General features: G+C 45.2%; 2 protein-coding genes across 3 annotated transcripts; one reads left to right on the top strand and one right to left on the bottom strand.

The window, feature by feature from the left end:
* The first annotated feature begins 31944 nt into the window (after positions 1-31944).
* Positions 31945-35004, top strand: LOC125536369 (geranylgeranyl transferase type-2 subunit beta 1). Of its 2 annotated transcripts, XM_048699570.1 has the most exons (10): positions 31945-32112; positions 32203-32356; positions 32454-32570; positions 33156-33222; positions 33320-33468; positions 33898-34031; positions 34113-34211; positions 34337-34412; positions 34533-34643; positions 34726-35004. In XM_048699570.1, exons 1-9 carry the CDS (start codon positions 32050-32052, stop codon positions 34631-34633), a joined length of 960 nt encoding a protein of 319 aa, XP_048555527.1. In that variant the 5' UTR covers positions 31945-32049; the 3' UTR covers positions 34634-34643; positions 34726-35004. The 2 variants fall into 2 exon arrangements, with proteins under 2 accessions (XP_048555527.1, XP_048555526.1); XM_048699569.1 differs by having other exon boundaries at positions 31947-32356.
* Positions 35005-35941: 937 nt separating this feature from the next.
* On the bottom strand, positions 35942-39846 carry LOC125536368 (AT-hook motif nuclear-localized protein 10-like). Its single transcript, XM_048699568.1, has 6 exons — positions 39256-39846; positions 38518-39172; positions 37930-37982; positions 37313-37444; positions 36640-36801; positions 35942-36488 (listed from the first exon to the last, which is right to left on the bottom strand). Exons 2-6 carry the CDS (start codon positions 39050-39052, stop codon positions 36258-36260), a joined length of 1113 nt encoding a protein of 370 aa, XP_048555525.1. The 5' UTR covers positions 39053-39172; positions 39256-39846; the 3' UTR covers positions 35942-36257.
* Positions 39847-71910: the final 32064 nt, after the last annotated feature.

Here is a 71910-nt window from a genome sequence, read left to right as displayed (position 1 = left end):
ACATACTTCCTATGCATAGGGATTTTGTGAGAAAATAACTTATGGGAACGAGAATCAACTTGCATAGGAAGGTAAAACAAGCATAACTTCAAAACTTTAAGCACATAGAGAAGAAACTTGATATTATTGCAATTCCTACAAGCATATGTTCCTCCCTCATAATAATTTTCAGTAGCATCATGAATGAATTCAACAATATAACCAGCACCTAAAGCATTCTTTTCATGATCTACAAGCATAAAAAATTTACTGCTCTCCACATAAGCAAAATTCTTCTCTTTCCGGATAGTGGGAGTATCATAAGAGACTTGAATATTATAAATTGTTTCCACATTAAAAGAGTCATGTTCAGAGAAGGGGTAATCATAACCATGACAAGTTTTATAAATATAATAACTACTTTTTATAGCATAAGTATCATCACAATAATCATCATAAGTAGGAGGCATGCTATCATCATTATAAACTTGCATATCAAAGCTTGGGAGACTAAAAATATCATCTTCATTAATCATAGCTTCTCCAAGCTTGGGACAAACATTAATTGCAACAAATATATTCTCAAATATGCCATCCTTATCGAACATAGCTTCCCCAAGCTTGGGGCTTTTCATATCATAAGCATAATCACTCTCATCATTAATAGTATAGATAGCACCGATAGTATAGCAATTATTATATTCTTCCAAGCAAGTACCAAAAAGATTTTCAAGATCATAAGAAGTATCATTATCTTCCCAATCATAATCATCACAACAAACAATAGGCATAACGAGATCATCATCAAGTGTATCATTTTCATGAGGCACAGCAATAATAGGAGCAACATTATTTGGGAGAGATATCTTTTTACCTCTTTTCCTTTTTATTTTCTTCTTCTTCACCACATCATGCGTGGGTTCAATCCTCTTTTTGGAGCTCCTTATTAATGAGATTAGTTGAATAGAGGGCTCCTCTTCGTTACCTGATTCATCATAAGAAATAATAGGAGAATATTGGGAAGTATCTTCCCTTTCGTTAGCATTCTCTTGGTCTTCTATTTGTTTTTGTTTCTTTATGTAATTCGCAATATAAGGATTTTCAATGAAATTCACCGCGCAATACATATAAATTTCCTCTAGATCAAAACGAAGAACTTTATCAAGAGCAAATTTTGGAATATCCTTAGTTCTATGTTTAATTTCTTCATAACCCAAGAGAAAACTAAGTTCATTATGATGTGCAAGGGAAATCAAGTCATCGCAATTTTTGGACACGATACACTCATGAAACAATTTGCATTGGGTACTAAAATGATCACGTTCATTGAAAAGTTCACAAGTAGGGCTAAGAAAAGATAAATTTTCAGCACATTCATCTAGCTCTTCTTGCAACAATTTGGTTTCTAAGTACTTATGCCTCTTGCAATATCTATCTTCCCTATTTGGTGTGTACTTGCAAACCCAGTCTTCTCCACAAAAATTGACATGTTTATAGGAGGCATTTTCATCATAACTAGTGTAATCATCATTAGCATCATGGATATTCAAAGAATTCGTACTAACAACATTGCAATCATGCTCATCATTCAAATATTTAGTGCCAAACATTTTAGAGATCTCTTCTTCTAGCACTTGATCACAGTTATCCTTTCCATCATACTCACGAAAGATATTAAAAAGATGAAGCGTATGAGACAAACTCAATTCCATTTTTTTGTAGTTTTCTTTTATAAACTAAACTAGTGATAAAACAAGAAACTAAAAGACTCGATTGCAAGATCTAAAGATATACCTTCAAGCACTCACCTCCCCGGCAACGGCGCCATAAAAGAGCTTGATGTCTACTACACAACCTTCTTCTTGTAGACGTTGTTGGGCCTCCAAGTGCAGAGGTTTGTAGGACAGTAGCAAATTTCCCTCAAGTGGATGACCTAAGGTTTATCAATCCGTAGGAGGCGTAGGATGAAGATGGTCTCTCTCAAGCAACCCTGCAACCAAATAACAAAGAGTCTCTTGTGTCCCCAACACACCCAATACAATGGTAAATTGTATAGGTGCACTAGTTCGGCGAAGAGATGGTGATACAAGTGGTATATGGATAGTAGATAAAGGTATTTGTAATCTGAAATAATAAAAACAGCAAGGTAGCAAGTGATAAAAGTGAGCGTAAACGGTATTGCAATGTGTGGAAATGGCCTAGGGTTCATACTTTCACTAGTGTAAGTCCTCTCAACAATAATAGCATAATTGGATCACATAACTATCCCTCAACATGCAACAAAGAGTCACTCCAAAGTCACTAATAGCGGAGAACGAACGAAGAGATTATGGTAGGGTACGAAACCACCTCAAAGTTATTCTTTCCAATCAATCTGTTGGGCTATTCCTATAAGTGTCACAAACAGCCCTAGAGTTCATACTAGAATAACACCTTAAGATACAAATCAACCAAAACCCTAATGTCACCTAGATACTCCAATGTCACCTCAAGTATCCGTGGGCATGATTAAACGATATGCATCACACAATCTCAGATTCATCTATTCAACCAACACAAAGGACCTCAAAGAGTGCCCCAAAGTTCTACCGGAGAATCACGACAAAAACATGTGCCAACCCCTATGCATAGGTTCATGGGAGGAACCCGCAAGTTGATCACCAAAACATACATCAAGTGAATCACGTGGTATCCCATTGTCACCACGGATACGCACGGCAAGACATACACCAAGTGTTCTCAAATCTTTAAAGACTCAATCCGATAAGATAACTCCAAAGGGGAAACTCAATTCATTACAAGAGAGTAGAGGGGGGAGAAAACATCATAGGATCCAACTATAATAGCAAAGCTCGCGATACATCAAGATCGTGCCAAATCAAGAACACGAGAGAGAGAGAGAGATCAAACACATAGCTACTGGTACATACCCTCAGCCCCGAGGGAGAACTACTCCGTCCTCGTCATGGAGAGCACCGGGATGATGAAGATGGCCACCGGAGAAGGATTGCCCCCTCCGGCAGGGTGCCAGAACGGGTCTAGATTGGTTTTCGGTGGTTACGGAGGCTTCTGGCGGCGGAACTCCCGATCTATTCTTTGTTCTGGAAGTTTTAGGGTACGACGATATATATGGGTGCAGGAAGTACGTCGGAGGAGCCACGGGGGCCCCACGAGGCAGGGGGGACACCCTAGGGGGTGGGCGCGCCCCCCACCCTCGTGGGCAGCCCATGTCTCCCCTAACATGCACTCCAAGTTCCCTGGGTTGCTTTCCTTCCAAAAATAACTTCTCTAGTTGATTTCGTTCCGTTTCGACTCCGTTTGATATTCCTTTTTCTCGAAACACTGAAATAGGCATAAAACAGCAAATCTGGATTGGGCCTCCGGTTAATAGGTTACTCCCAAAAATAATATAAAAGTGGAAAATAAAGCCCAATATTGCCTAAAACAGTAGATAATATAGCATGGAGCAATCAAAAAATTATAGATACGTTGGAGACATGTCTTTAGGGGATCATGATATGTCTCCAACGTATCTATAATTTTTGATTGCTCCATGCTATATTATCTACTGTTTTGGGCAATATTGGGCTTTATTATCCACTTTTATATTACTTTTGGGACTAAATAATTAACCGGAGGCCCAGCCCAGATTTGTTGTTTTATGCCTATTTCAGTGTTTCGAAGAAAAGGAATATCAGACGGAGTCGAAACGGAACGAAATCAACTAGAGAAGTTATTTTTGGAACGAAAGCCACGAGGGTGGGGGGCGTGCCCACCCCCCTAGGGCGTGCCCCCTGCCTCGTGGGGCCCTCGTGGCTCCCCTGACGTACTCCCTGCACCCATATATACCCACGTATCCTAAAACTTCTAGAGCACAATAGATCGGGAGTTCCGCCGCCAGAAGCCTCCGTAGCCACCGAAAACCAATTTAGACCCGTTTCCGGCACCCTGCCGGAGGGGGCAATCCCTCTCTGGTGGCCATCTTCATCATCCCGGTGCTCTCCATGATGAGGAGGGAGTAGTTCTCCCTCGGGGCTGAGGGTATGTACCAGTAGCTATGTGTTTGATCTCTCTCTCTCTCTCGTGTTCTTGATTTGGCACGATCTTGATGTATCGCGAGCTTTGCTATTATAGTTGGATCTTATGTTTCTCCTTCCCCTCTTCTCTCTTGTAATGAATCGAGTTTCCCCTTTGAAGTAATCTTATCGGATTGAGTCTTTAAAGATTTGAGAACACTTGATGTATGTCTTGCCGTGCGTATCTGTGGTGACAATGGGATATCACGTGATTCACTTGATGTATGTTTTGGTGATCAACTTGCAGGTTCCGCCCATGAACCTATGCATAGGGGTTGGCACACGTTTTCTTCGTGATTCTCCGGTAGGAACTTTGGGGTACTCTTTGAGGTTCTGTGTTGGTTGAATAGATGAATCTAAGATTGTGTGATGCATATCGTATAATCATACCCACGGATACTTGAGGTGACATTGGAGTATCTAGGTGACATTAGGGTCTTGGTTGATTTGTGTCTTAAGGTGTTATTCTAGTACGAACTCTAGGGCTGTTGTGACACCTATAGGAATAGCCCAACGGATTGATTGGAAAGAATAACTTTGAGGTGGTTTCGTACCCTACCATAATCTCTTCGTTCGTTCTCCGCTATTAGTGACTTTGGAGTGACTCTTTGTTGCATGTTGAGGGATAGTTATATGTTCCAACTATGTTATTATTGTTGAGAGGACTTACACTAGTGAAATTATGAACCCTAGGCCTTGTTTACTATCATTGCAATACCATTTACGCTCACTTTTATCATTAGTTACCTTGCTGTTTTTGTATTTTCAGATTACAAAAACCTTTATCTACCATCCATATACCACTTGTATCACCATCTCTTCGCCGAACTAGTGCACCTATACAATTTACCATTGTATTGGGTGTGTTGGGGACACAAGAGACTCTTTGTTATTTGCTTGCAGGGTTGCTTGAGAGAGACCATCTTCATCCTACGCCTCCTACGGATTGATAAACCTTAGGTCATCCACTTGAGGGAAATTTGCTATGTCCTACAAACCTCTGCACTTGGAGGCCCAACAACGTCTACAAGAAGAAGGTTGTGTAGTAACCAGCCATTTATCTAGTGAGTGAGGAGCGGACTCCACTCCTCTTGAGAATAAACCGCCTAACATGGAAGATACAGACAGCCCTAGTTGATACATGAGCTATTCGAGCATACAAAACAGGATATTTATTTGAAGGTTTAGAGTTTGGCACATACAAATTTACTTGGAACGGCATGTAGATACCGTATATAGGTAGGTATAGTGGACTCATGTGGAATAACTTTGGGGTTTAAGGGATTGGATGCACAAGCAGTATTCCCGCTTAGTACAAGTGAAGGCTAGCAAAAGACTGGGAAGGGACCAGCTAGAGAGCGACAACAGTCATGAACATGCATTAAAATTAATCAACACCGAATGCAAGCATGAGTAGGATATAATCCACCATGAACATAAATATCGTGAAGGCTATGTTGATTTTGTTTCAACTACATGCGTGAACATGTGCCAAGTCAAGTCACTTAAATCATTCAGAGGAGGATACCACCCTATCATACCACATCATAACCATTTTAATAGCATGTTGGCACACAAGGTAAACCATTATAACTCATAGCTAATCAAGCATGGCACAAGAAACTATGATTGCTAATTGTCATTGCAAACATGTTTATTCATAATAGGCTGAATCAGGAACGATGAACTAATCATATTTACAAAAACAAAAGAGGTCGAGTTCATACCAGCTTTTCTCATCTCAGTCAGTCCATCATATATCATCATAATTGCCCTTCACTTGCACTACCGAACGATGTGAATACTAATAATAGTGCACGTGCATTGGACTAAGCTGGAATCTGCAGGCATTCAATAAACAGGAGAAAACAAGGCAATTTGGGCTCTTTTGTCAGATCAACAATAATGCATATAACAGCCACTTCAACAATTTAATTATGGTCTTCTCCTATCGACCCCCAAAGAAAAGAAAAGAAATAAAACTATTTACACAGGAAAGCTCCCAACAAGCAAAAGAAGAACAGGAAATCTTTTTGGGTTTTCTTTTTAATTACTACTACAAGCATGGAAATTAAACCAATTAAAAGTTATAACTAATTTTTTTGGTTTTTCTTAAGGTTTATTAAACACACAAGAAGAAAGCATAAAAAAGGAAAATAAACTAGCATGGATGATACAATGAAAAAGTATGAGCACCGACATCTAGCAATGAGTGTGTGAACATGAATGTAATGTCGGTAGGAAATACGTACTCCCCCAAGCTTAGGCTTTTGGCCTAAGTTGGTCTATGGCCACGGCTGGCCTGGCTGATATCCATAATAGTAGTTGGGGTCGTACTGTGATGCAGCAGCTATCGCCTGCTGAGCTGCAGCGTGGCGACGAGCGGCCTCCTCTCTCCTCTCGTACTCACCTGCCTCTCTGGTAATAGTATATCCTCCTCTTGCCTGATAATCAAAGAAGGCAGGGGCAGGGAGAGTAATATGGACAGCACAGCGTCTGTCAAAGATTAGTCGGTACTGGAGAGGTGATTCATTCCTCTCAACAAAGTGGTGATGAACCATTGCATTAAAGTCTAGGTAAGCAGGTGGTAATTCAATATCATCTTTGCGTACATCTATACCAAGAAAATTAGTTACGCGGGTTGCATAAATTCCACCAAAGAAATCTCCATTACGTCTATTAAGATGCAACCTACGTGCAACAATGGCTCCCAAATTATATGATTTGTCTCCCAACACAGCACTCCTAAGAATACTGAGGTCAGGGACACACACGTGACATGCCTCATCTTTACCATTTATGCATCTATCTATGAAGAGAGCAAAATAATGTATAGCAGGAAAGTGAATGCTCCCTATGGTAGCTTGTGTAATATCTCTAGATTCTCCTACAGTTATATTAGCAAGAAAATCTCTAAATTCAGATTTACGAGGATCCCTTATACTACCCCATTGTGGAAGTTTGCTTGCAGTGGTAAAATCCTCTAAGTCCATGGTATAAGATTTATCATAAAGATCAAACAGGACAGTTGGAGAATTACGTGATGTTGAAAATTCAAACCTCCTCACAAAGGAACAAGTGAGATTATGATATTGACTGCACTTCTCTTCCTCGAAGCTCATGAGATCGGCGTTACGCAAATATGCATTGAATTATTATTTTATTCCCGCTCGATCCATAAAATTTTCAGAAGGCCACTCGCAAGGACGCACTGGAGCGTTCTTGGTGGCTCTTCGCCAGCATCACGCATTGCAAGCCTGGGTCCTTGCTTCCTTGAAGAACCACCTTGGAACATTTTCCTAAGCATTGTTCTTCCTCTAAAAAATTCTGAAATTTTTTAGTAACTTCAAAATAAAAGTAAACCAAACTCAATAATATTGATAGTAACTACTCCTACAAGTGCCTGGGCCTATATCATGCATCAAAACTACTTTTGACCATATAAATTTGACATGCAAGCTCAAGAACAGGGTCACCTAAGCAGCAAAAATTTGCAATGAATAAAGCACTAGAACAAAAACTAATTGGACCAATGGAGGAGTCACATACTAAGGAACAATCTCCCCAAGCAGTTTTTTGAGAGGTGCTTTGAGCAAGGAGATCGAAAATGGCAGCAAAATGACCTTGGACTCGGGTTTGAGCTGGTTATTCGTGTTTGGGGGAGGAAGATGAAGTATATGGGTGAAAGGATAAGTGGAGGAGGGCCACCGTGGGCCCACGAGGCAGGGGGCGCGCCCTAGGGGGGTGGGCGCACCCTCCACCCTCGTGGGTAGGTGGTTGGCCCCCTGATGTGTTCTCAGTTCCATAAATCTTCAAATATTCTAGAAAAAATCATATTTAATTTTTAGGGCATTTGGAGAACTTTTATTTTCGAGGTATTTTTATATTGCACGGATAATCAGATAATAGATAGACAAATAATTATTTTTATTTTATTTAATATAAATAACAGAAAGTAAAAGTGGGGTACAGAAGGTTGTGCCTTCTAGTTTCATCCATCTCATGATCATCAAAAGGAATCCACTAACAACGTTGATCAAGTCTTATTAACGAACTCATTCCGAATAACATGGAACCCGAGAAATTTCGAATAACACTATGTTACCTCAACGGGGATATGCACATCCCCAATAATAAGAATATCATATTTCTTCTTGACAGTAGGAATTGGAAATTCAAAACCTCCAAATATAATTGATGGAATTTTTCCAATAGAGTTGATACTATGAACTTGAGGTTGTTCCGTGTGCTCATTACCATTAACATGAAAAGTGACATTGCCTTTAGTGCAATCAATAACAGCCCCAGTAGTATTCAAAAACGGTCTTCCAAGAATAATAAACACACTATCGTCCTCAGGAATATCAAGAATAACAAAGTCTGTTAAAATAGTAACATTTGCAACTACAACAGGCACATCCTCACAAATACCGACAGGTATAGCAGTTGATTTATCAGCCATTTGCAAAGATATTTCAGTAGGTGCCAACTTATTCAAATCAAGTCTACGATATAAAGAGAGAGGCATAACACTAACACCGGCTCCAAGATCACATAAAGCAGTTTTAACATAGTTTCTTTTAATAGAGCATGGTATAGTGGGTACTCCTGGACCTCCAAGTTTCTTTGGTATTCCACCCTTAAAAGTATAATTAGCAAGCATGGTGGAAATTTCATCTTTCGGTATCTTTCTTTTATTTGTAATGATATCTTTCATGTACTTAGCATAAGGATTGGTTTTGAGCATATCAATTAATCGCATACGCAAAAAGATAGGTCTAATCATTTCAGCAAAGCACTCAAAATCCTCATCATCCTTTTTCTTGGATGGTTTGGGAGGAAAAGGCATGGGTTTCTGAACCCAAGGCTCTCTTTCTTTACCATGTTTCCTAGCAACAAAGTCTTTTTTATCATAACATTGATTCTTTGATTGTGGGTTATCAAGATCAACAGCAGGTTCAATTTCTATATCATTATCATTACTAGGTGGAGCATCATCATGAACATTATTATTAGCATTATCACTAGTTTCAGGTTCATTACCAGATTGAGTTTCATCATCAGAAATAGAAATATCATTTGTATTCTCAGGTGTTTCAACAATAGGATCACTAGAAGCATGCAAAGTCCTATCATTTTTCTTTTTCTTCTTTTTAGAAGAACTAGGTGCATCTAAATTATTTCTCTGAGAAACTTGCTCAATTCTCTTAGGATGGCCTTCAGGATAAAAAGGTTCCTGAGTCATTCTACCAGTTCTAGTAGCCACTCTAACAGCATAATCATTATCTTTACTATTCAATTCATTGAGTAAATCATTTTGAGCTTTAAGTACTTGTTCTACTTGAGTGGTAACCATAGAAGCATGTTTACTAATAAGTTTAAGTTCACTTTTAACATTAGCCATATAATCACCCAAGTGTCCAAGCATATTTGAATTGTATTTTAATTGTCTACCAAAATAAGCATTAAAGTCTTCTTGCTTAACCATAAATTTATCAAACTCATCTAAGCATGGGCTAGCAAACTTAGTAAATGGGATTTCAGCTTTATCATATCTATAGAGAGAATTTACCTTTACTACCTGTGTCGGGTTATCAAGACCATGAGTTTCTTCAATAGGTAAAGGATTTGGATTATATGTTTCTTCAACAGGCGGTAAATTAAGACCATGTATTTGTTCAATAAGAGGTAAATTCTTAACATCTTCAGCTTTAATACCTTTTTCTTTCATAGATTTCTTTGCATCTTGCATATCTTCAGGACTGAGAAATAGAATACCCCTCTTCTTCGGAGTTGGTTTAGGAATAGGCTCAGGAATTGGCTCCGGAGGTGTCCAATTATTTTCATTTGTCAACATATTATTCAATAGAATTTCAGCTTCATCCGGCGTTCTTTCCCAGAAAACAGAACCAACACAACTATCCAGGTAATATCTGGAAGTATCGGTTAGTCCATTATAAAAGATATCAAGTATTTCATTTTTCTTAAGAGGATGATCAGGCAAAGCATTAAGTAATTGGAGAAGCCTCCCCCAAGCTTGTGGGAGACTCTCTTCTTCAATTTGCACAAAATTATATATATCCCTTTGTCGGTGTCAAAACCGGCGGATCTCGGGTAGGGGGTCCCGAACTGTGTGTCAAGGCCGGATGGTAACAGGAGACAAGGGACACGATGTTTTTTACCTAGGTTCGGGCCCTCTTGATGGAGGTAATACCCTACTCCTGCTTGATTAATATTGATGATATGGATAGTACAAGAGTAGATCTACCACGAGATCAAGGAGGCTAAACCCTAGAAGCTAGCCTATGGTATGATTGTTGTGTATGGAGTTGATCCCCTACGGACTACAACCCTCCGGTTTATATAGACACCGGATAGGGTTAGGGTTACACAGAGTCGGTTACAATGGTAGGAGATCTTGAATATCCGCATCGCCAAGCTTGCCTTCCACGCCAAGGAAAGTCCCATCCAGACACGGGACGAAGTCTTCAATCTTGTATCTTCATAGTCCAGGAGTCCGGCTGAAGGAATAGTCCGGCTACCCGAACACCCCCTAATCCAGGACTCCCTCAGTAGCCCCTGAACCAGGCTTCAATTACGACGAGTCCGGCGCGCAAATTGTCTTCGGCATTGCAAGGCGGGTTCCTCCTCCAAGTCCTTCATAGAAGATTGTAGACACCAAGAGTAGTGTCCGGCTCCGCAAAATAAGCTTCCACATATTGCCATAGAGAGAATAATATTAACACAAATCAAATCTGCTGACGTATTCCGCAGTGCGTCATCACACTACAGCCAAGTCCTTTACTCGAATCGTTTTCACTTTCCACCTCAGCGTGTTTTGCGAGGCGGTTTCCTTGGCACGTCTTGTCAAAGCAGAGATCGTGTGCCCCCCCTTTACGGGATTCTCATCAATACGGACGTGGGTAACCCAATCGAGCCCATTAGCATGTTTTCTCGATTAAAAGCGAGTCCTAAACGGTTATGGGGAGGGCTCCTGGTATTCAACCTCTTATAAAGAGACCAAGGCCTTACTCCTTTTTCCAATCTCAAACGAGTTCGCCCGTCGCCTCGAGTTCCAACACCCTAGGCTCCAGATTCCAGGTGCTTCGGACCTTCGACAATGTCCGGTTCCGACCTTCAAGGCCGATGGATGCCCTCCTCCGTCATGGAGGAGGACGTGCTAAAGTTGAGAGAGGCTAAGTTCTTGACCGCCGAAATTTCGCATAGGTTGCCTGCTCAAAGGCAGGCTATTCCCAGTCCCCAGCCCGGTGAGAGCGTAGTGTTCATGTCTCACTTCCTTCGGGGGTTAGGCTTCCCGATGGATCCCTTCGTGAGGGGGCTGCTGTTTTATTACGGGCTGGAATTTCATGACTTAGCTCCGGAGTCCATCCTCCACATTTCCTCATTCATCGTTGTGTGCGAAGCATTCCTCCGTGTCACCCCTCACCTCGGATTATGGCTCAAGACTTTTGGAGTGGAGCCTAAGATGATCGAGGGACGGCACGCAGAGTGCGGAGGCGCTGTCATAAGTAAGAATGCTGATGCTCCATGGCCTGAGGGCTCCTTTCAAAAGGAGCTCGGCTTGTGGCAACGAGAATGGTTCTATATCACCGCTCCCAGGAGCGCCAAGTGGGCGGCGCCTCCTGCCTTTCGCTCGGGTCCCCCATCACGGCTAGCGTCATGGGTCAATAAAGGATTAGATTGGGGGTTATCCAAAGACGTGCCTTGTTGCAGGGCTGCATCAGGGATCTCTTAGAAAGAGACCTCAACCTGGTCAAGGTGACGCAGGTCATGCTGATTCGCCGAACACTGCCCGGCAAACATCGCTCCCTTCGTCTGTGGGAGTTTAATCCGGAGGGACCATGAGCTCTCCATCATTTTATGGGCGTAACGCCCGTGGAGATGTATAAATTGTTCTTCGGATCACAAATGATGTGTCCGGATTTGACCGAGGACGCAGGCCTAAGCTGCAATCGCTCGGATACCGAAGTAAGTAACCTTGTGCCCGGACCTACTATCCATATGATCGTCATAAACTTGCCCTTAAAAGAGCTGTCCTTTTAAACAGGAGTGGATAGCGAAGGTAAAGCTGATTAGGTGTCCGGCTCCCCTTCCCGAAACCAGGCCGGATCCCGTGCTTGTCAGGATGTTGAAGATAATGCCTTTGGAGGGAAGTAAGGGGAAGGACAAGGGAACTATGGCCTCCTCGAAGGAGGCTGCTCCGATGGGAGGAACCGACAATTCCTCTCCCAAGGGGAAGAAGAGGGCCGCCTCTGACGACCCGGAGACCATGGCCCCGAAGCGGGGGAGAAAATCCTCGTCAGAGGGTCTGACGCCGGGGAGTTCCTCGGCCGAACTACGCCCTCAAAGGGATCAGCCCTCTAGCGAGCCATAAGTAGAGAGAGGTTTTCCTTTTGAGGGATGAAAGAAATCCTTGATTTATATCTGAGAAGATTGACCGAAATTTTACCTTGTAGCTCGGACCTCAGCCCTTCTTAGCAGAGCTCGTCTTCGGGGGATCTTCTTCCGGAGATGATGGAGAGCGGGACGCCTCCCCCTGCCGTACCGCCTAGCGGGGCGGGCGACCCTGAGGTGTCATCGCGGAGGGTTTCTCTGAATCCGGCAGGGGCGGAAGATAGCTATGTGGCCCCCCAAGGCTCTCCGCATGCGGCCTTCGAAAGAGACCATAGGACAAGTCCGGCACCGTCTGGTGCTCGGCCGGAGGAGCTAAAGATTCTGCTGGGGCGAGCTTCTATCTCAGAGGAGCACCGCGCATTGATGGGCACGGTGATTGAAAGGACTTCATCCGCAGGAAGCGGATTGCATGAGGCCGTCAAAAGTTTACTGACGGGTCTTGAGGTACGTTAGATAGTGTACACTTTTGTCAGTTGCGCATAAGTAAGATGTGCCCTGTGTAGATAGTAGCCCCTGAGACTCTGCGCGTTGTCAAGAAATGACGGCGCGCAGAGGATCATAATCCTAGGTCTAAGATGTTGCCTTTGAATGTAGGTGGCGAGGTGTCCGGAATCTAGCCGAACTGATGATGTAGCCGAACTAAAGCGGCAACTGGACGTGGCAGATGCCGACATCGCGCTTGTCAACAAGCGGCTTGATGAGGCTCAAGGTATGTAATTCTTCGGGCGGCATCAGGTAAGAGGAGCTTCATGCCGGTGTCTTACAATGTGTGTGCTTGACGCAGATGGTACGGCCGCCGTGGAGAATCTTAGGGCAGAACTTGCCCGAGCTAAGGAGCAAGCCAGAAAAAGCGATGCGGCTGCCGAGAAGGCCCTTGAAGAGCTGAGAGCCGAATAGGCTGCTCACTGCCGAAGCAAAGAAGAGATGGCCGAGATGGCCGAGAAGTTAAAGAGCGCTGCAGACCATTGCAAACTTCTTGAAAAAGAAGACCGGGCGAGACAGACGGACTTAGAGAAGGCCGTTGCCGATGCCAAGGACGCTCGCTCTGCGATGAGAGCTGCGAAGGAGGAGCTGCGTCAGGCCGAACAGATTGCGGCTGGAAAGCCCTTTATGCTGCGAAGGAAATTTTGTGATCCGAAGTTTGCTCCGTTGGACCGGATGTGGAGTGTGGAGGATACCTATCTGGACTTGGCAGCGAGTGCTGCTGATGCGACTGAACACTTTCGAGATCAGAAAGATCGCGAAGTGGAAAAGCTTTTCTGGTCGCAGTTTCACAATCCAGAGCGTCCACTGGCAGTGGATGATCGTTTGGCTCAATGGGCCGAACTGAATAGGTTGTCTGGACTCGCCATGAAGTACGTCATGGGTCACCTATGGCCGGGGAGATCGGAGCCGAAGAGTTATTTCAGCTTGGTGCAGCAATTCCTTGATGCGGTGTCGTGTATAAATGCAATGAAGAGGTCAACATGCATAGAGGGCACTAGGATGGCTCTTGCCCGTGTTAAGACATACTGGGCAGAGATGGAGACCACCGTTGTTGCGTCCCGAGATTCGGACAAAAGCCGAGTACCCTCCGAGCACTATTTTCAGGAAGTTCTTGAAGGCGCTCGTGTAATAAAGACGCAGTGCCCGAAAGATGCTATGTTATGATAGCATATGTAATTATAAAGTAATATTTTGATAAACTGTAGTGGCCTTTTTTATACTTGTGCCTCCAAGTATTGGGAACACCTCCTGTGCGGCCGTTTTAAGATAAATATATATATAGAATCTGAAAGATGGCAGTCATTGGCTTCAGCCCCCACGCACATAGTGCGGGGGTGCTCGCAGAAGACGCATTTTCACACTTAACCCAACGTCTTGGTCCTACAAAGGAGGTGATAGCGCAGCGGGCCAGGCAACCGGACTATAATGCTTTAACACTTTCACTTAGCCATAGGAGTTTGACAATGAGACTCTTTAGGTAGCTCCTTGGTGGCAACTGCGTTCGTCCGAATTCGGGGCGCGTATGTGCCTGACCGGGAAGTGGCCCTTCGTTAAAGCGTAGGAATCCGATAGATTCTGATAGGTCATCGAGTGGCTGACCAGTCTCACGCTACATCATGACAGTCAGTTTAAGGCTTTCTCTACTAAGGTGCTCGCCCGGCCGAACCGGGGGCACAATTGCAGTAGTTCTCCTGGTGCTACCTTAGCCGATAAAGCGGAACGTAAGGTAGCCGAACTCAGGAGCCGGGCAACCCAACATTTGACCAAAGACATGATTCGGAGCTGATGCATATAATGCCAAAACTCGCGACGCTGAACACTCCCTAAGGTGTTCGGTCTTTGTGAGTGCGGGCGAAACAACACTCTTTATTAAAAAAAGCCCCTAGTGTCCAGGTACGTGCAAAAATTCTGACGTGGCCACATGCCAACACGCCAGCCTCCTCCTTGGTTATATCATAAAGAAAAAACCAGGGGATGTGTAGCAACAAGGGACAGTAAAAAAGGTTTACGCAGGGTCTTAATCTAAAAAGAATCCTTTAGGACGGGTCCCTACTGCATGTCTGCGCCTGTGTCTCCGTTGTGCCGTATCCTGGACGGGCGCCGCACGACGTTCATCTGTAAAAGAGAGGAACTGAGTTGAAAATGGGTCGTGCCGAAAAAAGTTTAAAATAAACAAAGTATAAAGTAAGATATATTGAGCTCTATTGTCTCTTATTGTATATGCATGGAGCCCCTAGTGCGGGGGTATATGGCTTCTAGGCCTGCATCAATGATGATTTTGTACCGAACTCGTCTATCCGCGTTCGTGGTCTTTAATGACCTATTTCAAAGTTTTCTGGCCGGTGAGGCCGTTTTGCTGTGGGGCTGTCAAAGCAGCCGCACAGTTCTCCGCTTGGGGAGGCGCACTTTAGTGCTTCCCCTTCAAAGAGATGATGCCTCGTGGACCGGGCATCTTAAGCGTAAGAGATGCATAATGCGGTATTGCGTTAAAGCGAGCGAAAGCTTCGCGTCCCAGTAGTGCTTGATAGCGACTTGAGAATGGGACGATATGGAAGGTCAGCTTTTCACGGTGGAGGTTATCGGTCGAGCCGAATATGACTTCGAGCCGGAGAAAACCCATACGATGGGTGTCCGGACCAGGTATTACCCCTTGAAAGGAGGTTTTGCTGCGGCGGATTCTTGCTGGGTTTATCCCCATGTGCTGGATTGTATCCTGATATATCAGGTTTAGTCCACTACTGCCGTCCATAAGGACATTTGAAAACTGGAGTCCGCCAATTATTGGATCGAGTATCAAGGCAGTCCAACCTACATTCTTGATATTCCTAGAATAATCTAGCTGATCGAAGATGATCGGTTTTGACAACCAGTGGCGGGACCCTTTGGGGATGGGCCGTGTGGTGCGTACCTTTACGGGCACCGCACGTTTTGTTATGTGAAGTGAGTTCACTGTTTTTACTTCTTGTGGGAAGCTCTTTTGTTTCCTGGTGGTCTGCTTTTGGGGTTCGTCCTCATCTTCGCTTGGTGTGTCGAGCCCCTTGTGTTCGGCATTTAGTCTGCCGGATTGTTTGAAAACCCAACAGTCTCTGTGGGTATGGTTAGTAGGCTTCCCGGGAGTACTGTGTATCTGACATATCCTGTCCAGGATTTTATTTAGGTTGGATGGATCATCCCTGTTATCCTGGGGGGCGATTTTTCCTGTTTTTGTCGTGAGCCTTTGAATCCGGCATTGACTATCGTGCTCTTTGGACTTTTTTCCTTAGTCCAGCGACGGTCCTTGTTGCGTCACGGTTTTCCGTTTCCATCCCTAGTTTCGGATGTACTTGGGTCGTTGGGGCTGCACCTTGCCAACCAGCTGTCCTCCCCTGCACAAAAGCGGGTCATGAGGCTTGTTAGTGCGGCCATTGTTCTTGGCTTTTCTTGGCCGAGGTGTCTGGCGAGCCATTCATCTCGGACGTTATGCCTGAAAGCTGCTAAGGCTTCGGCGTCCGGACGGTCGACTATCTGATTCTTTTTAGTGAGGAATCTATTCCAGAACTGTCGAGCTGATTCTCCGGGTTGTTGAGTTATGTGACTAAGATCGTCTGCATCCGGAGGGCGGACATAGGTCCCTTGAAAGTTTGCTCGGAAAGCATCCTCGAGCTCTTCCCAGCTTCCAATTGTGTTTTCGAGAAGGCTTTTAAGCCAATGCTGGGCTGGCCCTTTAAGCTTAAGGGGTAGATATTTTATGGCGTGGAGATCATCTCCTCTAGCCATGTGTATGTGGAGGATATAATCCTCGATCCAAACTCCAGGGTCTGTTGTTCCATCATATGCCTCTATGTTTACGGGTTTGAATCCCTCTGGGAATTCATAGTCCAGAACCTCATCGGTGAAACATAGGGGGTGTGCGGCGCCCCTGTATTTGGGTGTGCCGGATTCTGATGATGGCTTCATAGCGTTGCTTACGAGAGCTTGCTTTCTTGGCCCATAAATGGACTTGACTGGGCCATGATGCGAATCCTTAAGTGGGTCGCATGCCGATTTAGGTGCGGCGCCGCTTGCCGCTTTATGGGGTCGTCTATCCGACCGTGTGGCTCTTTCATTTTTTGAATGCGAGGGCTCTAGGGCCTCTTCATCGAATTCAGGCAGTAGCTTTCTTTTCGGATAGCTTTTAGTGCGGCGACTGTCGCCGTACTTATCTGTGGTATTGATTACTTTGCTCCATCTAATCCGGAGTGCATCTTCCGCTGTTTTTAGCTTCCGCTTCTGCTTTTTTAGGCTGCGTATAGTTGCAACGAGCCTCTCGTGGAGATTCTTCTGCTCCAGAGGTTTATTTGGCGTGAGGTCGTCCGGAATGCCGTTTTCACCGGAGGAGGGATGTTCGGTTTCTCTATCCATGTTGCCCTGTTCAGAAGGTTGCTCTAAGGCCTGCTCGTCGTCTACCGGCTCGTCCTGCTCTATGGCTGGGTTTTTGTTGAGGCGGGGCTTGGGTCGGCGTTTACGCCGACGCTTTGATTGCTTTTCGGGGGGTCGATCTCCCGTCCCATCCCCTTTTTCCTCGTTGTCCTTTCCTTTAGGGGTATCCACCATGTACACATCGTGAGATGAGGTGGCTGTCCAATGCCCTATGGGCGTTGGTTCGTCGGTATCTCCTGCATCGTCATCCATGCTGTCGATGTCTCCGGAGTCGAAGTTGAGCACGTCGTTTAAATTGTCGACAGTGGCTACCAAGTGGATGGTGGGTGGGCTTTGAATTTCTTCATCGTCTGTATCCCATCCTCGCTGACCGTAGTTCGGCCAGGGCTCTTCTGATAAGGAGAGAGACTTGAGAGAGTTCAGGAGATCGCCACAAGGCAAGTGTTGAAAGATGTCTGCGGCGGTGAACTCCATTATCGGCGCCCAATCGGATTCGATTGGCAGGGGCACGGGGGGTTCGGAGTCCGGAGAGGAGTCCGGATCCTCGGAGTCATGGGTAGTGCAGAGTGCGGGGCTAGCGTTCGGCTCGATCGCTTTCGGGATCGCAGCCCCTGAGGTGACGTCCAACCGTTCATCCTCGATTGGCGCAATAGGCTCCGAGTTAGGGGTCGAAACCGATGCGTATGCGGCCTCCAAGGCGCTGTTCGGCGGCAGAGCTATATCATGCCCATCGAGACAGTGCGGCACGCTTGGCTGTGGCTCGAATCCGTCGAAGATCAAGTCCCCGTGGATGTCAGCCATGTAGTTTAGGCTTCCAAACCTGACCTGATGGCCAGGGCGTAGCTTTCGATCTGCTCCAGGTGGCCGAGCGAATTGGCCCGCAGAGCGAAGCCGCCGAAGACAAAGATCTATCCGGGGAGCAAAGTCTCACCCTGGACTGCATCGTTGTTGATGATCAAAGGAGCCATCGGGCCTAAAGGCGACGACACAGAGGAACTCTCAATGAAAGCACCAATGTCGGTGTCAAAACCGGCGGATCTCGGGTAGGGGGTCCCGAACTGTGCGTCAAGGCCGGATGGTAACAGGAGACAAGGGACACGATGTTTTTTACCTAGGTTCGGGCCCTCTCGATGGAGGTAATACCCTACTCCTGCTTGATTAATATTGATGATATGGGTAGTACAAGAGTAGATCTACCATGAGATCAAGGAGGCTAAACCCTAGAAGCTAGCCTATGGTATGATTGTTGTGTATGGAGTTGATCCCCTACGGACTACAACCCTCCGGTTTATATAGACACTGGATAGGGTTAGGGTTACACAGAGTCGGTTACAATGGTAGGAGATCTTGAATATCCGCATCGCCAAGCTTGCCTTCCACGCCAAGGAAAGTCCCATCCAGACACGGGACGAAGTCTTCAATCTTGTATCTTCATAGTCCAGGAGTCCGGCTAAAGGAATAGTCCGGCTACCCGAACACCCCCTAATCCAGGACTCCCTCACCCTTAAAGTAGCTTGTTTCTTATGAGCAGGGAAATATTTAGCATAGAAGTAATAAATCATATCATGGGGACTACGCACACAACCAGGATCAAGAGAATTAAACCATATCTTAGCATCACCCTTCAATGAAAACGGAAATATTTTAAGGATATAAAAGTAGCGAGTTCTCTCAACTTTAGTGAACAGGGTAGCTATATCATTCAATTTAGTAAGATGTGTCACAACAGTTTCAGATTCATAACCATGAAAAGGATCAGATTCAACCAAAGTAATTATATCAGGATCAACAGAGAATTCATAATCCTTATCAGTAACAAAGATAGGTGAAGTAGCAAAAGTAGGGTCAGGTTTCATTCTAGCATTTAGAGATTGCTTACTCCATTTAGATAATAATTTTTTAAGTTCAGTTCGATTTCTGCAAGCTAAAATAGCTAAAGAAGCATCTTGATCAAAAACATAACCCTTAGGAATGGCAAGTGGTTCTTCATCCTCACTTTCATTAGTATCATCAGATTAAATATTTTCAATTTCTCTAGCCCTAGCAAGTTGTTCATCAAGAAAAGCACTAAGTGGCACAGTAGTATCAGGCATAGAGGTAGTTTCATCATAAGTATCATGCATAGCAGAAGTGGCATCATCAATAACATGCGACATATCAGAACGAATAACAGAAGCAGGTGTAGGTGTCGCAAACTTACTCAAACCAGAAGGTGAATCAAGTGTAGAGCTAGATGGCAGTTCCTTACCTCCCCTCGTAGTTGAGGGATAGATCTTGGTTTTTGGATCTCTCAAGTTCTTCATAATGATAAGCAGATATATATATCCCAAGTGACTCAAAGAATAGAGTTATGCTCCCTGGCAACGGCGCCAGAAAATAGTCTTGATGACCCACAAGTATAGGGGATCGCAATAGTTTTTGAGGGTAGAGTATTCAACCCAAATTTATTGATTCGACACAAGGGGAGCCAAAGAATATTCTCAAGCATTAGCAGCTGAGTTGTCAATTCAACCACACCTGGAAACTTGAGAGGCAATTCATGCACTTGCATCCTTCTATACAAAGGATTTTTCTAGAATTTTCTAATATTGAGCACTCTTCTGTTAAGCGTGTCGTTACTATCTTTTTGGCTCATGAGTTTTGATTCATAATTAAAGAGGACAAAGAAATCTTTGCGCATTATAGGGTGGATGCTTGCCGTTCTCCCATAGAGACTATCCTCTTTGATCAAGAAGAAATAATGCGTTTTCAATCTCTAGACTATGTTGCTTTCAATGAAAATCTTAGAAAAAGGGTTCCTACCAATGTTTTAGTTGATAGAATTTCTGAACTTAATGATGATTTAGCTATTCGAGATAATGACTTGGGATATACTCTTGAATATAGGCTCACAAAGTTCTGTCAAAAGAATTCTTATAATGATGAATTGGTTGTGCAATATGAAGGACCAAAGGAGGAACCTATACCTCCCAAGGTTGATCTTGGAGACTTTTGTCCCAAAAAATTTAGCCCTTTTGATTAATTTTGCTTTCCTCAAAGAAAACTTACTGCTGAACGTAGAGAATATGAAATGAGTTTTAACAATCTATCTTATTATTATGGCAATACCTAGATCTATTCTTGCTTGTTATGCCTAGCTAGGGGCGTTAAACGATAGCGCTTGTTGGGAGGCAACCCAATTTTATTTTTATTCCTTGATTTTTTATCTTGTTTAGTAATAAATAATTATCTAGCCTCTGTTTTGGTTGTGTTTTTTGTGTTTAATTAGTGTTTGTGCCAAGTAGAACCGTTGGGAAGACTTGGGGAAAGTCTTGTTGAACTTGCTGTAAAAAACAGAAACTTTAGCGCTCACGAGAACTGCTGTCTTTTTTATTTGGAAAGTGATATTTAGTTAATTATTTTTTCAGATGATTAATAGATAAATTCCTCACGTCCAGAAATTTATTTTAGAATTTTTGGGGTTCCAGATCTTGCGCTAGCTACAGATTACTACAGACTGTTCTGTTTTTGACAGATTCTGTTTTTCGTGTGTTGTTTGCTTATTTTGATGAATCTATGGCTAGTAAAATAGTTTATAATCCATAGAGAAGTTGGAATACATTAGGTATAACACCCATATAAATAAAGAATGAGTTCATTACAGTACCTTGAAGTGGTCTTTTGTTTTCTTTCGCTAGCGGAGCTCATGAGTTTTCTACTTTAAGTTTTGTGTTGTCAAGTTTTCAAGTTTTGGGTAAAGATTTGATGGATTATGGAACAAGGAGTGGCAAGAGCCTAAGCTTGGGGATGCCCATGGCACCCCCAAGATAATCTAAGGACACCTAAAAGCCAAAGCTTGGGGATGCCCCGGAAGGCATCCCCTCTTTCGTCTACTTCTATCGGAAACTTTACTTGGAGCTATATTTTTATTCACCACATGATATGTGTTTTGCTTGGAGCGTCTTTTATGATTTGAGTCTTTGCTTATTAGTTTACCACAATCATCCTTGCTGTACACACCTTTTGAGAGAGCCATACATGATTTGGAATTTGATAGAATACTCTATGTACTTCACTTATATCTTTTGAGCTTTATAGTTTTGCTCTAGTGCTTCACTTATATCTTTTAGAGCACGGTGGTGGATTTATTTTATAGAAACTATTGATCTCTCATGCTTCACTTAGATTATTTTAAGATTCTTAATAGCATGGTAATTTGCTTAAAATCCTAATATGCTTGGTATGCAAGATTAATAATAAAACTTTCGTATGAGTGTGTTGAATACTAAGAAGAAATTGATGCTTGATAATTGTTTTGAGATATGAGGATGGTGATATTAGAGTCATGCTAGTTGAGTAGTTGTGAATTTGAGAAATGCTTGTGTTAAAGTTTGTGATTCCCGTAGCATGCATGTATGGTGAACCGTTATGTGATGAAGTCGGAGCATGATTTATTTATTGATTGTCTTCCTTATGAGTGGCGGTCGGGGACGAGCGATGGTCTTTTCCTACCAATCTATCCCCCTAGGAGCATGCGTGTAATACTTTGCTTTTATAACTTCTAGATTTTTGCAATAAGTATATGAGTTCTTTATGACTAATGTTGAATCCATGGATTATACGCACTTTCCTTCCTTCCACCATTGCTATCCTCTCTAATACCGCGCACCTTTCGCCGGTATCATACACCCACCAAATACCTTCCTAAAAACAGCCACCATACCTACCTATCATGGCATTTCCATAGCCATTCCGAGATATATTGTCATGCAACTTTCCACCGTTCCGTTCATTATGACACACTCCATCATTGTCATATTGCTATGCATGATCATGTATTTGACATTGTATTTGTGGCAAAGCCACCGTTCATAATTCTTTCATACATGTCACTCATGAGTCATTGCACATCTCGGTACACTGCCGGAGGCATTCATATAGAGTCATATTTTGTTCTAAGAATCAAGTTGTAATTCATGAGTTGTAAGTAAATAAAAGTGTGATGATCATCATTATTAGAGCATTGTCCCAGTGAGGAAAGGATGATGGAGACTATGATTCCCCCACAAGTCGGGATGAGACTCCGGACGAAATAAAAAAATAAAAAAAATGAGAGAAAAAGAGAGAAGGGACAATGTTACTACCCTTTTACCACACTTGTGCTTCAAAGTAGCACCATGATCTTCATGATAGAGAGTCTCTCATTATGTCACTTTCATATACTAGTGGGAATTTTTCATTATAGAACTTGGCTTGTATATTCCAATGATGGGCTTCCTCAAAATGCCCTAGGTCTTCATGAGCAAGCAAGTTGGATGCACACCCACTTAGTTTCTTTTGAGCTTTCATATACTTATAGCTCTAGTGCATCTGTTGCATGGCAATCTCTACTCACTCACATTGATATCTATTGATGGGCATCTCCATAGCCCGTTAATACGCCTAGTTGATGTGAGACTATGTTCTCCCTTTTTGTCTTCTCCACAACCACCATTCTATTCCACCTATAGTGCTATATCCATGGCTCACGCTCATGTATTGCGTGAAGATCGAAAAAGTTTTGAAAATGTCAAAAGTATGAAACAATTTCTTGGCTTGTCATCGGGGTTGTGCATGATTTAAATACTTTGTGTGGTGAAGATAGAGCATAGCCAGACTATATGATTTTGTAGGGATAGCTTTCTTTGGCCATGATATTTTGATAAGACATAATTGCTTTGTTAGTATGCTTGAAGTACTATTATTTTTATATCAATATGAACTTTTGTCTTGAATCTTTCGAATCTGAATATTCATACCACAATTAAGAAGATTTACATTGAAATTATGCCAAGTAGCACTCCGCATCAAAAATTCTGTTTTTATCATTTACCTACTCGAGGACGAGCAGGAATTAGGCTTGGGGATGCTTGATACGTCTCCAATGTATCTATAATTTTTTATTGCTCCATGCTATATTATCTAGTGTTTTAGACATTATTGGGCTTTATATTATTTTTGGGACTAACATATTAACCGAAAGCCCAGCCCAGAATTGCTGTTTTTTGCCTGTTTTAGGGTTTCAAAGAAAAGGAATATCAAACGGAGTCCAAACGGAATGAAACCTTCGGAAACGTGATTTTCTCATCGGATAAGATCCAGGAGACTTGGACCCTCCATCAAGAAAGCCACGAGGTGGTCACGAGGGTAGGGGCGCCCCCCAGGGCGCGCCCCCTGCCTCGTGGGCCCCTCGAAGCTCCATCGACGTACTTCTTCCTCCTATATATATCCACGTACCCCCAAACGATCGGGGACGGAGCCAAAAACCTAATTCCACCACCGCAACTTTCTGTATCCACGAGATCCCATCTTGGGGCCTGTTCCGGAGCTCCGCCGGAGGGGGCATCGATCACGGAGGGCTTCTACATCATCATCCAAGCCCCTCCGATGAAGTGTGGGTAGTTTACTTCAGACCTACGGGTCCATAGCTAGTAGCTAGATGGCTTCTTCTCTCTTTTTGTATCTCAATACAATGTTCTCCCCCTCTCTCGTGGAGATCTATTCGATGTAATCTTATTTTTGCGGTGTGTTTGTTGAGACAGATGAATTGTGGGTTTATGATCAAGTCTATCTATGAATAATATTTGAATCTTCTCTGAATTCTTTTATGTATGATTGGTTATCTTTGCAAGTCTCTTCGAATTATCAGTTTGGTTTGGCCTACTAGATTGGTTGTTCTTGCCATGGGAGAAGTGCTTAGCTTTGGGTTCGATCTTGCGGTGTCCTTTCCCAGTGACAGAAGGGGCAGCAAGGCATGTATTGTATCGTTGCCATCGAGGATAACAAGATGGGGTTTTTATCATATTGCATGAAACTATCCCTCTACATCATGTCATCTTGCTTAAGGCGGTACTCTGTTTTTAACTTAATACTCTAGATGCATGCTGGATAGCGGTCGATGAGTGGAGTAATAGTAGTAGATGCAGAATCGTTTCGGTCTACTTGTCTCGGACGTGATGCCTATATACATGATCATACCTAGATATTCTCATAACTATGCTAAATTTCGCCCCCGGGTCTCTTTCTCATCATATCAATCTCCATCACTTTATTATTGCTTTGCTTTTACTTTATTTACTTTGCATCTCTATACCAAAAATACCAAATATTATTTATCATCTCTATCAGATCTCACTTTCGTAAGTGAGCGTGAAGGGATTGACAACCCCTAAGCGCGTTGGTTGCGTTGAGCTATTGTTTTTGTGGGTATGAGGGACTCGAGCGTAGCCTCCTATTGGATTGATACCTTGGTTCTCAAAAACTGAGGGAAATACTTACGCTACTTTGATGCATCATCCCTTCCTCTTAGGGGAAATCCAACGCAGTGCTCAAGAGGTAGTAGGGGGGCGCGCCCTAGGGGGGCAGGCGCGCCCCCACCCTCGTGGCAAGACGGTGGGCCCCCTGGCCTTCATCTTTGGCGGGTATTTTTCTTATTTTCTGAAAAGTGTCTCCGTGGAGTTTCAGGTCATTCCGAGAATGTTTGCTCCTGCACATAAATAACACCATGGTAATTCTACTGAAAATAGCGTCAGTCCGGGTTAGTTCCATTCAAATCATGCAAGTTAGAGTCCAAAACAAGTGCAGAAGTGTTTGGAAAAGTAGATACGTTGGAGACGTATCAATATATGTCACCCATATCCCTAAGAGGGAGCGCAAGCGCGCGCTAATGGACATCTACACGATAGAGCCAGTCGCCCCAAAATTCAACCCATGGTCGGCCTATCCGATCACCTTCGATCGCAGGGACCATCCGACCAGTATCCGTCACAGAGGTTCGGCCGCATTAGTCCTCGATCCAATCATCGATGGATTCCACCTTACGCGAGTCCTCATGGACGACAGCAGTAGCCTTAACCTGCTCTATCAGGACACAATCCGTAAGATGGGTATTGATCCGTCAAGAATCAAGCCTACTAAAACTACCTTTAAAGGAGTGATACCCGGTGTAGAGGCTCATTGTACGGGCTCAATCACATTTGAAGTGGTCTTCGGTTCACGGAAAACTTCCACAGCGAAGACTTGATCTTCGATATCGTCCCCTTCCGCAGTGGCTACCACGCACTGCTCGGATGAACCGTGTTCGCTCGTTTTGATGCAGTCCCGCACTACGCCTATCTCAAGCTCAAGATGCTCGGACCACACGGTGTTATAACAGTGAATGGAAACATGGAACGCTCCCTCTGCACTGAGGAGCACACCGCGGCACTGGCAGCGGAAGTACAGGGTGGCCTCATTAAGCCAACTATTACGTCGGCGGCCAAGTCCTCGGACATTGTCAAATGAGTCCGGACTACGCCATTGTACAACAGTCCAGCTCGTTAGGAGCTCGATTAGCAATCCGGCCTCCATCTCACCCCCTACCGAATTGTGGCATATGTGCCACGCGTACATAATTACGCACAAAAAATACCATGGGAAAGGATGGAGGCATAATAAGGACAATGCCTGTAATATGGCCAGACCCTACCAGGAAACTCACATTCCTCTTCCTTTTTTTCTTTTTTACTTTTTATTTTATTTGTCTTTCAGGTTCCCTCAAAACCACATCACCCTTTCGACGGTACCAAAGCCTCTTTCTGTGGCCTATTATGAAAACACCGGTCGATGTTCCTCTCAAAGGACAATATACCAAGGAGAAAAGAAGCATAGACGCGTACCAGAATACCTAAAGGATCCTTAAAGATCACCCTGTCCGTGTTCAGGACGCACGCACGGCTTCCCCTTGTGTTCGTCATGTAAAATGGCTTTGTTGCTTATTGCACTATTTGTATCAATACATTTTGACTTATCAATCAGACTACTATGGAAACCGTTTTTTGCCCCAACCTATGTGACGTTGGCGTATCTCTCAACATATGTTTCCCTGTTGTTGTCCGGTTGTCATGTACACCTTGGTATGACCTAAATCGCCAGGGGCTTCATTAAGCCGCGTACATCTTTCAAATATTAAAAAGTCCGAACACTTTAATAGTGCAATTCGGTGTCCCAAATATAGCATTATATGCATTGGCTCCGAATCATGTCTTTGGTCAATAGTTGGGTTGCCCGGCTCCTGTGCTTGCTACCTTACATTCCGTCTGATCGGCTAGGGTAGTAAAGGGAGAACTACTGCGATTGTGTTTCTGGTTCACCCGGACAAACACCTCAATAGAGAAAACCGGAAACTGACTGTCATGATGCGGCGAGAGCTGGTCAGCTATTCGGTGACTAAGAATAAATCTTTAGCGATTTCTTCCGCATTATGCGATGGACCGGCTTCCACCCAGCCGGGCATTCACAACGCCTGAGTTCGAATAATCTAACGATACTAGGGGCTGCGCCCGCACTCCCATTATAAAACTCCTATGGCTAAGTGAGGGCGATAAAGCGTATAGTCCGATTGCCTGGTTCGCCGCACTAACACCTCCTTCACAGACCAGTACGATGGGTCGAGTGTGTTTTAAGTGTTATCTCAAACACCCCCGTACTACCTACATGGGGGCTGAAGCCGACGACTGGCAAACTCTCAGATATCATAAACAGCTGCACAGGAGGAGATATTTTTTATAAGCAATATATCATACATAAGCCTTGTCTCATGATACATGAGTAGACAACATAATTACATTCATTCAAATATGATGTCCTTCGAACATTGGCCCTCTACAATGCGGGATCCTTTCAGGACATCATCAAAGTACTGCTCCAGCGTGCGATGCTCTTTCCTAGTGGGCGGTCCCTCGGTCGCAAGCTTGACGGCGTCCATCTTCGCCATTGCACCTTGACGCGGGCGAAGGCCATCCGCGCACCTTCAATGCAGTCCGACCGCTTCACGACATCAAGCTGAGGGCAGTCGCTGACCAGCCGCTTGACGAGACCGAAGTAGCTGTTGGGCATGGGTTCGGCGGGCCAAAGACGGATTATCAAATCCCTCATGGCCAATTCAGCCATCCTGTGCAGTTCGGTCCATTGCTTCAGCTGATCGCTGAGGGGCACAGGATGCTCTGGTGCAAGGTATTGCGACCAAAACAACTTCTCCATCGAGCTCCCCTCTTTGGCCCGGAAGAACTCCGCGACATCAGCGACACTCCGGGGTAGGTCCGCAAAACACTCCTCGAGAACTCCAAATCTAGGTTAGAAAGATGTACCTTTTCTTCACAAATTTGCTCTGCAGGTTAAAGGCCTTACCCACCGCAATTTGCCTTGCCTCCTGGATCTCCCGGACAACACTTTGGGCTTCGGCTCGGGCTTCCTGTGCGCTTTGGAGTACCTTAGCAAGTTCGGAGTTCTGCTCCGAACTCTTGCGCTCTAAGGATTCACATTTGCCTATGGCATCCTTGAGCTCTTGCTGGACTTCCTCCACCCGCGATTCATGTTTAAGGCAGGAAGTTCATTCCTCCTCCGCCTCCTTCTTGGCCTCGGCCAGGGCACTCTTGAGGGCCTCGACCTCAGACATGTCAGCTACACAACATAAATTATGAAACTCATTGAGATACTACATCATAGCTGGCATCGTTTCAAGACATGCTTCGGTATTACATACCTTGCTTTTCTTCTAGCTTCTGCCTTAGCTCAGATGCTTCGGCGGCATGAGCAGCTGACGCCTGCTTCGCAGCCTGCTTGTTCAAATAGATATGTGCGTTAGTCTCCTGCATGAGTTATTAGATCCTCTGTTCGGTTTTCTTTTCGAACACCGAACAGAGTCTCAGGGGCTACTATCTATACACAGGCATTCTTTTTATACAGTTAAAAGATATTGTAAAGCACATACCTCAAAGCCTTTTAAAATGCCAGTGTAGGCTTCGCTCAGTCCGCTTTTCACGGACTGAACCTTTTCAATCATCATACCCATAAGGGTACGATGTTCTTCCACAGTGATGGCGTTCTGAAGCGCTCTCACCAGAGTGTCCGGCGCCTCCGCATTGATAGAGGACGCCGGTGTTGTAGGCGCACCCCCTTCTCACAAAGAGGGTTGCTCCACTGTCTCCGGATCCGTGTGGGTTTCCGGAATGACATTTGGTTGGGGGGTAAACTGGACATGGCCCCCGTCTCCAGTCTCCATGAGGGTCGGCTCCCCCATGTTCTTGGCAGCCTCCGGCACCTCTCCCTGTTCCGGAAGGGTCCTTTGGGACGACACCTCGGTGTTGTCCAATGCAGGGGGGAGGAAGCTGGTGGAGGCGAATCGCTCTCCATCATGTTCGGACCCAGCGAATTCCCAGAAGAGGAGGATCGCTGGGGAAGGACCTTAATCGGACTGCAACATACAATTTAAATGCGTTACAACTATAAGCCAGAAAAGCCGGACATATATATATATATACCTTTTAGTACTTACGATCCGGCCAGGGGCTTCGGCCTGGGGCGCCACTCGTCGGCGTCTGATTCGGAGTCATCATAAGGGACATCCTCCCTTTCTTGGACGCCTCCGCCTCTAGATCGGCGGAGGCTGCCCTTTTCTTCTTCTCCCCTTAGGGGGGGGGAGTTGCTCTCTTCCTCCTCCTCTTCCTCTTCGTCAGGGGAGGAGAGGGTTCCGGTGTCCTCAGACACTACGTCCAAAGCACCCTTACAGCGGAGGCCACTCTTGGCCTCCTTGCCCTTCTCCTTGGCCTTCTTTTCCGGTGCTTGGTACGGCGCCGGGACTAGCATCCTCGTCAACAGAGGAATAGCTTCGTCTTCGGGCAGCAGAGCCGGACAGTGAATCCGTTCCGCATTCTTGGTCCAGCCCTGCAAAATAAAATGGAGAGTTTAGTGCGCTCCTTGGGCTCGCAAAGTAATGTTACCAAATAACTTACGACGGTCGCAGCATGGGTGCTTTTGTAGCCGAGGTCTTTGGTTGTCTTCGGCCATGACTTCTGGTTCTTGAAGAGTAGCTTCCACATGTCTTCGTGCTTTGTGCCGAAGAACCGCTACAGGGTCCGAGGACCGGCCGGGTTGAACTCCCACATGGGCTCTTGACGCGCCTGACAGGGGAGTATCCGGCGGAAGAGCATCACTTGTATCATGCTGGCGAGGCTAGTATTTTTATCTACCATGCTCTTGATGCGCTTCTCCAGCATCGTTACCTCATCAGTTGACGCCCAATCCAGGCCCTTATTGAGCTAGGATGTCAGCCGCATTGGTGGCCCGGACTTGAACTCCGTGGGAGCAGCCCATGTGGAGTCGCGGGGCTCTGTGACATAGAACCACCCCTGCTGCCATCCCTTCACGGTCTCCACGAAGGTGCCCTTGGTCCAAGTGACGTTGGGCAGTTTGCTCACCATAGCGCCACCGCAATCCGTGTGTTGGCCGTCCACCACTTTTAGTTTCACATTGAAAACCTTAAGCCATTGGCCGAAGTGGGGGGAAATGCGGAGGGATGCCTCACATACGACGATAAACGCCAAAATGTTGAGAAGGGAATTTGGGGCTAGATCATGGAAATCTAGCCCGTAGTAAAACATGAGGTCGCGGACGAAAGGATGAAGGGGAAACCCTAGTCTGCGAAGAAAATGGAGGATGAACACTACCCTCTCGCCGGGCTTTGGAGTGGGGATGACCTGTTTTTTGGCCGGGAGTCGGTGGGCGATCTCTTTGGCCAGATACCCCGCTTCCCGAAGTTCCTTGATGTTTGCCTTCGTGACGGAGGAGGCCATCCACTTGCCCTGCGCTCCAGGTCCGGACATGGTTGGAGTACTTTCTGGGAACAGAGTGGATCAAAGCTTGAGCGCTGGAGCTTGAGGGCGGATGGACTAAGGAAGGGAAAGGCATGGGGTAAAAAGGGGGGAATCTTATCTCCTTATAAAGACAGTGAATACCATGCGTCCCCCACGAGCCTTAAAGCTCGCCTATTTCCGAGGGGTCGTGCGAGATGGCACAGTTGGGTTTCCCATACCCGTATTGATAAGGATCCCATCATAAGGGGGCACGATCTCTGCTTTGACAAGACGTGTCGTCGGTGGTTGCGTCTTGAAACACGAAACGGGAGGCCGAAAAATGGTTTGAAATAATAAAATGGCCAGACGTAACATCTTACCAGTGAAATATTCGGAGGATAGAACTTATCTGTATTTTAATTCAGAGATATGACTGTTGTACATAGCCGGATATAGTACTGACGATCAATTGCTTTGAAGAATTCGGAGGAGGAACCCGCCTTGCATGACGAAGACAATCTGCGAGCCGGACACATCGTCATTGAATACTGGTTCAGGGGCTACTGAGGGAGTCCTAGATTATGGGGTCCTCGGGTGTCCGGGCTACGTGATGTGGGCCGGACAGATGGGCCGTGAAGATACAAGATAGAAGGCCTTCCCTCGTGTCCGGATGGGACTCTCCTTGGCGTAGAAGGCAAGCTTAGCGTGTGGATATGGATATTCCTTTCTCTGTAAATCGACTCTGTACAACCCTAACTCCCTCCAATGTCTATATAAACCGGAGGGTTTAGTCCGTAGAGGCTAGATCACAATCATAATCATACGTGCTAGACAATTAGGGTTTAGCCATTACGATCTCGTGATAGATCAACTCTTGTAACCCCTATACTCATCAAAGTCAATCAAGCAGGACGTAGGGTATTACCTCCATGAAGAGGGCCTGAACCTGGGTAAACATTGTGTCCTTGTCTCCTGTTACCATCGATCTTTAGATGCACAGTTTGGGACCCCTACCCGAGATCTGCCGGTTTTGACACCGACAACGCTCTCAGCCGCCGTCATGTGTCGTGCTCTGGACGCTCCCTTCGATTTTTTTTATCTACACGCATTTTCGGCTTTTTAGATGATTTTTCTAGTTTTTTTTGGCCTTTTAGTTTTCCACTGGTGTTTCTTAGCTTTTGGACAAAAAATTGTTTTCAAAAAAAATGTGCAAAAAAAACGCGTTTTCTTTCTTTTTGTTTCCGCGAGAGACACAGATTTCCTTCCACGAGAGGCATGGTCGTGCCTCTCGGAAATGGAAAATAAGTGCTTTCTTTTTTTACTTTCATGAGAGGCATAGATTTGCTTCTGCGAGAGGCACGACCGCGGCTCTCGGAATCGGAAAAAACTCGCATTTTTTCACGAGAGTCACGATCATGCCTCTCAAAAATGGGAAAAAATATGTTTTCTTTTTTTTCACGGGATGCACATATTTGTTTCTAGTGGAGGCAAGGATTTGCTTTGCGAGAGGCAGGGACGTACCTCTTTCGAAAAAAAACATGTTTTTGGTTCAGTTTTTTCTTCCGGTTTTTTCATGATTTTTTTCATCAAAACTTATTAACATGGGATCTATTTGAAGATCTTGACGTGAGGAATTCAACGGTGAAAATGATTCAAGATTTGAACGCATCGGTTTAAGAGATAAAACGTTTTGAATAAACTGATTTATGTTCCCGCAAAGAAATAAACTGATCTATGGAAAAAAGGAAATTCTCATGTTGCGACAAGTGGCGCATATGCCACAACGTGAGGAGGTTGCAGTGACCTTTGCAATTAGTGGTTTCCACCAAGCAAACATCCCGTTTTCTTTCTCCGTGGGCCTGGTTAGGCTTGGTGCGGGCTTCCAAATGCTCATGAATCCACGAGGCCCATCTCGGCGAACAATCCATACCACAGGCCCGGCTAGCCCAGTAACCCATCGGCTCGGCCTCCCTGATTCCCCTGATCCCAACACGCTCGCGGCGGAGAAGAGCACATCAGTCGTCGACGGAGCATCGCTAACCAAGCGAAGCTAGGAGGAGGAAGCCATGGGTGAAGAGGGGGAGCTGGCCGCGGAGAAGCACGTCCGCTACATCGTCACCGCGGAGAAGGTAAGCAACCACCCACCCAACGCATACCCCCTCTCGGATGCGAACCGTCTCCGGCGACAACTCAACCGTCCTCCTCGCCGTTTGCCGCAGAAGAAGGACTCGTTCGAGTCGCTGGTGATGGAGCACCTCCGGGCCAGCGGGGCCTACTGGGGCCTCACCACGCTCGACCTCCTCCACAAGCTTCACGCCGTGGACGCCGCCGAGGTCGTCGACTGGATCATGTCGTGCTACCACCCGGAATCTGGTACTTTGGCTGCAGGGGGAAGCCTTGGTTTTGTCGATTCGGATCCTCGGTTCTTGAATGATTCACTTGTGTGTCTTCTTGGGATGTGGCTGTGCAGGTGGGTTCGGGGGGAACGTGGGGCACGACCCGCATGTCCTCTACACGCTCAGCGCCGTGCAGGTCCTCTGCCTCTTCGATCGGCTCGATGTTCTTGATGCAGACAAAATTGCTGATTGTATCCTTCTCCAGATCTTCAGTGAGCTTCATGCTGCTCCTGCTGTAGTAGTTTTGTGAATGTTAGGTTAGCGACGTCCTAATGGTTGTAGTCAATCTCATCTTGTTTTGGGGCTGCTTCATTTCCCTGAACTGCTAGTAAGAAAGCTGAAACATTGTGTTGCATTTACATTACCTTTCCTTTCAATGGTGAATGAGAAAACATTGCATCTTGAAATGTGGATGGCTTTATGGAGTTATGTTAACACACAGCTTAGCATCTAGCCATGATCCACTAATTTCCACACTAAGTGCAGCATGTCAAAATTTTAGTCTACTGCTGCATCCAGAATACAATACCATATGAGATAGTACTTGATAGATGATCGATATTGTGTGGCTGTGACACAGTATTCGAACACTAATCTGCTGCATTAGCCAGTTCTAGGTATTTGATTGCCTTGCGGCTTGACTTAAATTGTATCATGAAATGGGGAAGTAGTGATAACATTGTAAGCTTCTGCAAATAGTTTTCTGGATGAATTGAAGTAGCCTCACCCTGAGCTTGAAATCTGGCCCTATTCTTTTCCTATCTAAATTGTGTCAGATATTACTGGACTTCAAAATGAGGATGGATCATTTTCTGGTGATATTTGGGGTGAAGTTGATACTAGGTAAAAACTGTAACTGTTCCTTTTGAGTTCCCATGTGTTTTATTTGAATGCAGCATCTGTATGAGCTACCAATATGAATGTAATATATGTCTTGTAGGTTCTCTTATATTTCCATATGCACCTTGTCATTACTGCATCGTCTGCACAAAATTAATGTGGACAAGGCTGTAGAATATATTGTTAGCTGTAAGAACTTGGACGGCGGGTTTGGAGCGATGCCAGGAGGGGAGTCTCATGCTGGGCAGAGTATGTATTATCTTCATTTTACTCTCAAATCATACTGCTATTGTACCTGAGTAGAACTGTAATTTTGTCAATAAAATAGATCCTACTGAAAGTCCATCGATTCCAAGTGTTCTAGTATGATGCCTTATCAGATTTATGTCAGATCGTCTATTTGTATTTCTATCTGTATTCCGGAAGAAGAAGAGGGATATAATTGATTATTCTTGACTACACTGTTGGTTGTACAAACATAAAAAAGCATTTCCTTCAGGAAAATGCAAGATATTTACTATTTATCCAATCAATTTGCTATGATTATTATTGTGGCACTCCTATGATGACATGAAATTTGCATTTTCACAAGATTATTTCCTTTATCTTTTTAATTCTCTCCAAGTTGTCACTTTATAGCGGACAGATAACCTGAAAACATGTATCCATTCCGTGCAGTATTCTGTTGTGTTGGTGCTCTCGCAATCACCGGCTCTTTGCATCACATTGATAGAGATCTCCTTGGATGGTGGCTTTGTGAGCGCCAGTGTAGAGATGGAGGGCTCAATGGGCGTCCTGAGAAACTTGCTGATGTGAGATTGACTGCTTTCTCAGATTGTGCACCTTTTGCATTTCTCACTGTACCATAGATTTAATTGAACTGCTCGCAATAGGTGTGCTACTCATGGTGGGTGTTATCAAGCTTGATAATTATTGATAGAGTGCACTGGATTGACAAGGAAAAACTTGCAAAGTTCATATTGAACTGTCAGGTAACTGCTCATGATTCTTGCTCTGAAATTCTGATAATTATGTGTCCAACTTCTAACTCCCATCATCTAAAAGATCAATTTTCTCCGTTTACCATATATATTGTCATAACTTTTTACATTGGCAGGACAAGGAAAATGGTGGAATTTCAGATAGACCAGATAATGCGGTCGATATCTACCACACGTACTTTGGAGTTGCAGGTATTTATATTACTTCCTCCCTTAGTATAGTAGTTAACCACAGGGATCTTGCAGTATGCTATTCGAATGATTCAAAGTCATAAACTCCTTGCTGAATTAGTTAGCCTCTTGCAAAAACAGGGCTCTCATTGATGGAGTATCCTGGAGTGAAGCCTATGGATCCTGCCTACGCCCTCCCTTTAGATGTTGTCAACAGGATCTTCTTGACAAAACAACAATAGTGTGCCTTAGGTTGGCTCAGCTCTTGCTTTTCTAACTCACCTCGTGTTTCGTTCTTTGACATATATCTCATTCCTATTCTATTGGTTCACAGCTAGGAAGATCATGTTGTAACGGCGTTGATGTCAGGTCAGCACGAGTGGAGAGCTTACCCCTCCTTCGGTAGCTCGCGCTGATGTTTCTGATCACTCCCATGCATGAGATCATGGCTTTGAACGCTCGATGATATAGTGCAGACCTCATATTTACCAGGAAATCCGGACACTTGTTATGTAGAAGAGTGTAACGTCCAAGGACTGAGAATCAAATTCAATCAAGATTATTCTTGTTGGAATAGTATAATCTTTCAAAATTACCTTGGTTGGCCGACCAACTCTAGCCGAATGGCTGTATACCATTTTCCTCCATAATAACCGTCATACAGAGGCTAGAGAGGTAAAAAAGAAAACTGCTCGAGCAGATTCTTGCTAGATGGATCGCTATTCAACAAAAAATTCGGAAGGCGCTCCATATTGTCCCCTCCAGCCTGTGTATTTGGAGGCAGGGGGAGATTTTGCAGGGTGTTCTTCATCCATAGGATTTCTGGCGGGAGGGAAGTTCCACCTCCGGCTTGAGCCCGCCTTGACGCTGCACGCGCAATTCCATTGCTGCTACCCATCCCGCATTGCTGCTCAACCTCGTGGCCCTGTCTCTGACGTTGCCTACGCGCTCCCCTTCATTTTGCTGCAGTTAGCGAGCTCGATGTCCCCGCCATTGTTGGCCTCGTGGAGTTGCGCCTCGCTGCGTCAGCAGTACAGCCCGAGCGGGAGGAAGGAGTCGACGGGTAGGGGATGGAGCAGTGGGCGGCCACCACAATCGAGACCGGGGAGTGGGAGAGAGGAATCGGGGTGAACTTGAGCAGAGAGAGACGTTGGGAGTTTTGGAGAAGGTGAATTTGTCTCTCCCAATGACAGGTGGGTCCCAAACAGTAATATGCATCCCCATGTTACAGCGAATCTGAGTTGCAGTCACCTGTTTTAGCCTCCATAAATTTTGGCGATCGCCCTTTCAGCGAATATGGATACGAGATTTCAGCGATTCTGCTAGAGTTGCTCGAAGCTTTAACTAACTGGAGTTGCAATATAGTGACCACCGAAGCCAATGGTTAGCATACTGCGGTCAAGAACGTTTGCTCCAGAGCATCGCCAATTGCTGTGTTGATTATGCTTGCAACCTTATGTTTTGACACGAGTTTTATCTTGCGTGTCAAATTCTTGTATCGCTGTTGGGGCATTGAACAGATCAAGTAAGAAGATAATTTTTGCAGGACATACATGAAATTTACATGAATTGATTGAACATAAAAACATAATTATTTCGTGGCGCCTCATAGGGTCACAAGATCATACCTAAATACATCATCTCAAGACAACAATAAACAACTAACTGGCACAGAAATTCAAGCTGAGACGACCTACACAGCAGCTGCAGTTACCACTCATACCAGCTACATTGCTCCCTAATTAAACTTCTGATTTATACGACTAAATGGGAGCTAGTTAGACAGAAGTGACATTTCTACTTCCTGCCAGGGAGGCAGTTCACCGACAGTCTATCGATGTCCGAATTCGGTCAAGGATGCTGAGTTCATTTCCAGGGCATGCTGGACAAGATCGGCGGCTGGTTATTGTTGTTGGAGGCGTAGCCTTGATGTCTCGGGCTTGCGGTACCACCGGACGATTCGCTCAATGTGCCTCTTGAAGGGGGGCTGTTGGCCGCCATCCCAGTGCTCGGAACGACCTTCAGTGGTACGGGCTCAGAAGGAGCCTGCGGCTTTGGCTCTTTTTTCCCACAAGCATTGAAGCTTCCCACTACTATCTGCATACAACAAGAGTAATCCTGGTAAATGATATGACTCTCATTTGCTGAAATCCAGCGAGGAGAAAACATGCACAGAGTTAGAACATCTCATGTCATTGACACTTTTCTTTTGTTAGCACATGAAAAATTGCGGGGTAGAAAACAATACCTGGATTGGAGAAGCTGCTATGAGAAGTCCTGCGACCCCTCCACCCAAGAGACGACCGTCAGGACCAGCCAGCGAAACGCTGAGCCCCCCTGTTCGGGTACGCTGGCCTCCGTTGTCCGTTACAAAGATCGACCCGGAGAGTGACAGTATCTCAAATCGGCCCTGTGGAGGAAACAAAAAATAATCAGGCCTCTTTTGGTCCATAGGATAGGATTATCGTAAGAATAGGAATTTTGTAGGAAATGAGATGTCATGTATCTCAAATCCTATGAGTAGGAATAGGAAACGAGATGTCGTTTGGTTGACACCAAAGGAATTTTTCCATTGAGTCTAGGCTCATTTTTATTTTCCTATGAAATGTGGAGGATAGGAAGCAATCCTATGTAGGAATAGGAATCTATTCCTATGAACCAAAGAGCTCTAAAGGAAAAAAAATCCTATAAGAATCCTATCCTCTAGAATTCCTATGAAATTCCTCCAAACCAAAGGAGGCCTGTGCATTGGTGAGTGACATGTTGTACATTGTACATGGACACTGATGAACCCCACAACTATGCAGGAATTTGCACTGCTCGTTGCCTCATGATGACATCTTACGTGCTTTATTGCAAACAGCCCACAACCTGGTATCTAATTCAGATTGAATTACTTCAAACTGGTTAAATGTACAAACCTCATATGTTACAGTTCCACCTGATGTACCAGTTTGACGAAGTGTTACATTTGATATGGAACCATTTGCTGAGAGAACACAAACTGCACGAGTCCCATTCTGAGAAAATGACATAATCTTTGACGATACATCCTGAAAAATAGAGTTCAATATATTCTTCGTTAGTTAGAGGAATGCTGTGCTGATACCTTCAGAACTCGCCAGCTTAGCACTTTCTAGAAGAAGGCGATGCAGCACCCAAGTTATGCAGCAAGGTAAAATATATATAGCAAAGCATAAAAAAAACGAAATGGAGGCTCAAACCCACAAAGCATCAATAAGTAAAATAAATAAAAATTATGATCAAATTATAAATCTTCTAAAGCACAACATGAAACCCTGGCCAAAATAACGTTGGCTTAATGCAGACTGGAATTTGTGCTCTAGGATATCGAATATGAAGGTTGATTGAGATATATAGGGTCAGAATTGGGAGGGTAAACTAGAAAAATTGCACATAACCATCAGCAGCATATTATCTTAATGCAATGGGATAAGCTTAACCGATTAAAAATAGTTCATGCTTCAAACATCATTGAGTATAGCATGGAAGTTCAAATGTTCAAATATTGTTATACCTCTCCAGCTTGAACTGTAAGAACATGAGGTGTGAATCCAACTCCTGCCGGCCCTGCAAAATAGCTTAAACTTAGGACTAACTATGCAAAGGAGAACTTCAACAGAGGCAAAGTCAACAAACATCAGTGTCACATTAATATAATAAAAATATGCAAACAAGACACTTCAAACAAAAAAAAAATGTATGGTCCATAATTCAAGGAGAAAACAGCATCGAATTAAATATCTCAGAAATGCATGAACACATGAATCGCTGTAAATGCTTTAGGTAAACCTGCCTTACCAACATTTTCAATTTTGAATCAATCAAAGGAAAACAACAAGGGAGTGCTAGATTGCTAAATTTTCCTAGCAGTTCACCCTTTAATTCTGACAAGTGTAGAGTGTGCAATATATCTCATTTAGCCTCTGGCCAGAGACAAATAGCACAATTAACCCAGTTCAAAGAGAACCCTGTACTGATATTCTACCATAAATCCATACACACACAAATGATGAGCTTCAGTTATCACTATTCTTGGACCTAAAATCTTGAAAATGCAAATAGTGTTCAGCACAGAATTATTAGTAGGGAATCGAGATGTTACCAGCACCATCCACGCGGGGCTTGTTGGTAGATCCCTTGGGCCGGCCGCGTTTCTTCCCTCCATCCGGCGACGCCGACGGCACGAAGTTTCCCGGCAGCGTGGGTGAGAAGGGCCGCCCAGAAGCACCCTGTGTCACAGCTGGCGAGCCTGCGGCCGTCGGCACGGTCACCAGCGCCAGAGACATGGCCGCGTCGGGCCCGTACTTCCTTGGCCGCCCGCGCTTCTTCTTCGCCGACGGTTCACCCATGCCCGGCGGCGCCGCGACGCCATTTCCTCCGGGGGCCCGAGCAGCGGACATGCTAGAGCCATGTGCTGGTGCTGCAGACCCTGCCGGTTGGTAACCAGGCGGCGCGACCGCAGAGCTCACCGGGGCAAACACGGGCGTGCCGTCCGCGGTGTACGCCATGCGCATGCTCTGCATGGCTGCGGAGGACGGCGGCGCTGCTGGCGCGGCCGACGCCGGCGCCGGCTGGCTCTTGGGCAAGCCGAACAGATCCCTTCCCGCCATTAGCCCTTGCTCGGACCTCACCTCCATGGCTAGCAGCAGCAGCAACCGATTCTTGCACGAAAACACTCCACGCTGCGATTTTCACACCGCTAACTAAGCTCACGAGCGCTCAAGCGAGGTTAGGACTAGGGATTAGGATTTAGGAAGCTGCGAAAACCCATAAACCCATCGCCGGTTAAACACGAGATCCTTCTTGCGGCAAACCAGAGTTTTACAGCAGAAGAAATTACCTCCAAGAAACTGAAAAGGGAACGGTAAAATCTCAAGAGAAAGAGCAAGCTCGAGCAAGAATTTGGTGAACCGAGCACAGAAATGGCAGATCCCCTTCTCCCTCCGGATTCAAAGACGAAATGAACCACGGCAGATTTGGAGCTCAACAGTTGCAGCAAAAGGAAATATCTGGGGTGCAAACAGAAAAGAAATGATAATAATAAGAGGAAGAAGCACACTTGCACACTCCTCCGTCCTAAAATGGAGACATCACGAGCTCACTCCAGCGCTACAGACGGAGAAGATCACAAGAGGGAGAGAAGGACGAATTCACAGAATTTTCCAGCTACTCCTACCCAGCTCCCATAATTTCCTGCCTACAGCCTCCAATATATCCCCCTTTTTCCCACCCTCGCCAGTTCACACGCGCTCTTTCTTTTTCCTAATTAACAAAAAAAGATTTGGCCTTTTTGTGTCAGGGGGAGGGAAAAACAGGCCGCTGGTAAGTAAAGCACGCCGAAATTGCCTCGGGGGAAATATATAATTGCTGTAGCAGATAAGAAGGAGAGGAGGGGAGCAGAGTGGTAGATGGATCATGGATGGTTGCAGGTGTCTAACAGTTTTGCTCCCCCGAATATGTGGTATTTGCTCCCGGGTCCTCCTCTCGGCTTTTGGCCTCACTTGACTAGGCTAGACTATGGCCCTGTTTGGTTCGGCTGTGGATTTCTAGAAGCAGATGTGAAAAATCTGTGTGGAAAAACAGATGTGGAAAATCTGATGTGAAAAATATGTAGGTCATTTGGCAAACCAGCTGATACAACTTTTTCAAATTTTGGCCCGTAGCGGAATCAGATTTTGGAAAGCATGTCCTGGGCTGCTTCCGCTTTTGGTTCAGATTTTGGCAGCGGATTTCTGAAATCGGACTTTGCTGGGTTCGCCCTTTGGTTCAGATTCTGCTGCGCGGCAGCGGAATCTGTTGATAAAAGTTGAACCAAACAGGACCTATGCCTTAGCTCTTTTCCACTGTGGCCACTTGGCCTGAACCACGGCGATTTTCCCAGCATGCTAGTACCAACTGGCGCGCAGATAGAGCCCAAGAATAAGAGCACGTTTCCGTTTGACCAGATTGGCAGAATAGTTTTGGGTTTTCTATGTTTTAGAATATTTAAAATCAGTGTTTCTGTTTTGTTTTTTTGGAGGTTGCCATTCTGGGGTGCCGGCGGGTAACGATTTCATTTGCATTTTAAATGAATGATCGCAAAACATGTTGTTTTGCTATATTTCAGGTGCTTGAGAATTTCCTTCGCATCAGTCACTTTTCCTGGTTCATTCCGAGCTCGCCGAAGAAGAGGCAGACCCGCTATCTTTTCTAGGGGTAAGCCATTGCCCCACTATCTTCTTAGAGGGGAGGGGGGGCAGGGGATCGTCGGAATTCTTCACTGATGCGGCGGAGCTTAGAAGGATGGCCGGGGCGGCTGCCAGCAACGTCGGTGGGGGGAGATCGAGGGAAAGGCAGGGTGGTGAGGCAGCGATAGCTGCAGGCCGCGGGAGGCGGAGGCAGGTGGTTAAGGTTGGGTCCGAGAGGGCTGCAGGATCGGGGAAGAAGACGAACATTGACGGAAGGAAGAAGGAGATCTTGACGTTCATCCATGATCAGATGGCTCGGAGTAAAAGTGACCAATACAAGAGAAATTTTAGGCATTTTAGGGATAGACGATCCCTAAAACATGTGTACAACTACACAAAACAAATGGATTAGTTGTGTCCATCTCGGGACAACCGATAAAATGGGTTGTTTTTTTCACAAAATTATTAGAGCGCAACTACTTGATGTCACACGCTTGCTAATCCGATTCTTGTGGTACATCGAGTAATCTTATTTGTTTGATCAGTATAATTGGATCTTGTTGGTATTTTTATGAGGATTAAGTCTCACTATATTCTGAAAGAGTTTTCCCGTTGACTTGGGCTTCTCAGATTTTTGTTATGTGGTGCAATCCAACAAACTTCAATGTCAATTCAGTCTTATACTATTCGAGTGATAACAATATGGTTGTTGTTTTTCTTCTTCATTTTTTGAGTAACTAGTAGGAGCTCTGCCTTTTCATTAAGATGGAGAGAATTGGTTAGTTTTTAAGGAAAGCTGGCCGAAAACTGATACAACGAACGCACACCAACCCTGGAACTGCGTACCAAACGAGTCGACGACTCTTTCGCATAGAGTAGAGACCAAACAACCAATAAAAAAAGATCTCGGGATATACGATGAGTGTATTTTGGTGGAGAAAAGTAAAATGGGATGATGCTCTTAAATGAGAAAGAGTGAATGATCTGAATAAGTATTAGTGCCTCTTGCAGTTTGTGAGCATTTTAATCCTCATCAGTGTCACCATTTTCCTTGCTCTTCTCCTCCTCTCCCTCTGTGGGATGGTTGGGATTGGCACCTGCTTCATTCCTGTAAGTGCATCTAGTGCCATCCCTAGTTGGTTTTGGAGTATTGACGACAAACATGGTTGACGGACTAATGTGTTTGTGAGAATTGTAGGATAACACAGATAGAAGTCCATCATTGATTCAGTTTTCCTACCAGAGATGATCCCTAAAAATGTATGAAGACATTGAAGACAATGGTGGTTCGTGAAGACATTCACGTTGAAGATAATGACATGTGAAGACATTCACTTGAAGACTATGGAGTGCAAATACATAGTTTCTTTCGTATATTTCTTTTCTTCTTTATTAAGTCATAGGAACCACCGAACTGTCAAGTGGGGTCCAAGTGAACAAAGTCAGATGACTGATGTGATGATCAACCAAAATCCTATGTCTTCGAGCAAAGACAATGAGAGCAAATCTTATCCAGAGTTGGATGAGTCAGCTTTGTTTGTGGCCGAAGCCAAGCTGCCGCGTGTGTTTGAAATCCGACCATTGGACACGTGTTGGTTCCTTAGTGACCCAGGGTCATTTCAGATATATCATGTCGGGTTGCCTCTTGGCTACAAATAGCCTGTCCCCCTACACCATAAATTGGTGGCTGCTCAGAGTAAGTGCACGGCTTTTGTCGTTTGAGAGCAACCCACCTCTGAAGCCTTTGAGAGAGAGAGATCCTTGCGAGGACAAAGCCCAAAACACCGAGAGCCAAAGAGTGTTAGGCATCACTGAAGTCTTTCTGTCCGCGTGACCTGAAGACTTGTTACACTTGAGGACTGTGCATCCTCCAGCCGGTTAGGCGTCACGTTCTGAAAATCCAAGAGTCATTGTGGATCACTGGTGAACGGAGTCTGTGAAGGTTTGGAAGTCTACCTTGAAGACTTGCTAGAGTGATTGGGCGAGGACTGAGTGTCCTTAGCTCAAGGGGAATAAGGTGAAGACACAGTCTTTTGAGTTCAATCTCAGCCTCCCTAACCAGACATACAGTTGTCACAACAACTGGAACTGGTCTACCAAATCCTTGTCTTCACCGAGCTACTGGTTCTATCCCCTACCTTCTTTACATTTCAGTATGTCTTTGTGAAGTCATCGCTTGCTTGCCTGATATGTTTGACCTCGCTGTGCGAAGACTATTACCTATTTCGCGTCATACTGTCTTCCATTCCGATCCATATTACCTAGTTTCTATTAGTCTTCGTGCTTTCACTATAATGCTTACTTGACTATGGCTTATCTAGAGTAGTTCATCTTCCGTTGCATATCATATTGGTTCAATTGATTGTTTCTCTTCAAAGACCTCGTGTTTTGAAGATTGTCATAAAAATCACCTATTCACCTCCCCTCTAGTCGATAACTAGCACTTTCAGTTGGTATCAGAGCAAGGTGCTCCCTTGTTCTGTGTGATTCGGTTTAACCACCTGGAGTTTTAGCTATGTCGACTGCAGGGATAATCAAGGTGTCCGTTGCGTGCCCAGTATTCGATGGCACTAATTACCCCGACTGGAAGAATAAGATGCGTATGCATCTTGAAGCCATTGACATCGACCTCTGGTATGTCGTCAGGACAGGTGTTCCCAAGGTCGGTGAAGGTGTCACCGCTACTGATGTCAAGACGTTCGCGCAACTAGACTCAACTGCCAAGAACATCATCTGTGGTCATCTGACCAAAGGACAGTATGGTCATGTGAGTGCTCTAGAAACTGCGAAGCTAGTCTGGGACTGGCTGTCCAAGGTCAATGAAGGCGTCTCAACTCAGAGAGACTCAAGGATTGATGTTCTTCGCAATCTCTTCAACCGCTTCAAGAGAAACGACGATGAGAATGTCTAGCTCACGTTTGATCGCCTCACAGACATCACAAATGAGCTTCGCGCACTTGGCGCCACTGAGATCATCAAGCATGAAATTGTGAAGAAGCTACTGAGATCACTTGACAGCTCATTTGACACTTTGGCCCCGATGATTCAAGAACGCTCTGACTTCAAAGATCTCGATCCGTCTGACATACTCGAGAGGCTCAACACACATGAGTTCCAGCTATCTGAGAAGAGAGATATCTATGGCCGAACCCGTGCTTTGAAGGCAAAAGCTATTTCCTCATCTAAAGAAGAATCTGACTGCAGTTCCGGTGATCCTGAAGACATTGGCAAAGAGCTAGCAATGCTTGTGAGAAAGTTCCAAAAGTTCTCCAAGAAGAATCGCTTCGGAAAGTCTTCAAGATCCAGCTCAAGAAATGATGAGGCTTCCTCTCGTGACTACAAGAAGAGAACATGCCACAAATGCAAGAAGCTAGGCCACTACATATCTGAATGTCCTCAACGGGACAAGGAATCCAAGAAAAATAAGAAGAGCAAGGAATATGATTCTGACGACAAGAAGAAGAAGAAGAAATCTTCCAAGTCTTCATCAAAGCCTTCGTCTCACAAGAAGAGCTCATCTGGCAAGGCACGTGCGTTCATTGGCAAGGAGATGGATTTAGAGGAGGATTCTACTTCTGAGGAGGCGGAGGTGGAGTCTAAGGAGGAGTCTGATTCAGGCGTGGCAAGCCTGGCTCTAGCTTCGGCATTCGTCGCCAAGTGCATCTTCAACACTGAAGACAATGGTCACCCCACCGAAGCTGAAGCCGATGATGAGGAAGACTCTGCTCCAACCTACTGCTTCATGGCATGAGGTGCCAAGGTAAACTCACGAGATGCTTACTTTCAAACCTCCATTGAAGATGACTCTGAGTGTGAATCCAAACCTAGCTATAAAACACTTGCTAAAATTGCAACCGAACAACAAAATGCTATGGAACATATTCAAAAATTGCTAGACAAAAGCGATGACCTGTTGGACGAGGAAATAAATCAAACTCAGTCCTTAATTGAAGACATAAAAAATCTTCGTGTTAAGTACGAGGAACTTGAAAGTCGTCATGAAACCCTCTCAGCCACTCATGAGAAGCTTTCCTACGATTATCTTCAAAGGAAGCAAGATCTAGAGAAACTGAGAGCATCTCATGAAGATCTTCAAAAAGAGAATGATTCATGACTCGCTCAACAGATCAGTTTCGCTCAGGAAGACTTTGTGCCACCATGTCTAAAATGTCTTGAGCATGATAATGTTGTCTCTGTTGCGGAATGTTCTACTGCCTCCGATGTTGCAATATCTTCAACTGCTGACGTGGTAACTAACCCCTCTTCTGAGGATGCCACTACTATTGCTGATGAGAATGCCAGGTTGAAGACATTGCTTGAAACTGGCATGTACAAAAGCCTCAAAGGGCATCAGACCCTATGTGATGTCCTCAAGAAACATATTCTGAACCGAAACCCTAGGAAAGAGGGTGTTGGTTTTGAGAGGAAAATGAATGTTCATGGCTCTTACTGGAAGCCTGGGCAGTACCCCAAAACCACATGGGTTGCTGCAAAGGGCCCTTCAGTGGACCCATCCACCTTATTTGGCTTCACTTGTGCTAACCCCATTATCATTGATGAATCCTTTGACGACAATTATAAGTTGTTTAAGAATCAGAATGGTGAAGTGTTTGCCAGGTTTATTGGTACTAACTATAGGAATGGGCCACCTTTGAAGAAGATCTGGGTGCCCAAAAGTTGTCTTGAGAAACTTTCTCTGAATGTCATCATGACACCACCAGGGAAGAAGACAAACCCCAGACTAAAAGCTTCATATGGTCCAAAGGCTTCATGCAGAGAGAGGGCCTCACAAGGTCACCCTAACGCCAATGTTTTGCAGGGAAATTATCATCAGACTCATGAATACGAGCGTGCTTCATCTAACCTCTATGTTCATAAATCAAATAACTTTTCTGCATATTCTTTTGAGTATTATTCACCTCCTGCAAAACTATTTGCTAGGGCTCCAAAGCCAAAGTTCTTAGATGCTGCACTTAGACTTATTGCTTTTAAGCCACCCCTGGAGATGTGGGTGGTTAAGAAGAGTTAACTTCTCTTGCAGGCAAAGGTCTCCAGCCGAAAATCAAAGACTTCTGACGCCAATGTTGGGGACCTAAAACATCTTGTGGGACACAAGATAAAATGCCAAAATGGTCTTACCATGTATTTCGTCCCAGGGTTTCTTGACGAGCATCCTATCTTACCAAACAAGAATCTTAACTTTGATAGCATGCTTGTTCGCTGTATGTTTGTGCTTCACAATATCTTGGTGAAGCATATCCCGCTAACTGCACTGTAGGGTATGACTCCGAAAGCTACTGAGTGGATAATGGACAGTGGATGCACTAATCACATGACCGGTGATCGAGGTCTTCTCATGGATTCAACCCTATGTCCATCTACTAAAAGCCACATCACATTTCGTTGACACTGGTAAAAGCAAGGTACTGGGCCTAGGTAGAGTTGCTATCTCAAAGGATCAACACATGGATAAAGTGATGCTTGTTGAATCCCTTGGATAAAACTTAGTGTCTGTCTCAATGCTTTGCGATCTGAACATGATCGTGATATTTGGAAAATATCGTTGTCTGATACGTCTCCAATGTATCTATATTTTTTTATTGTTCCATGCTGTTATATTATCAATCTTGGATGTTTTATAATCATTTTATAGTCATTTTATATCATTTTTTGGTACTAACTTAAAGTTTCATCGACTCCCCTAGCGTTTTTACATCGCATAAAATCAATACCAAACGGAGTCCAAATGCCACGAAACTTTACGGAGATTTTTTATGGACCAGAAGACACGTAATGGACCCTGGCTACGCCTGGGGGTGCTCTGAGGAGAGCACAACCCACCAGGGCACGCCAGGAGGCCCAGGCGTGCCCTGGTGGGTAGTGCCCACCTCGGGTGCCCCCCGGACCGCCTCTTTGCTCTATAAATACCCCAATATTCCCAAAACACTAGGGGAGTCGACGAAATATTCATCCAGCCGCCGCAGAGTCCAGAGCCACCAGATCTAATCTAGACACCATCTTGGATGGGGTACACCACCTCCATTGGTGCCCCTCCGATGATGCGTGAGTAGTTCTTTGTAGACCTTCGGGTCCGTAGTTAGTAGATAGATGGCTTCCTCTCTATCTCTCTCTGAATTCTCAATACAATGGTCTCTTGGAGATCCATATGATGTAACTCTTTTGTGGTGTGTTTGTTGGGATTGATGAACTTTGAGTTTATGATCAGATCTATCTTTTTATATCCATGAAAGTATTTGAGTTTCTTTGATCTCTTTTATGCATGATCTCTTATAGCCGTGTATTTATTCTCCGATATTTGGGTTTTGTTTGGCCTACTCGATCTATTTATCTTGCAATGGGAAGAGGTGCTTTCTAGTGGGTTCGATCTTACGGTGCTTGATCCCAGTGATAGAAGGGGAACCGACACGCATGTATCATTGCTACTAAGGATAAAACGATGGGGTCTATCTCTACATAGATAGATCTTGTCTACATCATGTCATTGTTCTTATTGCATTACTTCGTTTCTCCATGAACTTAATACACTAGATGCATGCTGGATAGCGGTCGATGTGTGGAGTAATAGTTTTAGATGCAGGTAGGAGTCGGTCTACTAATCTTGGATGTGATGCCTATGTAATGATCATTGCCTGGATATCGTCATCAGTATTTGAAGTTCTATCAATTGCCCAACAGTAATTTGTTCACCCACCGTTTCCTATTTTTCTCGAGAGAAGCCACTAGTGAAACCTACGGCCCCCGGGTCTCTTTCTCATATTATTTGCCTTTGCGATCTATTTTCATTTGCTTTTATTTTCAGATCTACTAAACTAAAAACACAAAAAATACCTTGTTGCAATTTATTCTTATTTATTTTATTTGGCATTCGATCTATCAATCTACTACAATTTATCTCACGTCTGTTTGCCTATCTTGAGGCGCCGTACCCGGAAGGGATTGACAACCCCTTTAACACGTCGGGTTGCGAGGATTTGTTATCTGTGTGCAGGTGCTGTTTACGTTGTGTTGCTTGGTTCTCCTCCTGGTTCGATAACCTTGGTTTCACATCTGAGGGAAATACCTATCGCCGCTGTGCTGCATCATCCCTTCCTCTTTGGGGAAATACCGACGTAGCTTCAAGCTGCATCATTGGCTTGTGCTTATGGAAACTGACAAATCTCTAGTCTTGGAAGGTTATTGATGAGGTGATCTGTATATGGTAGATTTCTCCGCAAGACCACAACTTTCCGTATGTCTTCTAGCAAAGGCTTCAGAGTGTTGGCTCTGGCATAGAAGGCTAGGACATGCGGGCATGAGGAACTTGCACACTCTCGTGAAGAAGCATATCATTGGCATCGAGGACGTCAAGTTCAAGAAATATCATCTATATGGTGCTTGTGAAGCCAGAAATATGAATAGGGCCAAGCATCCCTTGAAGACAATCATGAGTACATCACGTCCCTTTGTAAGTGCATCTAGTGCCACCCCTAGTTGGTTTTGGAGTATTGACAACAAACCTAGTTGAGGGACTAATGTGTTTGTGAGAATTGCAGGATAACACAGGTTGAAGTCCCTCATTGATTCGGTTTTCCTACCAGAGATGACCCCTAAAAATGTATGAAGACATTGAAGTCAGAGGTGGTATGTGAAGACATTCACATTGAAGACTATGATAAGAGAAGACATCGCGTGAAGACTATGGAGCGCGAAGACTTAGCAGTTTCGTCGTTCTGTGTTTTTATTTGTTGAGTCATAGGAACCACCGTACTGTTAAGTGGGGTCCAAGAGAACCAGTCAGAATGACTGAAGTGATGCTTAACCAAAATCCTATGTCTTCGAGTGAAGACTATGAGAGCAAATCTTGTCCAGAGTTGGATAAGTCAGCTTTGCTTGTAGTCCAAGTAAAGTTGCTGTGTGTGTTTGAAATCTGACCGTTGGAACACGTGTCAGTTCCTTAGTGACCAAGGGTCATTTCGGACAAATCAGGTCGGGTTGCCTAGTGGCTATAAATAGCCCACCCCCTACAACCATAAACGGTTGGCTGCTCAGAGTTAGAGTATGGCTTTTTGTCGTTTGAGAGCAACCCACCTCGAAGCCTTTGAGAGAGAATTCCTTGCGAGGATAAAGCCCTAAACACCCAGAGCCAAAGAGTGTTAGGCATCACTTAAGTCTTCCTGTCTGTGTGATCTGAAGACTTATTACACTTGAGGACTGTGAATCCTCCAGCCGGTTAGGCGCCGCGTTCTGAGCATCCAAGAGTCATTGTGGATCGCCGGTGAACGAAGTCTGTGAAGGTTTGGAAGTCTACCTTGAAGACTTACCAGAGTGATTGGGCGAGGACTGGGTGTCCTTAGCTCAAGGGGAATAAGGTGAAGACGAGGTCTTCTGAGTTGAATCTCAGCCTCCCTAACCAGACGTACAGTTGTCACAGCAACTGGAACTGGTCCAACAAATCATTGTCTTCAACGAGTCACTGGTTTCATCCTTCCCTTCCCTTTACTTACCGTTGGTCCTTGTGAAGTCATTGTATGATTGCATTATCTTTTGTCTTCACTGAGTGACTGCTTGTTCTGATTGGCTTCACAATATCTTCCTACCTGATCTTTACTGCCTAGCTGCTATTAGTCATTGTGCTTTCACTTCATTGAATACTTGACTATGGTTTGCCTAGTGTAGTCTACCTTCCGCTGCATGGTAATAGGTTTATTTCTATCGTTTGTCTTCGAAACTTCCATGTTTTGAAGACTTTCATAAAAATTGCCTATTCACCCCCCCTCTAGTCGATCACTAGCACTTTCAAATTGGTATCAGAGCAAGGTACTCCCTTGTTCTGTGTGATTCGGTTTAACCACTTGGAGTTTTAGCTATGTCGACTGCAGGGATAATTAAAGTCTCCGCTGCATGCCCCGTCTTTGATGGAACTGAATATCCCTACTAGGAAGAATAAGATGCGCATGCATCTTGAAGCCATTGATGTCGACCTATGGTGTGTCGTCAAGAATGGCATTCCCAAGGCTGGTGAAGGTGTCACTGATGTCAAGAAGTTCGTTAACTTGGACTCCACTGCCAAGAACATCATCTGTGGTCATCTGACCAAAGGACAGTATGGCCGCGTGAGTGCTTTGGAAACTCTAAGATAGTCTGGGACTGGACTCTCCAAGGTCAATGAAGGCGTCTCAACAGAGAGATCAGAGAATCAGTGTCCTTCACAACCTCTTCAACCGCTTTAAGAGAAATGACAATGAGAATGTCCAGCTCACGTTTATCGACTCACTTACATCACAAATCAGCTTCAAGCTCTCGGCGCCACTGAGATCACCAAGCATGAAGTCGTCAAGACACTCCTGAGATCACTTGACAGCTCATTTGACACCCTAGCCCTGATGATTCAAGAACGTCCTGACTTCAAGACACTCGATCCGTCTGACATACTTGAGAGGCTCAACACACATGAGTTTCAACTTTCTGAGAAAAGAGACATCTACGGTCCCAACTATGGGCGAACTCGTGCCCTGAAGGCAAAAGCTGTCTCCTCATCTGAGAAGAATCTGACAGCAGTTCTGATGATCCTGAAGACATTGGAAAGGAGCTTGCTATGCTTGTGAAGAAGTTCCAAAAATTCACCAAGAAGAAAGGCTTCAGAAACTTCACGATCAAGCTCAAGGATTGATGAAGTTTCTGCTCATGACTTGTAACACCCCGGATGTAATTTTCCCAATTTGTACTCCAACTCTTGCCGTTTCCGGCGTTAATTTATTTTATTTTCTCAGGTTCGGGTCTTTGTCTCCGTGTGTTGTTGTCGTTGTCATGCTTCTCGTATCATGTCATCATGTGCATTGCATTTGCATACGTGTTCGTCTCATGCATTCGAGCATTTTCCCCGTTGTCCGTTTTGCATTCCGGCACTTCGTTCTCCTCCGGTGGTCATTTCTACCTTTCTTTCGTGTGTGGGGATTAAACATTTCCGGATTGGACCGAGACTTGCCAAGCGGCCTTGGTTTACTACCGGTAGACCGCCTGTCAAGTTTCGTATCATTTGGACTTCGTTTGATACTCCAACGGTTAACCGAGGGACCGAAAAGGCCTCGTGTGTGTTGCAGCCCAACACCCCTCCAATTTGGCCCAAAACCCACCTAAGCCTTCTCCATCATCTAGATCGTTCGATCACGATCGTGTGGCCGAAAACCGCACCTCATTTGGACTCTCCTAGCTCCCCGTACCTGTATTTAAAGACCCCTTCCCCGAAATCCGGATCTCCCTCTCCGAAACCCTAAAAAAATCCGTCTCCGCCGCCGCCGGACGTGTCCGGACGGAGCCGGACAACGTCCGGATCCCACCGCCGCCAACCACCGCGTGCCACATGGCATCTCCGCCCCCAGCCGCCGCCGCGGCCCGGCGAGCCCGCAGCGGGCCCGCCCGGCCCATCGTCGCCCCGCGCCTCCCTCGTCCTTCCGCCGCCCGCCATCGCCGGCGTCCGCCTCTGCCTCGGCCGCGCCGCCCTTGCCTCCCCGCCGCCGCGGCCGCGCCGCCTCCACCGCGCCCTCCGGCCGCCGCCAAGCCCCGCTGGCTCCGGCGAGCTCGTCGCCCGGAGACCCCGCCGCCTCGACCGGCCTCGCCCCGCCGCCTCTCCGCCGTCACGCCGGCTCCGGCGAGCTCTCTTAGCCGCCGGTGAACAATGCCCCGACCGTGCCTCGGTTTCCGTGCAAACCCTAGATCTGTCCCGGAGAGGTTGTTTTTTTCTTCTAAGTCCCGAAATTCCAGATCCAAGTGTCCCAGTTCATGGCCTCGTAACTTTGCATCCGTAGCTCCGATTCATGCATATAGCATATCAAAATGTTCATCTCAGAGAGTACATCACTTCATTCCATTGCATCATTTTCATTTGAGTTCATCTTGATGCCCGAAATGCTGTTAGAAGAAGGCTACTTGAGATTATTGTCAGATCTGGCTACTCCATTTAGGTTTTTGTCATTTTTGCCATGATTAATGTGTGCATGATATGCCCTGATGTTCTACATATGTTTTGTTAAGGGTTTTGTCATCTTTCTAGAGGTGCAACCCATGTATTTTTGTGATGAGTGTGGTGACTAGTGCAAGCTTGCAAAGTGAGGCACTCGGTAAATCTGTTTTCAGGGACTTAGCAATTCCACTAAGTCCTTGATCTGTTATCTCGTATGGCCGTATGTTCATGTTGTTTCCTAGTGATCCGTGCCTCTTTTGAGGATAATCAGTAAGGATGTTTTGTTAATCTTGTAGTGCTCTAACCATCCATGTATTTGTTTGCAATTATGGAGCACCCTAACTTGAGTCAATCAAGCTCTATTTTTGCTACTTTGTGAATCTGGGCAGATTGTCAACTTGTTTGCAATTTTGCCGATGATGTTGTAGTTGATCCTTGCATGCTATGCTATTTTTCTTGCCATGTATACCTTGAATTTTGTGTGTTCTTGATAGATGTATGCTTAGCTTATCATGACTTGCACCGTAGTGAGTGCATCGAGCTCGTAAACATGCCTACTTGATATCTGTTTTCAGCATGTGTCAGTTTTCACTAAGTCTGAAACTGATTATGTTTTTGCTATGTTCACATGCTTGCAATTGTATTTTTTGATCCCTTTTGGCTCAAGGTCACTAAGGGACTTTTGTTAAGCTCTTTGAGTAGCTCCCTGCCATGCTTTACTTTGCCATGTTCAGGTCCTGTATAATGTAGTTTTGTTGCTCCGAAGAGTGCTACCTGATCTGAAATTCCAGACACGTGTTAATTTCACCAAGTCTGAGATCTGTTTGCCATATGCATTTTTGCCATGCTTGTTTGAACCGGTTAATGGATGAATGGCCGTAGCTCAGTGCTAGACTTTTGTTAAGCATCTTGAATGCATCCCTGCCATGTATTTTTTTGTCATGTTTGGTTGCTTTAGCATGTTCATTCCATTGCATTTAGTTGGCTACTTGCTGTTAATCGCAGACCGGTGCCATTTTTGGATCGCTTGCCATTTCCAAACCGTAACTCCGATTCCGGCGTTCTTTATATCGTTTTCAAGCGATTTCATCTCATCTTTCCAGTGGCACACTTGGATTTCCAAGTTGAGGCCAGGTTCTTGCATTTCCTGTCATATCTTGCATTTTGCATCCGCATCGCATCCCGCATAGCATATCATCATTGCATCATATTGCTTGATCCTTGCACGTGGTTGATTGTGTCCTTGTTGCTTGTTTGTATTGTTTGGGTAAAACCGGGAGACGAGTTCGCTAAGGAACCCGTTGAGTTTGCTTTCGAGGATCCAGTCAACTCTGACAACTGTGCAGGCAAGATGATCATACCCTCGAAATCACTACTATCTTTGCTATGCTAGTTTGCTCGCTCTTTTGCTATGCCAATGCTAAGATGCCTACCACTTGCTTTCAAGCCTCCCAAATTGCCATGTCAACCTCTAACCCACCTTGTCCTAGCAAACCGTTGATTGGCTATGTTACCGCGTTGCTCAGCCCCTCTTATAGTGTTGCTAGTTGCAGGTGAAGATTGGAGGCCGTTCCTTGTTGGAACATTTATTTACTTGTTGGGATATCATTATATTGCTATGTTATCTTAATGCATCTATATACTTGGTAAAGGGTGGAAGGCTCGGCCTCTCGCCTAGTGTTTTGTTCCACTCTTGCCGCCCTAGTTTCCGTCATATCGGTGTTATGTTCCTGGATTTTGCGTTCCTTACGCGGTTGGGTTATAATGGGAACCCCTTGATAGTTTGCCTTGATTAAAGCTTTTCCAGCAATGCCCAACCTTGGTTTTACCATTTGCCACCCAGCCTCTTTTTCCCTTGGGTTTCCGGAGCCCGAGGGTCATCTTATTTAGCCCCCCCGGGCCAGTGCTCCTCTGAGTGTTGGTCCGACCGAGTAGACTGCGGGGCCACCTCGGGGCAACTTGAGGGTTGGTTTTACTCATAGATGTCTCATCTGAGTGTGCCCTAAGAAAGAGATATGTGCAGCTCCTATCGGGATTTGTCGGCACATTCGGGCGGTGTTGCTGGTCTTGTTTTAACCTGTCGAAGTGTCTTGAATAACCGAGATACCGAGTCTATCGGAATGTCTTGGGAGGAGTCTATTCCTTCGTTGACCGTGAGAGCTTGTCATGGGCTAAGTTGGACTCCCCTGCAGGGATTGAACTTTCGAAAGCCGTGCCCACGGTTATGGGAAGATGGGAATTTGTTAATGTCCGGTTGTAGATAACTTGAACCTTAACTTAATTAAAATGAATCAACTGAGTGTGTTACCGTGATGGCCTCTTCTCGGCGGAGTCCGGGAAGTGGACACGGTGTTGGGTAATGTTTGCGCAGGTTGTTCTCTAGTTTCTCGCTCGCGCTTTGCCTCCTCTTCCTCGCTCTCTTTTGCGAATAAGATAGCCACCATACTTGCTAGTCGATTGCTGCAGCTCCACTCATATTTTACCTTGCCATACCTATAAGCTTAAATAGTCTTGAATCGCGAGGGTGCGAGATTGCTGAGTCCCTGTGGCTCACAGATTACTATTACACCAGATGCAGGGCCTGATGATTCCGCTCCAGGGACGCGCTTGAGCTCAAGTGGGAGTTCGACGAGGACTCTCAACGTTACTATGTTTCCTTTCCTGATGATCAGTAGTGGTGCCCAGTTGGGGGTGATCGGGACCGTGTCGCATGTTGGGTTATCTTTATTTTGGCGCCGTAGTCGGGCCATGAGTGTTTGGATGATGTAATGTTATTTATGTACTTGATTGACGTGGCGAGTGTAAGCCAACTATGTTATCTCCCCTTTTATTATATTACATGGGATGTTGTGAGATTGCCTAACTTGCGACATATGCCTTCAATGCGATTATGTCTCTAAGTCGTGCCTCGACACGTGGGGGTGTTACAAGTTGGTAATCAGAGCCTTCCCCGACCTTAGGAGCCCCATTGCTTGATCGTTTTTAGCGGCCGAGTTGTGTCTAGAAAAATGTTTTGAGTCATTTAGGAATTATATATCGGAGAGTTTAGGAATTCTTTTTTACTTCCCAGTCTCCTCATCGCTCTGGTAAGGCATCCTGACGTAGAGTTTTGACTCTTCTCTTCTCAAATTTCACTAATTTTTTTAGGATCACGCGGGTATCTTGGAATCGTTCCGATGGTTTTATGATGAGAACATTGTCTTGGTGCCTCCTGTCAGGGGTTTAGTGGAAGTGTCCCGGGGAGTTGTGCTCTGAGGTGTTGTCATCATAATTTTATCGTTGCAGTTCTGGAATACCTGAGTCTAGTACGCCGACATCGAAAATCTCTTTTATGCAGTTTGTTGGTGAGATAACCTCGACGCCACCCAGTACTGGGGCGGGAGTTCGGGAGTATTGCCATAACTTGTATAACGGATGCTTTTCGAAGGTTGAGGTAGATGGTTTCCGAAGGTTTCTTGGTTATGTGTTGAAGGATGGATACAGCTGGATGTAGGTATGCTAGTGTGAAGGAAATATGCCCTAGAGGCAATAATAAGTTATTATTTATTTCCTTATATCATGATAAATGTTTATTATTCATGCTAGAATTGTATTATCCGGAAACATAATACTTGTGTGAATACATAGACAAACTAAACGTCACTAGTGTGCCTCTACTTGACTAGCTCGTTAATCAAAGATGGTTATGTTTCCTAACCATAGACATGTGTTGTCATTTGATTAACGGGATCACATCATTAGGAGAATGATGTGATTGACATGACCCATTCCATTAGCTTAGCACCCGATCGTTTAGTATGTTGCTATTGCTTTCTTCATGACTTATACATGTTCCTATGACTATGAGATTATGCAACTCCCGTTTGCCGGAGGAACACTTTGGGTGCTACCAAACGTCACAACGTAACTGGGTGATTATAAAGGAGCATTACAGGTGTCTCCAAAGGTAGATGTTGGGTTGGCGTATTTCGAGATTAGGATTTGTCACTCCGATTGTCGGAGAGGTATCTCTGGGCCCTCTCGGTAATGCACATCACATAAGCCTTGCAAGCATTGCAACTAATGAGTTAGTTGTGAGATGATGTATTACGAAACGAGTAAAGAGACTTGCCGGTAACGAGATTGAACTAGGTATGGGATACCGACGATCGAATCTCGGGCAAGTAACATACCGATGACAAAGGGAACACGTATGTTGTTATGCGGTCTGACCGATAAAGATCTTCGTAGAATATGTAGGAGCCAATATGGGCATCCAGGTCCCGCTATTGGTTATTGACCGGAGACATGTCTCGGTCATGTCTACATTGTTCTCGAACCCGTAGGGTCCGCACGCTTAAGGTTACGATGACAGTTATATTATGAGTTTATGCATTTTGATGTACCGAAGGTTGTTCGGAGTCCCGGATGTGATCACGGACATGACGAGGAGTCTCGAAATGGTCGAGACGTAAAGATTGATATATTGGAAGCCTATGTTTGGACATCGGAAGTGTTCCGGGTGAAATCGGGATTTTACCGGGTTACCGGGAGGTTACCGGAACCCCCCGGGAGCCATATGGGCCTTCATGGGCCTTAGTGGAAAGGAGAAAGGGGCAGCCCAAGGTGGCTGCGCCACTTCCCCCTCCCCTAGTCCTATATAGGACTAGGAGAAGGTGGCCGGCCCCCCTCTCCCTCTTTCCCCCTTTGGGGAATCCTAGTTGGAATAGGATTGGAGGGGAGTCCTACTCCCGGAAGGAGTAGGACTCCTCCTGCGCCTCCCTCCTTGGCCGGCCAGCCTCCCCCCCTCTACTCCTTTATATACGGAGGCAGGGGACACCTCTAGACACACAAGTTGATCCACGTGATCTATTCCTTAGCCGTGTGCGGTGCCCCCTGCCACCATATACCTCGATAATACTGTAGCGGAGTTTAGGCGAAGCCCTGCTGCTGTAGTTCATCAAGATCGTCACCACGCCGTCGTGCTGACGGAACTCTTCCCTGACACTTTGCTGGATCGGAGTCCGGGGATCGTCATTGAGCTGAACGTGTGCTCGAACTCGGAGGTGCCGTAGTTTCGGTGCTTGATCGGTTGGATCGTGAAGACGTACGACTACTTCCTCTACGTTGTGTGATCGCTTCCGCAGTCGGTCTGCGTTGGTACGTAGACAACACTCTCCCCTCTCGTTGCTATGCATCACATGATCTTGAGTGTGCGTAGGAAATTTTTTGAAATTACTACGAAACCCAACAATGGCATCCGAGCCTAGGTTATTTATGTTGATGTTATATGCACGAGTAGAACACAAGTGAGTTGTGGATGATACAAGTCATACTGCCTACCAGCATGTCATACTTTGGTTCGGCGGTATTGTTGGACGAGACGACCCGTACCAACATTACGCGTACGCTTACGCGAGACCGGTTCTCCCGACGTGCTTTGCACACAGGTGGCTTGCGGGCGACTGTCTCTCCAACTTTAGTTGAACCAAGTATGGCTACGCCCGGTCCTTGCGAAGGTTAAAACGGAGTCTATTTGACAAACTATCGTTGTGGTTTTGATGCGTAGGTGAGATTGGTTCTTACTTAAGCCCGTAGCAGCCACGTAAAACATGCAACAACAAAGTAGAGGACGTCTAACTTGTTTTTGCAGGGCATGTTGTGATGTGATATGGTCAAGGCATGATGCTGAATTTTATTGTATGAGATGATCATGTTTTGTAACCAAGTTATCGGCAACTGGCAGGAGCCATATGGTTGTCGCTTTATTGTATGCAATGCAATCGCGATGTAATGCTTTACTTTATTACTAAACGGTAGTGATAGTCGTGGAAGCATAAGATTGGCGAGACGACAACGATGCTACGATGGAGATCAAGGTGTCGCGCCGGTGACGATGGTGATCATGACGGTGCTTCGGAGATGGAGATCACAAGCACAAGATGATGATGGCCATATCATATCACTTATATTGATTGCATGTGATGTTTATCTTTTTATGCATCTTATCTTGCTTTGATTGACGGTAGCATTATAAGATGATCTCTCACTAAATTATCAAGAAGTGTTCTCCCTGAGTATGCACCATTGTGAAAGTTCTTCGTGCGGAGACACCACGTGATGATCGGGTGTGATAGGCTCTACGTTCAAATACAACGGGTGCAAAATAGTTGCACACGCGGAATACTTAGGTTATACTTGACGAGCCAAGCATATACAGATATGGCCTCGGAACACGGAGACCGAAAGGTCGAGCGTGAATCATATAGTAGATATGATCAACATAATGATGTTCACCGATGAAACTACTCCATCTCACGTGATGATCGGACATGGTTTAGTTGATTTGGATCACGTGATCACTTAGAGGATTAGAGGGATGTCTATCTAAGTGGGAGTTCTTAAGTAATATGATTAATTGAACTTAAATTTATCATGAACTTAGTACCTGATAGTATCTTGCTTGTTTATGTTGATTGTAGATAGATGGCTCGTGCTATTGTTCCGTTGAATTTTAATGCGTTCCTTGAGAAAGCAAAGTTGAAAGATGATGGTAGCAATTACACGGACTGGGTCCGTAACTTGAGGATTATCCTCATTGCTGCACAGAAGAATTACGTCCTGGAAGCACCGCTGGGTGCCAGGCCTGCTGCTGGAGCAACACCAGATGTTATGAACGTCTGGCAGAGCAAAGCTGATGACTACTCGATAGTTCAGTGTGCCATGCTTTACGGCTTAGAATCGGGACTTCAACAACGTTTTAAACGTCATGGAGCATATGAGATGTTCCAGGAGTTGAAGTTAATATTTCAAGCAAATGCCCGAATTGAGAGATATGAAGTCTCCAATAAGTTCTATAGCTGCAAGATGGAGGAGAACAGTTCTGTCAGTGAGCATATACTCAAAATGTCTGGGTATAATAATCACTTGATTCAATTGGGAGTTAATCTTCCAGATGATTGTGTCATTGACAGAATTCTCCAATCACTGCCACCAAGCTACAAGAGCTTCGTGATGAACTATAATATGCAAGGGATGAACAAGACTATTCCCGAGCTCTTCGCGATGCTGAAAGCTGCGGAGGTAGAAATCAAAAAGGAGCATCAAGTGTTGATGGTTAACAAAACCACTAGTTTCAAGAAAAAGGGCAAAGGGAAGAAGAAGGGGAACTTCAAGAAGAACGGCAAACAAGTTGCTGCTCAAGAGAAGAAACCCAAGTCTGGACCTAAACCTGAAACTGAGTGCTTCTACTGTAAGCAGACTGGTCACTGGAAGCGGAACTGCCCAAAGTATTTGGCGGATAAGAAGGATGGCAAGGTGAACAAAGGTATATGTGATATACATGTTATTGATGTGTACCTTACTAATGCTCGCAGTAGCACCTGGGTATTTGATACTGGTTCTGTTGCTAATATTTGCAACTCAAAACAGGGGCTACGGATTAAGCGAAGATTGGCTAAGGACGAGGTGACGATGCGCGTGGGAAACGGTTCCAAAGTCGATGTGATCGCGGTCGGCACGCTACCTCTACATCTACCTTCGGGATTAATATTAGACCTAAATAATTGTTATTTGGTGCCAGCGTTGAGCATGAACATTATATCTGGATCTTGTTTAATGCGAGACGGTTATTCATTTAAATCAGAGAATAATGGTTGTTCTATTTATATGAGTAATATCTTTTATGGTCATGCACCCTTGAAGAGTGGTCTATTTTTGTTGAATCTCGATAGTAGTAATACACATATTCATAATGTTGAAGCCAAAAGATGCAGAGTTGATAATGAAAGTGCAACTTATTTGTGGCACTGTCGTTTAGGTCATATCGGTGTAAAGCGCATGAAGAAACTCCATACTGATGGACTTATGGAACCACTTGATTATGAATCACTTGGTACTTGCGAACCGTGCCTCATGGGCAAGATGACTAAAACACCGTTCTCCGGTACTATGGAGAGAGCAACAGATTTGTTGGAAATCATACATACCGATGTATGTGGTCCGATGAATATTGAGGCTCGTGGCGGATATCGTTATTTTCTCACCTTCACAGATGATTTGAGCAGATATGGATATATCTACTTAATGAAACATAAGTCTAAAACATTTGAAAAGTTCAAAGAATTTCAGAGTGAAGTTGAAAATCATCGTAACAAGAAAATAAAGTTTCTACGATCTGATCGTGGAGGAGAATATTTGAGTTACGAGTTTGGTGTACATTTGAAAAACTGTGGAATAGTTTCGCAACTCACGCCACCCGGAACACCACAGCGTAATGGTGTGTCCGAACGTCGTAATCGTACTTTACTAGATATGGTGCGATCTATGATGTCTCTTACTGATTTATCGCTATCATTTTGGGGATACGCTCTAGAGACGGCCGCATTCACGTTAAATAGGGCACCATCAAAATCCGTTGAGACGACGCCTTATGAACTGTGGTTTGGCAAGAAACCAAAGTTGTCGTTTCTTAAAGTTTGGGGCTGTGATGCTTATGTGAAAAAGCTTCAACCTGATAAGCTCGAACCCAAATCGGAGAAATGTGTCTTCATAGGATATCCAAAGGAAACTATCGGATACACCTTCTATCATAGATCCGAAGGCAAGACTTTTGTTGCTAAATTCGGAAACTTTCTTGAGAAGGAGTTTCTCTCGAAAGAAGTGAGTGGGAGGAAAGTAGAACTTGACGAGGTAACTGTACCTGCTTCCTTATTGGAAAGTAGTACATCACAGAAAACTGTTTCTGCGACACTTACACCAATAGGTGAGGAAGTTAATGATAATGATCATGAAACTTCAGAACAAGATACTACTGAACCTCGTAGATCAACCAGAGTAAGATCCGCACCAGAGTGGTACGGTAATCCTGTTCTGGAAGTCATGCTACTAGATCATGATGAACCTACGAACTATGAAGAAGCGATGGTGAGCCCAGATTCCGCAAAGTGGCTTGAAGCCATGAAATCTGAGATGGGATCCATGTATGAGAACAAAGTATGGACTTTGGTTGACTTGCCCGATGATCGGCAAGCAATTGAGAATAAATGGATCTTTAAGAAGAAGACTGACGCTGATGATAATGTTACTGTCTACAAAGCTCGACTTGTCGCAAAAGGTTTTCGACAAGTTCAAGGGATTGACTACGATGAGACCTTCTCACCCGTAGCGATGCTTAAGTCCGTCCGAATCATGTTAGCAATTGCCGCATTTTATGATTATGAAATTTGGCAGATGGATGTCAAAACTGCATTCCTGAATGGATTTATGGAAGAAGAGTTGTATATGATGCAACCGGAAGGTTTTGTCGATCCAAAGGGAGCTAACAAAGTGTGCAAGCTCCAGCGATCCATTTATGGACTGCTGCAAGCCTCTCGGAGTTGGAATAAACGCTTTGGTAGTGTGATCAAAGCATTTGGTTTTATACAGACTTTCGGAGAAGCCTGTATTTACAAGAAAGTGAGTGGGAGCTCTGTAGCATTTCTAATATTATATGTGGATGACATATTGCTGATTGGAAATGATATAGAATTTCTGGATAGCATAAAGGGATACTTGAATAAAAGTTTTTCAATGAAAGACCTCGGTAAAGCTGCTTACATATTAGGCATTAAGATCTATAGAGATAGATCAAGACGCTTGATTGGACTTTCACAAAGCACATACCTTGACAAGATTTTGAAGAAATTCAAAATGGATCAAGCAAAGAAAGGATTCTTGCCTGTGTTACAAGGTGTGAAGTTGAGTAAGACTCAATGCCCGACCACTGCAGAAGATAGAGAGAATATGAAAGATGTTCCCTATGCATCAGCCATAGGCTCTATCATGTATGCAATGCTGTGTACCAGACCTGATGTGTGCCTTGCTATAAGTTTAGCAGGGAGGTACCAAAGTAATCCAGGAGTGGATCACTGGACAGCGGTCAAGAACATCCTGAAATACCTGAAAAGGACTAAGGATATGTTTCTCGTATATGGAGGTGACAAAGAGCTCACTGTAAAAGGTTACGTTGATGCAAGCTTTGACACTGATCCGGACAATTCTAAATCGCAAACCGGATATGTGTTTACATTAAACGGTGGAGCTGTCAGTTGGTGCAGTTCTAAACAAAGCGTCGTAGCGGGATCTACATGTGAAGCGGAGTACATAGCTGCTTCGGAAGCAGCGAACGAAGGAGTCTGGATGAAGGAGTTCATATCCGATCTAGGTGTCATACCTAATGCATTGGGTCCAATGAAAATCTTTTGTGACAATACTGGTGCAATTGCCTTGGCAAAGGAATCCAGATTTCACAAAAGGACCAAACACATCAAGAGACGCTTCAATTCCATCCGGGATCTAGTCCAGGTGGGAGACATAGAGATTTGCAAGATACATATGGATCTGAATGTTGCAGAGCCGTTGACTAAGCCTCTTCCACGAGCAAAACATGATCAGCACCAAGGCTCCATGGGTGTTAGAATCATTACAGTGTAATCTAGATTATTGACTCTAGTGCAAGTGGGAGACTGAAGGAAATATGCCCTAGAGGCAATAATAAAGTTATTTTTTGTTTCCTTATAATCATGATAAATGTTTATTATTCATGCTAGAATTGTATTAACCGGAAACATAATACATGTGTGAATACATAGACAAACAAAGTGTCACTAGTATGCCTCTACTTGACTAGCTCGTTAATCAAAGATGGTTATGTTTCCTAACCATGAACAATAAGTTGTTATTTGATTAACGAGGTCACATCATTAGTTGAATGATCTGATTGACATGACCCATTCCATTAGCTTAGCACCCGATCGTTTAGTATGTTGCTACTGCTTTTCTTCATGACTTATACATGTTCCTATGACTATGAGATTATGCAACTCCCGTTTGCCGGAGGACACTTTGGGTGCTACCAAACGTCACAACGTAACTGGGTGATTATAAAGGAGCATTACAGGTGTCTCCAAAGGTAGATGTTGGGTTGGCGTATTTCGAGATTAGGATTTGTCACTCCGATTGTCGGAGAGGTATCTCTGGGCCCTCTCGGTAATACACATCACATAAGCCTTGCAAGCATTACAACTAATATGTTAGTTGTGAGATGATGTATTACAGAACGAGTAAAGAGACTTGCCGGTAACGAGATTGAACTAGGTATTGGATACCGACGATCGAATCTCGGGCAAGTAACATACCGATGACAAAGGGAACAACGTATGTTGTTATGCGGTCTGACCGATAAAGATCTTCATAGAATATGTAGGAGCCAATATGGGCATCCAGGTCCCGCTATTGGTTATTGACCGGAGACATGTCTCGGTCATGTCTACATTGTTCTCGAACCCGTAGGGTCCGCACGCTTAAGGTTACGATGACAGTTATATTATGAGTTTATGCATTTTGATGTACCGAAGGTTGTTCGGAGTCCCGGATGTGATCACGGACATGACGAGGAGTCTCGAAATGGTCGAGACGTAAAGATTGATATATTGGAAGCCTATGTTTGGACATCGGAAGTGTTCCGGGTGAAATCGGGATTTTACCGGGTTACCGGGAGGTTACCGGAACCCCCCGGGAGCCATATGGGCCTACATGGGCCTTAGTGGAAAGGAGAAAGGGGCAGCCCAAGGTGGCTGCGCCACTTCCCCCTCCCCTAGTCCTATTAGGACTAGGAGAAGGTGGCCGGCCCCCCTCTCCCTCTTTCCCCCTTTGGGGAATCCTAGTTGGAATAGGATTGGAGGGGAGTCCTACTCCCGGAAGGAGTAGGACTCCTCCTGCGCCTCCCTCCTTGGCCGGCCAGCCTCCCCCCTCTACTCCTTTATATACGGAGGCAGGGGGCACCTCTAGACACACAAGTTGATCCACGTGATCTATTCCTTAGCCGTGTGCGGTGCCCCCTGCCACCATATTCCTCGATAATACTGTAGCGGAGTTTAGGCGAAGCCCTGCTGCTGTAGTTCATCAAGATCGTCACCACGCCGTCGTGCTGACGGAACTCTTCCCCGACACTTTGCTGGATCGGAGTCCGGGGATCGTCATCGAGCTGAACGTGTGCTCGAACTCGGAGGTGCCGTAGTTTCGGTGCTTGATCGGTTGGATCGTGAAGACGTACGACTACTTCCTCTACGTTGTGTGATCGCTTCCGTAGTCGGTTTGCGTTGGTACGTAGACAACACTCTCCCCTCTCGTTGCTATGCATCACATGATCTTGAGTGTGCGTAGGAATTTTTTTGAAATTACTACGAAACCCAACAGTTTGGGTGAGATATTTTGCTTCCCCTGTATCCCCAACACCTGATTGCATAACCGGAAAGGTTCGGGAGTTTCATAGGTGGGAATTCTTGTAGCTCTAGTTCTTCTTCCACGGATATTGGTTTGAGATTGGGATTTCTTACCGATTATTCGTTCTTGATCCGTACCTTGTTGATTTATTTCTCTATCTTAATTCTACGTGGCTTCTCAATTTATGGATATGTGACCATTCCAAGAGGAATGCATTCGTTCATTTTGTTCGGATGTGAAGACTATATGTTGCAATTTTCATTCCGTTGGATTCAGCTTCAGTATTTGTCTATCAATGTGCTAATGGTGGTCAACCTCTTCAGGATGGCTCCTCCAACGCGCACGACTCCGAATCCTAATCCGCCACCACCTCCACCTCCTCCGGAGGCATGGCAAGCTGTGATGGCCGCAACCAATGCAAACACACAGTTGATCATGCAAATTCTTCAAGAGCGCAATCAAGGCAACAATCAGAATCACTTTGCTACACTCAACCAGTTCCTTGCTAACAGGCCAAAGACTTTCAGCAATTGTGTTGAGGCAACCGATGCTGACGATTGGCTAGTGGATCTGTGCAAGCATTTCAAGTGCAGTAACGTCAGGCCTGAGGACTTTGTCAAGTTCGCTTCCTTCCAACTCAAAGATCAAGCTGCAGAATGGTTCCAGCAGTACAAGGATTCCCGAGGTGGACGTGTTATCACTTGGGACGATTTCCGTCGAGATTTCCGAGCTCATCATATCCCTCAGAGCGTGGTTGAAAGCAAGCGTGAGGAATTCCGCAACCTGAAGCAAGGCTCTTTGTCTGTCTATGACTACAACAAGTTGTTTCAGAAGCTCGCCCGCTTTGCCAAGCAGGACGTCCCTGATGAGAAGAGCATGATATATCAGTTCAGGGGTGGTCTCATAGAAGAAATCCAGCTCGCTCTTGTTCTCTTCGAGCCCTTGAGATACGATGAGTTCTACAACATGGCATTGAAGCAAGAGGCTGCTCAGTTGAGGTGTGATGCTTCCAAGAAGTGAGTCAGAGATGCTACTCCTTCTTCCTCTACTCAAGTGGCCAAGCAGCAGAAGTATTGGCTTCCTCCTCCTCTGTTCTGTCAGCCGTATCAGCAGAAGAGCAAAGGTGGTAGTGGTTCTTCCCACCCACCCAACCCTGGCTTTCAGAACAAGACTTCGTCTCAACCTCCAAGATCGAGTGCTCCGTACCACCGTCCGCTTTTAGAGGTCACGTGCAACAAGTGCCAACAGAAGGGTCACTATGCCAACAAGTGTTTCAACCAGAGGCGTCTTCCTCCTCCTCCTCCTATCAGATCGGCAAGTACAGCTGTGGTCAAGCATAACCCCAAGCATGCCAAGGTCAATTTGATGAATGCAGCTCAGGCAGAGGACTCGTCAGATGTGCTCATGGGTAACCTTCCTGTTAACGATGTTCCTACAAAAGTTCTTTTTGACACTGGTGCATCGCATTCCTTTTTGTCATGCCCTTTTGCATCGAAGCACAATGTTGATACCGAGATCATGCCCAAAGTCATGCAAGTTGTTTCTCCCGGCAAGCTTTTGACTTCTAGTTTGGTTGCTCCCGATATCTCTATCACGTTGGGCGACTACAAGTTTCTCTCTTCTCCGGTGGTTCTTGGTAACTCGGATATTGATCTTATTCTCGGAATGGATTGGCTTTCTAAGCACAAGGCGCATCTTGATTGTGCTGCCAGGCAGATTCAATTGACTCATTCGTCTGAGGATGTAATTGTCTTTGCCGCTCGTGATGATACCATCCGTCTGTTTTCTCTCAATGAGAAGGGTGAACTCGATGCCATCTCGCAAATTCCAGTCGTTTGCGAATATCAAGACGTCTTTCCAGAAGAGCTTCCAGGAATGCCTTCGCACCGGCCAGTTGAATTCGTTATTGATCTTGAGCCTGGTACGGAACCTGTGTGCAAACGTCCTTACAAGCTTGGACCTGAAGAGTTGAAGGAGTTGAAGAAGCAACTCGATATTCAAGAGAAAATGGGTCTCATCCGGCCTAGTTCTTCTCCGTGGGGTTGTGGTGTTCTTTTTGTGAATAAGAAGGATGGAACGGACCGACTTTGTGTTGATTACCGTCCAGTGAACAAGAAGACCATCAAGAACAAATACCCACTTCCCAACATCAATGAGCTGTTCGAACAACTCAAAGGTGCCCAAGTATTCTCCAAGCTTGATCTCCATATGGGTTATCATCATATTCGAATCCGTGAGCAAGATATTCCCAAGACGGCTTTCAGGACAAGCTATGGTTCATATGAATACACTGTCATGTCTTTTGGCCTCGTCAATGCTCCTCCGACGTTCTCTCGCATGATGAACTTCATCTTCAACGCCTACACCAATGACTTCGTTTTGGTCTATCTCGACGACATTCTGGTTTTCTCGAAGAACAAGGAAGATCATGCCAAGCACTTGCGTTTGGTACTCGATAAGCTCAGGGAACACCAGTTCTACGCCAAGTTTTCCAAGTGTGAATTTTGGCTCGATGAGGTTCTTTATATTGGTCATATGATCTCTGCCAAGGGCATTGCCGTGAATCCTGAGAAGGTGTCTGCAATTGTGAATTGGGAACCTCCTCAGAACGTGAAGCAACTCCGTAGCTTCCTTGGTCTCGCAAGCTATTGCCGAAGATTCGTTGAAAACTTTTCTAAGATTGCGAAGCCTCTCTCAAATCTTCTCCAGAAGCACATCAAGTACGTTTGGTCTCCAGAGTGTGACATTGCTTTCAACACTTTGAAAGAGAAATTGATCACTGCTCCAGTTCTGACTCCGCCTGATGAATCCAAGCCGTACGAGGTCTTTTGTGATGCCTCTCTCCAAGGTCTTGGCGCAGTATTGATGCAAGAGAAGAAAGTTGTTGCTTATACCTCTCGCCAGTTGAAGCCTAATGAGATGAACTACCCCACTCATGATCTCGAGTTGGCGGCAGTTGTGCATGCTCTTTTGACTTGGAGACATCTTCTATTGGGAAGAAAAGTGGACATTTTCACTGATCACAAGAGTCTCAAGTACATCTTCACTCAGCCTAATCTCAACCTCAGGCAAACTCGATGGGTCGAAATGATTCAAGAGTATAATCCGAGTATCGAGTATACTCCAGGCAAGGCCAATGTGATTGCTGACGCATTGAGTAGAAAGGATTATTGCAACAGTCTGATTCTCAAGCCTTATCAACCCGAGCTTTGTGAAGCTTTCCGCAAACTTAATCTGCAAATTGTTCCTCAAGGTTTCCTCGCCAACCTTCAAGTCTCTCCTACCTTGGAAGACCAGATTCGCCAAGCCCAGCTTCTTGATGCTATGGTGAAAAAGGTGAAGATTGGGATTGCCAAAAGTCAACCCAAGTACAAGTGCTACCGCCTTGATGACAAGGACACTCTCTTCTTCGAGGATCGTACTGTTGTACCCAAAGGTGACCTCCGTAAAGTGATCTTGAACGAGGCTCACAATTCTCTCCTCTCCATCCACCCTGGGAGTACGAAGATGTATCAGGACCTTAAGCAAGCTTATTGGTGGACTCGAATGAAGCGCGAGATTTCTCAATTCGTGAATGAATGTGATGTCTGCAGAAGAGTGAAGGCAGAACACCAAAGGCCAGCTGGTCTCCTCCAACCTCTTGCCATTCCAGAATGGAAGTTTGACCACATTGAAATGGACTTCGTGACTAGGTTTCCAAAGTCCAAGCGTGGCAATGATGCTATATTCATTGTCATCGACAAACTCACTAAAGTGGCTCACTTTCTGCCTATCAAAGAGTCGATCACTGCAGCTCAATTGGCGGAACTCTATATCTCTCGTATTGTCTCTCTGCACGGTATTCCACAAGTGATCTCTTCAGACCATGGCAGCATCTTTACCTCGAAGTTTTGGGATTCTTTTCAGAAGGCCATGGGCACCAACATCCGCTTCAGCACAACTTTCCATCCTCAAACTAGCGGTCAAGTCGAGCGTGTCAACCAGATTCTTGAAGATATGCTCAGGGCTTGTGTGATCTCCTTCGGCATGAAGTGGGAGGATTGTCTTCCTTATGCTGAATTCTCCTACAACAACAGTTTTCAAGCAAGTTCGGGCAAGGCCCCATTTGAAATTCTGTATGGCAGGAAGTGCCGTACCCCTCTCAACTGGTCTGAAACCGGTGAACGTCAGCTTTTGGGTAATGACTTAACCACAGAGGCAGAGGAAATATGCAAAGTCATTCGAGATAACCTCAAAGCAGCCCAATCCCGCCAGAAGAGCTACTATGATAGTAAGCACCGTGATTTGGCTTTTGATATCGGAGATCATGTTTACCTCCGCGTCTCTCCCATGAAAGGTACTCGTCGCTTCGGTATCAAAGGGAAGCTTGCCCCTAGATACGTGGGACCTTTCAAGATTGTCAGCAAGAGAGGCGACCTCGCCTATCAACTCGAGCTTCCTTCAAACTTTGCAAATGTTCATGACGTGTTCCATGTCTCTCAGCTCCGAAAGTGCTTCAAGACTCTTGACCGCACCGTCAACTTCGAGGACATTGAGCTCCAAGAAGATCTCTCTTATCGTGAGCACCCACTTGCTATTCTTGAAGAGACTGAACGCAAGACTCGCAATAAGTCAATCAAATTTCTCAAAGTCAAGTGGTCACACCATTCCGACCGTGAAGCTACCTGGGAATGCGAGGATCACCTCCGTTCTGAGTACCCGGAGTTTTTTCAGTCCTAGATCTCGGGACGAGATCCTTTCATAGTGGTGGAGTGTTGTAACACCCTGGATGTAATTTTCCCAATTTGTACTCCAACTCTTGCCGTTTCCGGCATTAATTTATTTTATTTTCTCGGGTTCGGGTCTTTGTCTCCGTGTGTTGTTGTCGTTGTCATGCTTCTCATATCATGCCATCATGTGCATTGCATTTGCATATGTGTTCGTCTCATGCATTTGAGCATTTTCCCTGTTGTCCGTTTTGCATTCCGGCGCTTCGTTCTCCTCCGGTGGTCATTTCTACCTTTCTTTCGTGTGTGGGGATTAAACATTTCCGGATTGGACCGAGACTTGCCAAGCGGCCTTGGTTTACTACCGGTAGACCGCCTGTCAAGTTTCGTATCATTTGGACTTCGTTTGATACTCCAACGGTTAACCGAGGGACCGAAAAGGCCTCGTGTGTGTTGCAGCCCAACACCCCTCCAATTTGGCCCCAAACCCACCTAAGCCTTCTCCATCATCTAGATCGTTCGATCACGATCGCGTGGCTGAAAACCGCACCTCATTTGGACTCTCCTAGCTCCCTCTACCTCTATTTAAAGACCCCTTCCCCGAAATCCGGATCTCCCTCTCCGAAACCCTAAAAAAATCCGTCTCCGCCGCCGCCGGACGTGTCCGGACGGAGCCGGACAACGTCCGGATCCCACCACCGCCAACCACCGCGTGCCACGTGGCATCTCCGCCGCCAGCCGCCGCCGCGGCCCGGCGAGCCCGCAGCGGGCCCGCCCGGCCCATCGTCGCCCCGCGCCTCCCTCGTCCTTCTGCCGCCCGCCATCGCCGGCGTCCGCCTCCGCCTCGGCCGCGCCGCCCTTGCCTCCCCGCCGCCGCGGCCGCGCCGCTTCCACCGCGCCCTCCGGCCGCCGCCAAGCCCCGCCGGCTCCGGCGAGCTCGGCGCCCTGAGACCCCGCCGCCTCGACCGGCCTCGCCCCGCCGCCTCTCTGCCGTCACGCCGGCTCCGGCGAGCTCTCTTAGCCGCCGGTGAACAGTGCCCCGACCGCGCCTCGGTTTCCGTGCAAACCCTAGATCTGTCCCGGAGAGGTTGTTTTTTTCTTCTAAGTCCCAAAATTCCAGATCCAAGTGTCCCAGTTCATGGCCTCGTAACTTTGCATCCGTAGCTCCGATTCATGCATATAGCATATCATAATGTTCATCTCAGAGAGTACATCACTTCATTCCATTGCATCATTTTCATTTGAGTTCATCTTGATGCCTAAAATGCTGTTAGAAGAAGGCTACTTGAGATTATTGTCAGATCTGCTACTCCATTTAGGTTTTTGTCATTTTTGCCATGATTAATGTGTGCATGATATGCCCTGATGTTCTACATATGTTTTGTTAAGGGTTTTGTCATATTTCCAGAGGTGCAACCCATGTATTTTTGTGATGAGTGTGGTGACTAGTGCAAGCTTGCAAAGTGAGGCACTCGGTAAATCTGTTTTCAGGGACTTAGCAATTCCACTAAGTCCTTGATCCGTTATCTCGTATGGCCGTATGTTCATGTTGTTTCCTAGTGATCCGTGCCTCTTTTGAGGATAATCAGTAAGGATGTTTTGTTAATCTTGTAGTGCTCTAACCATCCATGTCTTTGTTTGCAATTATGGAGCACCCTAACTTGAGTCAATCGAGCTCTATTTTTGCTACTTTGTGAATCTGGGCAGATTGTCAACTTGTTTGCAATTTTGCCGATGATGTTGTAGTTGATCCGTGCATGCTATGCTATTTTTCTTGCCATGTATAGCTTGAATTTTGTGTGTTCTTGATAGATGTATGCTTAGCTTATCATGACTTGCACCGTAGTGAGTGCATCGAGCTCGTAAACATGCCTACTTGATATCTGTTTTCAGCATGTGTCAGTTTTCACTAAGTCTAAAACTGATTATGTTTTTGCTATGTTCACATGCTTGCAATTGTATTTTTTGATCCCTTTTGGCTCAAGGTCACTAAGGGACTTTTGTTAAGCTCTTTGAGTAGCTCCATGCCATGCTTTACTTTGCCATGTTCAGGTCCTGTATAATGTAGTTTTGTTGCTCCGAAGAGTGCTACCTGATCTGAAATTCCAGACACGTGTTAATTTCACCAAGTCTGAGATTTGTTTGCCATATGCATTTTTGCCATGCTTGTTTGAACCTGTTAATGGATGAATGGACTGTAGCTCAGTGCTAGACTTTTGTTAAGCATCTTGAATGCATCCCTGCCATGTATTTTGTTGTCATGTTTGGTTGCTTTAGCATGTTCATTCCATTGCATTTAGTTGGCTACTTGCTGTTAATCGCAGACCGGTGCCATTTTTGGATCGCTTGCCATTTCCAAACCGTAACTCCGATTCGGGCGTTCTTTATATCGTTTTCAAGCGATTTCATCTCATCTTTCCAGTGGCACACTTGGATTTCCAAGTTGAGGCCAGGTTCTTGCATTTCCTGTCATATCTTGCATTTTGCATCCCGCATCGCATCCCGCATAGCATATCATCATTGCATCATATTGCTTGATCCTTGCACGTGGTTGATTGTGTCCTTGTTGCTTGTTTGTATTGTTTGGGTAAAACCGGGAGACGAGTTCGCTAACGAGGAACCCATTGAGTTTGCTTTTGAGGATCCAGTCAACTCTGATAACTGTGCAGGCAAGATGATCATACCCTCGAAATCACTACTATCTTTGCTATGCTAGTTTGCTCGCTCTTTTGCTATGCCAATGCTACGATGCCTACCAATTGCTTTCAATCCTCCCAAATTGCCATGTCAACCTCTAACCCACCTTGTCCTAGCAAACCGTTGATTGGCTATGTTACCGCGTTGCTCAGCCCCTCTTATAGTGTTGCTAGTTGCAGGTGAAGATTGGAGGCCGTTCCTTGTTGGAACATTTATTTACTTGTTGGGATATCATTATATTGCTATGTTATCTTAATGCATCTATATACTTGGTAAAGGGTGGAAGGCTCGGCCTCTCGCCTAGTGTTTTGTTCCACTCTTGCCGCCCTAGTTTCCGTCATATCGGTGTTATGTTCCTGGATTTTGCGTTCCTTACGCGGTTGGGTTATAATGGGAACCCCTTGATAGTTTGCCTTGATTAAAGCTTTTCCAGCAATGCCCAACCTTGGTTTTACCATTTGCCACCCAGCCTCATTTTCCCTTGGGTTTCCGGAGCCCGAGGGTCATCTTATTTAGCCCCCCCGGGCCAGTGCTCCTCTGAGTGTTGGTCCGACCGAGTAGACTGCGGGGCCACCTCGGGGCAACTTGAGGGTTGGTTTTACTCGTAGGATGTCTCATCTGAGTGTGCCCTAAGAAAGAGATATGTGCAGCTCCTATCGGGATTTGTCGGCACATTCGGGCGGTGTTGCTGGTCTTGTTTTAACCTGTCGAAGTGTCTTGAA

The sequence above is a fragment of the Triticum urartu genome, chromosome 2 (genome assembly GCF_003073215.2).
Source record: "Triticum urartu cultivar G1812 chromosome 2, Tu2.1, whole genome shotgun sequence".
In the NCBI taxonomy this organism is placed as follows: domain Eukaryota; kingdom Viridiplantae; phylum Streptophyta; class Magnoliopsida; order Poales; family Poaceae; genus Triticum; species Triticum urartu.
This window is presented reverse-complemented; position numbering and strand designations above follow the sequence as displayed.

What these genes read in the sequence shown, in the direction of transcription:
- LOC125536369 (XM_048699569.1), top strand. Translation starts at nt 32,050, where the DNA reads ATGGGTGAAGAGGGGGAGCTGGCCGCGGAGAAGCACGTCCGCTACATC. An exon ending in TGGGGTGAAGTTGATACTAG is followed by an intron (nt 33,223 to 33,319) that starts GTAAAAACTGTA and finishes TATGTCTTGTAG; the next exon opens with GTTCTCTTATATTTCCATAT. An exon ending in AGTTCATATTGAACTGTCAG is followed by an intron (nt 34,212 to 34,336) that starts GTAACTGCTCAT and finishes TTACATTGGCAG; the next exon opens with GACAAGGAAAATGGTGGAAT.
- LOC125536368 (XM_048699568.1), bottom strand. Translation starts at nt 39,052, where the DNA reads ATGGAGGTGAGGTCCGAGCAAGGGCTAATGGCGGGAAGGGATCTGTTC. An exon ending in TTACAGTTCAAGCTGGAGAG is followed by an intron (nt 37,445 to 37,929) that starts GTATAACAATAT and finishes TCTATTTTTCAG; the next exon opens with GATGTATCGTCAAAGATTAT. An exon ending in GTGGAACTGTAACATATGAG is followed by an intron (nt 36,802 to 37,312) that starts GTTTGTACATTT and finishes TTTCCTCCACAG; the next exon opens with GGCCGATTTGAGATACTGTC.